A 61,562-nucleotide genomic window follows, 5' to 3' on the forward strand; every position below is an offset into this window, starting at 1 on the left:
CCTTGCATAGAATTTCAGGTAGACCACAGAGGTGGCCAGTTGAGTACGCCTACTCTAGGTTAATCAGTGTGGTCAGTGGAGAGAGTCCCTTGGGGCAGGGCATATATTTGGCTAAGGGGCACCAAAGTGGGCATGGCCCTCAGGCCATGACCCTGCTTCAAGGCTAGGTTCTTCCTGAATGCCCTGTAGTGAGGAGGACATAGCTGAGAGGAGGTTGCACCAGGCTGCACCTCTCAGGCCAGGTGGTAGCAGCAGACAGTGTTAAGAGCAATGTTAACTCTTGCACCTTGAATGGGGGCAGAGCAGGCATACCTGGGTGCTTCCCCCAGCAATCACTTCTCCAGGCTTTATGAAAACCCACAGTTGCAGGGGTAGGTGGGAACAGCAATCTCTTCTATGCATTCCTGAGTCACCTGTGTGGGAATTTAGGGGAAAGAAGGATGAAAGAAGCCAAAGGTATTTACTCAGTTTGGTCACCTGAGTAAAGGTGGCATTTACCATCTTGGTCACCTGTCCATGTATACCTCTGGAGTGAGCAACAGAGTCAGGTGTTTGACCGCAGGGGATGAGAGGCTCTGGCAGGTGGGAGTGGGTAGAGAGGCAGCACCTTCCCCTGCCCTCTTGACAGGACAAGGAGGATTTGACCATCTCTGCATCCCTCACATCCATCATTTCCTTGGTCTGACAGCTCTTCTTTTTGCCCATAGCTGAATGACAAAACTGGAACCTAATCCAAGGACAGGTGTTCAAAACTGTCATGGTTACAGCCATCGAATTACAGGAGGTTCACACAGCAGGCAGCAATGGTTTGGGAACATTAAATAAATGTGCTTCTCTAACAGAACAAGACAGGATCATTTATTTGTCCAACTTAAAAGCTGTCCCAGAAGGAGAAAAAGTAGGATATTATTTGTCCAAAATAAATAAGATCAAACAAGTGAACATCTCTCCATGGACCAATTTACAGATCATATGGAAACATGCTTATCTTGTTGAGAAAATTTCCATTTTTAGATATTAAAATACCTTAGTGTGTTTTGCAAACTACTTCCCACATGGCCAATAGAATTCATTTTGTATGTGGTAAAAATGAACCAAAATTAATGGTGCCTTCCAATGTTAGTGTGAAATCTTTTTTATAAAACATGCCCAACCTTTTTTTGTCTGCTTCCCACACTGAACTCTTGTTGTATTTTCTTACTATAATAATAAAGGGTGATGATAGCTTTAAAAACAAAACCGAGAAGTGTTTCAGAAGTACAGCGCCCATTCCCACCTCTTGTCTCCTTTCTGACACTCTGACCCTTACTTATACTGGAGTAGGGGTCCAACTGCAAGGGAAATCATGAGCACTAGGTGACGAGGGGTTGGAGGTGGAGCAAGGGGAGCGTGTCTAGTTTTCCAGAAGAGGATGAGACAATTCCCCAACAACAACAAAAAAGGTAAAAATTGTCAATAGCCCACGAAGAGACAACCCCCTCCCCAGTAACCAGAGAAAGGCAAATTCTAACACACAGAAAGGGGGCTACTTTTGGCCTCTGGAACTACAAAGACAAAAAATGAGTGACAGGAACTGATGTGGTAGGGTGAGGTGGGAGAGGGGGTAAAGGAGGAGGCTCCTGTTTTTGGTGGGAGTGGAAACTGGAGACACAAGCTTACTGGTGATGCGGCCCTCACGTGACCAGGAGCTGACGTGGGCAAAGGTACTTAAAGCCCTGACCGCCGTCCTCCGTCCTCCTCTGGGTACCAACTCTATTTCGCTGCGCACTGCCGTGCGTTTAACCCAGGCGAGGAGGAGGAGGAGAAGAAGGAGGAGGAGGAGAAGGAGGAGGAGGAGGAGAAGGAGGAGGAGGAGGAGGAGGAGGAGGAGGAGGAGAAAATTCCCCCAGATCCGGGCAGGTGGGTGTGAGGGTGGGTATGACCTGGCACCCCTGAAAGGGGTGGTCACGAGATGCGGGAGTTTGAGGCCGGGGGTACCTCTGCCTTGCCCACTCCTGTCGGGCTTTCCAGACCCCCGCGTTCAGTCACACTTCATTTTGGTGGGCCGTGGGGGAAAGGGGGAGGGGGGAAATATAAAGACTCTGATATACTTGCGGAGAATCAGGTTACTTCCTCTCCCAGCCAATGCGTTTTGTTTTTGTTTTTGACACTCAGGCCCTGCACTCCACATCCCGTCTTGTTTTTAGAGGAGCAAGGAAGAGAAATAAACGTGGCAGCGTAATAAGGCCAGTCGAGAGGTTGGGAAAGGGTGACAGGAGGGCACGCTATTTGGAAACAATCCGGCCGGTTCACTCCCACCTTCACTTTGCAGATACCTTCCCCTACTCCACCACTGTCCCTGCACCGCCCACGGCCGGCTCTCTGTCCTTTGGGGGTGCTGGGAAATGGGTGTGCCAGCCTCTGTAGGGGAGATGGAGGGTCTGGGCTTCACAGGAGGGGGACCCTGAAAGAATCTGGTATTAAACCGCCGTGCTAACTCCCAGGCTGCTTTCCAGACACCTCCGGCCCACACAGTCCTTCACCTCCGTTTTTGCAGTCCTGGAAAAGGAGTTCGGGTACCCTGGCGGGAGAAATGGCGGTTAACATGGTATTTGGGTGGGGGTGGGGGTGGGGGTGGGAGGCGGAGCCCAGCGCGGAGAAACAGTGGAAAATCGCGACCCTCAAACCGAAAGGGCAGACACTGGGGTTCTGCAGGTTAATGCTAGGCCTGGGGGGTTCGGAACTGAAAGACGAGTGGTCACAGGAAGGGGACAAGATTGTTCGGCTGTAATACCCTGTCCCGCGTCCGTGCCGCTCTCACGGCACCCTCGCCCCGCCCCCCTCCTGCTTCTGTGCAGGAGAAGGGGTGTGGCTGTGTGTCCTGGAGAAATGGCGGACAGGGGGGCGGGGCAAAGGGAAGGAGTGGTTGAATGCCTGGGGAGTTTGCGCTGGAGTGGGGAATTGGAAGGGGAGGGGAGAGGAGGGGAGGGCTGAGGTGAGAAGAATTGAGGGAATGGAGAGGTGGAACCATTTGTCATTCTCCTATATGACTGTTGAAAGGCAATTGTTGGGACGTGTCCTGGGTTTGTTACATCCACCAGGCTCCAATGTCGGCTGTCTGTATTTCTGCCCTGCAGTCTGTCCTTAAGATGAAGCTCTAACTGAATGGGAGGAGGGAGAAACAGCCCTGAATCCTTTGAGGTTAGTGTGAGGGTGAGAACTGTGGGAACCCCTGGTGTGGGTGTGGCAGAAACTAGGGCAGATCTGTGACCAGAGGTTCCTTTTCCCCCATCTTCTCCTTTACAAGACACCCTTGCCTTGGGCCTATCGTTTTCTGTGCAGGGAAAGGGGTGTGGCATATGCCGCCTTAATTAATGGTTACAGAAGTAAGGGATACCAGTAGAAAGAAGAGGCCTGTGAGAGAGAAACTTGGCCCACAGGAGTTCAAATCAAGAAAGGAAGCAGAATCCTTCTACCAAAGACCCCAAAACCCTCTCTGGGATCTCTCCACAGATCTGTCTGCCTTTTGGGCCCTGCACAACTACAAGCCTGGTGGAAAAGGGGAAACTGCTCCTGCTCATAGCAAATTGGTATGTGAATGACACCACCTGGAGACCCTTGGGGTCATGGGGGGGAGGATCAGAGCACAGTCAGGGATCTCTGCTGAGTTTTCTGCTCTCCACCAGTTTTCTTGACATCAGTACTGCCTCTCATTCCCCATTTAGGTGCTGGGAAATTGTATTTTGGCATTGGGCAAGGCAGGCTAGGAATGAAGATGTAGAAAACGTTGGACAGCCAGGGTCTTGAATCAGCAAACACAGGCCTGTACACCTGTGTCTGGGTACTAGCCAACCTGCCAAGCATTATGTCCCCCAAACTCTCCTTTAAGTAGGCCCGGTTAAGCACAAAGTGAGCCAGAGCCCTAAGCCTCATTTCTGTCCTTTACCTCAGGTCCTGCTTGACTTGCAGCCTCTGCAGAACTTGTGAGCCTGAGTTGAAGTGCCTTGCCCTGACGTGCACACATCCTGCTACAGCAAGCCAGCTCCACGCCTGGATCAGAGAATCACTCCAGCTGCACCATGAGCCGAGTTCGGGATGCTGGCTGTGTAGCTGCTGGGATAGTGATCGGGGCAAGTGCCTGGTACTGTGTCTACAAATACACCAGGAGAAGAAACCAGACAAAGAAGAGACTGGCCAAGCCCAAGACCAGAGCTCTGGCCGGGACTGGAGCCAGGGCTAGATCTGGACTAAGGGCTGGGTTCACAATTGACCTTGGGCCAGGATTCCGTCCCCCAACCCCAGTCCGCACTGGGGCAAAGAACAAGGCCCAGGATGAAGCCTCTTCTCTGGATGCAGCTGCAGCTGCGGTAGTGGCCCCAGCTGCATCCAGTGCTGAGGTTCAGAATGGGGCTGGAAGTCAGGCCCTGGAAGCAGAAGGGGCCAGGGTTGGGCCTCAGACTGAATCAGTAGTTGGGGCAGAAGTGGCTTCTACAATGGCACCACCTCACAGGGAGGCAGAGGCCCCCACAATGGCAGAGGCTCCCAAAATGACAGATGCCCCTGGCACAGCAGAACCTCCTAGGGTGCCAGCAGTGCCTACTGGGACGCCAGCACCTACTGAGGCAGCAGCACCTACCGAAGCAGCAGAGGCTCCTGTACTGACAGTACTTTCTGAGGCTGCAGAGGCTCCGGGGGCCTTGGGGTCCCCGAAAACAGTGGCAGCCACCAAGAAAGCAACTCCTGGGGCTCATACTGGGGCTATACCTAAGGCTGGGTCAGCAACTGGAGCTGTACCCAAAGGTGGAGCCAAGGGTGGAACCAGGTCCCGGACTGGAGGCAAGGGCAAGGGCAAGAAAAACAGCAAGGTTGAAGTAGACCAACTGGGGCTGGGATTCCGCCCTGGGGATGGGGCTGCAGCAGCTGCTGCAGCCTCTGCTAATGGAGGACAGGCTTTCTTGGCAGAGGTTCCTGATTCTGAGGAAGGGGAATCTGGGTGGACTGACACAGAGTCGGAGTCAGACTCTGAGCCTGAGACCCAGCAGAGAGGGAGAGGGAGGAGACCCATTCCCATGCAGAAGCGTCCCTTTCCTTATGATATTGATGAGATTTTGGGTGTCCGTGATCTCAGGAAGGTACTTGCTTTGCTTCAGAAATCGGATGATCCTTTCATCCAACAGGTAGCTTTGCTCACTCTGAGCAACAATGCCAATTATTCATGCAACCAAGACACAATTCGCAAATTGGGAGGTCTCCCAATTATTGCAAACATGATCAACAAAACCGATCCCCACATTAAGGAAAAAGCCTTAATGGCCATGAATAACCTGAGTGAGAATTATGAAAATCAGGGGTGGCTTCAGGTATACATGAATAAAGTGATGGATGATATCATGGCCTCAAACCTGAACTCAGCAGTACAGGTAGTTGGACTAAAATTTTTAACAAACATGACTATTACTAATGACTACCAGCACCTGCTTGTCAATTCTATTGCAAACTTTTTTCGTTTGTTATCTCAGGGAGGTGGAAAAATCAAGGTTGAGATTTTGAAAATACTTTCGAACTTTGCTGAAAATCCAGATATGTTAAAAAAGCTGCTCAGTACCCAAGTGCCGTCATCATTTAGTTCCCTCTATAATTCTTATGTGGAATCAGAAATTCTTATTAATGCTCTTACTCTATTTGAGATCATCTATGACAATCTCAGAGCAGAAGTATTCAACTACAGAGAATTCAATAAAGGTTCCCTTTTTTACTTATGCACTACATCTGGAGTGTGTGTTAAGAAAATTCGAGCCTTAGCAGATCACCATGACCTCTTGGTGAAAGTGAAAGTTATAAAACTAGTTGACAAATTCTGACTGGCTATGTGCTCTCAAAAGACTTGAAGAGATTTCTTGGTTGTGCAGTCTGGAAGCAATGAAAATTGAAAGTTACTACTTCTCTACTTGCTCATATAGTAAAGTGATCCTTTCAGCTGCCAGTTTTGAATAATGTATCATCCAGAGTGATATTATCTGTGACAGTCTCCAGCTTTAAGCTGAACCATTTGATGAATACCAAATAAATAGTCCTCTTGTACTGAAAACACATTTGTGACTTTAATCGTGCTGCTTGAATGGAAATATTTTTATTGGCTCCTCTATGTGAATTGATAGTGAACTTGTCCATCATTAATAGCCTACATTTCTGTCATTTGTTTTGACTTGAACCTATCCACCAAAGACTTCATTTGTGTATCATCAATAAAGTTGTATGTTTTGACTAACAAAAAAATTGTTCTTGTGCTTCAATTTAAAATCTAACTGGAGAGATAAGGTGTGTAAATACAAAAGGATTGCTAACAGTACCTAAGCATATGCCCATTGTGAAATATGCTGTCTGGCTAAATGAAGCAGAAGTTGCTTAGAAAGCTTCAAGGAATAAGGACACACTTAAGCTGGGCCCTGGACAGCATGAGAAAACAGAAGGCCATTCCAGGAAGGGAAAATGGCTTAAAGGCACAGAGGTGGAAAATCTGTTCCTGTGATAAGGTAACCAGCTTGACTGGAATGGAAGCTGTAGGAAGAGGAGTAATGAGAAAGTTGTTAATGCAGGGTGAGAAATATTTGGGAAAGATCCTGATCCCAAGTTGAGATATTGAAATATCCTCTATATTCTGGGAGTTACTGGATATTTTTGACAAAAAGAAATCTGTTGGCAATGTGCAAAACAGATTGAAGCTGGGCTGGGGTTAGATGTGGAGGCTGGAAACAAGAATATTTGTTTGGAACTTATGATAAACCAAGCATGAGATGATGAAGAATGAAATAGGGTGGTGACTATGGCAACTGGTAGGGAATGATGGTTATAAGAGACTCTTACCAAAAAAGTACCAAGATCTGCTGTCTTATTTGGCTGTAGGTTGACAGAGAGGGAGGATTGTATAATCTGGTGCAGGTCCTGATAGAGAAAACTCTTTCTTGGGCAATTCTGGTGACCAAGTAATGCCAGAGTGAGTTATCATTAGTAATGTAAAGAAAGAGTAGTGTGACAGATAGAATGACTCTTGGTGCAAAGAGTGTTTTTCCCCCTTAGGGTTAGAGGTGTACGGCTGCCTTCTTTTAGAAGAGGGGCAGTGGTGAGAACTTTATGGAACTTAAGAGCACATTCATCTTCCTTCCTCTCCTCCCTGGCCCACTGAAACAATGAAAGAAGAAAGTGGGAAAAGTCTCAGAGATTTTCCAAATCCTGCCCGATTTCTTACCACTCCTTACAAAATCCTCATTTGTGTTCAACTGTGTGGTTGGCTGTAGCAGGGCTAGAGGTTTGAACTCTAGGGAGGCAGACACATAGAAAAGGGGCAGATTGGAGTTATATATTGGTACAACTTACCTGGAAGACCATTTGGTAATCTTCATAAGAAGCTTTAAAGATGTACATGCCTTTCAACAAAGCATTCCACTTGTAGGATTTTTTTCCTAAAGAAATAATCAAATAATTGTACACAGAGAAATATATAAGGATGATCATTTGAGCACTATTTCTATGGGAGAAAAATTAGAAGCAACTTAAATGTCTAACACTAGGGAATGGGCTAAACAATAAGTGGTATGCCCACAGAGTAAACTATTATGCAGCTATTAAAAACTGTTGTACTTCTATAATATTGGCATGAAAAGACATTCGCTCACCAAATGTAAGAGTCAGTCAACAAACACTTCTGCAATTGAAAGTGGTTGAAAATTCTTTCAGATATTTATTATGTAATCTCTGTGTATTTTTACACAGCATTGGAATCATATACATCAGTGGTTCTCAATGTGTAGTCCACAGACCACTGCAGGTTCCTGAAACTATAAGGTCAAAATTATTTTCAAAACAATACTAACATGTTAGTTGCTATTTTCACTAGGTTAACATTTGCACTAATGGTAAGTATAATTGCTGGTGCTTTAGCACAGACCAAGGCAGTGTCCCCAAACTGTACTAGTAGTGGTTGCTTTCCTTATAGTCACACACTCAAAAAATTTTTTTAATCTAGTTTCATTTTAAAATGTCCTTAACAGAGTGTATGTTTCTTTAATATATATATATATTTTAATCCTCACCTGAGGATATTTTTTTCCATTGCTTTTTCAGAGAGAGTGGAAGAGAGAGAGTGAGAGAGAGTGAGAGAAATATCGATGTGAGAGAGACACATCAATTGGTTGCGTCCTGCACGAGCCCCAACTGGGGCCGGGGATTGAGCCTGCAACTGAGGTATGTGCCCTTGGTCAGAAATGAACCTGGGACCCTTCAATCCGTGGGCCGATGCTCTAACCACTGAACAAAACTGGCTAAGGCCCTTTAATATTCTTTGTGGTAAAATAGAAAGTATGCGCAAAGCACTAATCTGCATAGCTTAATAAAATGGCTGTCTCAAAGAAAAATATTTGCACAGTCATTTGAGTTGTGCCTTGAATTAGCTGATTTTTGAGTGGAAAACTATTTTTACTTGAAAGAATGACTGGCAGAAAGACTATGGCTTTTCTAACTTGGGTATTGGGCAGACATTTTCTTGAAAATGAATGAAGTGAGCCTTCAAGGAAAACAACTGACAATATTTGTCGCCAACAATAAAATTTGAGCTTTCAAGCAAAATTAGAATTTTGGAAAATTTGCATGCACAACTGTAGGCTTGACAGCTTATAATAGTTAAGGGTTTTCCTGAAGAGATAAGTGGTGATAATAATGAAGGGGAAAGCTTTTTTCTTTTTATCCTTTTAGGACAGAAATGATATAGCATTCTTGGGCCTAATGTTGATCTTACTCAGTTTTACTGTACTATTGTAACCCATATGACATAGAACACATGGTGATTTAATAAAGAATATCATTGCTGTGGTAACAAGGTGATTCTACGTCGGTCTAGACCCCAAGATTGTTTGAACCTTTTAGACCCCAAGATTGTTTGAACCTTTAAGAGGGAGAACCTGAAAAGATATCAATCCTGAAAGAGTAAAGTCTTATTCTGAGTGAGGTAAAGGTAGCATCTGAGCTCATATGTTGAAGATGGATGCATCAGCATCTCTTGGCTTGATCCTACCTATTTGGGTAATCTAACTGGCTTCCTCTGCTCTGACTAGCATTGGAAACTTCCATTCCCTTCAGATGAAACAAATGCCCATGCAGAGATATGTAGTCTGGCCTTGTGAATGAGCTAAGAATCATAATAGGCAAATATTTCATTTCCTAAAGTATGTGTTTTGCATCTTATATTGCATCATATGTGAAAAATCAGTGTAATAGTCCAGGTGTGGTGAGATTTAAAAGGGTAGTTCTTTGGAAAGATTTAACTTAATAAAATAATAACAATAGGCACCAGCAATTAAGTACTGGCTATACAGTGTTCTATTATTCCTGAAATGTGACTGTTGAAACACTTCTTAGGCATTCTGTACTATAGGTTTTACCTTTTACCGGGGCATGAGTGAAGTGCGACAGTCCTCACAACCATGTTTTCAGTGAATATTCCTGTCTTTCTTGCTTTAATTTATTGGTCTGGGTAAGCAATTGGATCCAGAAATGATCATGTTCTTTTTTTAAAAAAAGAATATGAACTGCTAAATGCAAGGAATGATAACACAGGTCTGTCATTTTGTGATAAAATACAAGGATGAAGTGATACAAACTTCTGCTCTTGAAGTCGCTGGAGCTGCACTTGTTTCCACTCTTTATCTGTCCAAGTTATTCAACTTTTCCATTTTGTGGACCCTGAGAAAGAAGATGCCTATTAAGAAAGACTCCTGGTGGCTAACTGAGCTTACGTTAAAAACAACAAAAAAGGAAAACCTAGCAGTCATTTCTACACATTGGTCTATCTCACTCAAGCCATGCTAAAGTTTAGAGAGAAGCCTGTACTAAACTGCCTGCCTGCACTGTATTTCTGCCATCTGAGCTTACCCTTATAAAGGAGTTTCAGGAATTATATTTCAACCAATAGGACTAAGACTTTCCCTATCCATTTGGAGCTTTTCAGCTATATCCCCACTAGCATCTTCACTGACTAATGAGAGTGGTTCCACTGTGATCTATCAGGCCATCACTTTTTGGGCCAATCAAACTGTGGAAATTTAGAGTCTTTATTTGCATGAGAACAAGCCAATCAAGGACCAGAGACAGGGACTTCTGTTCATATAACTCAGCTCCCCTCCAGGGGGATGCACTTTCTCTTTCCACAGAAGACAGAAAACTGTGTCTCTGGCTGGAGCTGAAACACTGAAGATGAAAGACAGAGATGGCTCACTGGACCAGAGCAGAGCAGAGTGGACTGGAACAAGTGGAACAGACCAGAGCAGAAAAGAGCTGTCTAGCCCAAGATGGGCCTCAACCCAGGGCTGTCTGATGCCAGGGCCTCCTCACAACCCTGCTGTTCCACAGCCATCCTGCTTCATAATTGAGCTGTAATACTATTGATCTGTTCTCACAGCCATGCTGTGTCAAAATTGAGTTGTTTTCACTAAATAAAGTTTTCTTCTTCACTGCACCCCAAATTGAGGATTCCTATTGATGTTGAATTGTAACCAACAACCATCAGTTGACATTCCCTAATAAGGTATATCACAATAACCTTCCTTAAATTCCCCTTTTGTACTTAAGCAAAAGACTAGAGACTAAGAGTAAGACCAGAAATGGGGTTGTAAGCAATAGTCTCAAGAAAACATGAGATATTTGGGTTGAGGTGGGCAAGGTGCAAATGAGATTTCCTTCCACCATCTGGGATTGAAAACTAATAGCTTACAGTTAACTGAGAGCCTTCCCTCTTACAATAGATTCTAGGTGACAAGGGAATTGTTCTCATAGAACGATTTCATGGAGAAGAATTAGATGGGATCAAATGTGTTTTTTTCTAAGGACACTGAGCAGCTTCTAGTGGAAACAATGGCTAGACTAAATCATGGGATATATGATTCAATGTAAAAGATAAAATAGAGTCATTAAGGAATCCTGCTTTAAGAATATTCTTCCACTTAAAGCTGTCTTTAAGACAACTTGAAGAATAAGTTTAGAAATTGGTCTTTTCTATTACTTAATTGTAATATCAGTTTAATTCACCACTTTGCCAGATTTCCTTAGTGAATCTGGGAAGATGGGTAACTGAAATATGTGATCTCAGAAATCCTGAGCTTTTCTGGGCCTTTTGAAATAATTTCCACTGTGTCCTACTTATAAGAAAAATAAATAGCAATTTGCCCCATATGCTCTCACTGAGACTCATTTTGAAATATGAAAACATCTTATTTCAAAGATGATATTGCATCTTCAAAGATGATATCACCATCTTCAGGGTGATATCAGAATAGAGAAGAATTATAGACTTTTAATGTGCCTGACAATAAATATAAGTTTATATTGATCCAAATTAATTGCAATTGAGGCTCTCACCTATTATTTATATATTGATTAGCTTTACACTTAAGTTAGATATGCATGATAAAAGTTTAAGAATGACCACTAAAATAATAGAGTGTATACTGTTTAAGGCATTAAAGAAAAAATGCACTAGGAAAAAATTTTAATCCAAAAGGAGGTAAGAAATAAGAAAAGTAGAGCCTCAAAAAAGCAAGACAAATGGAATGCCCATAGTTTACGTGTACTGGTAATCACAATAAGTGAAAATGGGCTAAACTTACTAGTTTAAAGATAGTCAAATTTTTAAAATCCAGCTACATACATACTAAAGAATAAGTATGCAGATACTATGAAACTAAAAAGATAGAAAAATATACCATGCAAGCAATGACCAAAAGGAAGTTCACATAGCCAAATTAATATGAAATAAAATAGATTTTAAGACAGAAAGCATTATTAAAGGTAAAAGTAAGTGAATGAACAAAAACAAAAACCTGTACAACCATGTTATGGAATACTATTCAGCCCAGTTGTGGGCTTGATCAATGACTCTCTCATCATTGGTGTTTCTGTCTCTCTCTCTCCCTCTCCTTTCCTCTCTCTGAAATCAATAAAGATATATTTTTTAAAAAATAAAAAAATCTATCAAAGCTTGATTGGCACATTTTAACATTTATATGAAAGTATTAAGATTCAAAGGGAGCTATGTCAATTTTGAAAAATAAAGATAAAGAGAGGAGACTAATTCTACCAGACAGCAAGCGATCTTACAAAACAATATTTATTAGTCAGGGTAACAGTAGTCTATGCTGCAGTAACAAATAAACCCAAAAATTTCAGTGAAGTAAACAGGTTTTATTTCTTGTTTACATGAAATTTAATGAGTGTTGGGCAGCTGTTCAGTCTTCCATGCAGTTACTCAGTGATTCAGGCTTCTTCTATCTTGTGGCTCCTCCATCACAATATGTGGCCTTTAAAACTACCTTGTCTCAGAAGTCATCTATATTACAGTGGTACCTCGGTTTTCGAAAGTAATCCGTTCCAGAAGGCTGTTCGAGTTCTGAAACGTTCGAAAACCGAGGGATCAACAGCCGACAGCTAGGCCTCAGGATCTTGCACTCAGTGGAAGCTGTGTGGCATGTTCGACTTCCAAGTTGTATTTGAGAAAACCGAATCATTTACTTCTGGGTTTACAGTGTTCGTAAACCGAAATGTTCATCAACGGAGATGTTCGAAAACCAAGGAATCACTGTACTTTTCCTTATAGTACCTTCTTCAGATCTAGTCATATGGTCCCAATATAAATGCAAGGCAAGCTAGGAAAGTAGAGAAATACATAAATCATTTGGTGAGTACTAGTTGCACCTGCCATATCATGGTAACAAAAGTAATATGGAACAGATAAACATATAAGTGGAAAGTCTTAGATAAAAACTTCACTAAATGTAGAAACTTAATATCCTATAATATTGGGAGCACTGTTCCCACCAGTGGAAACCAGAATGGGATCCCTCTTAGACCCCTGAAGCTGAGGGTATCCATGAAGCCTGGAGAATGTTTGCTGTGAGGGAGAGTCCCCCAGACCTGCTTCTTGTCTGTTTTTATTCATGGTGTCACCTGGACTGTGTCTGCTGCCTCCCATCTAGTCTGAGGGGTGCAGTCTGCTGGGTCTCATCCCCATTTTCCAGGGAACTCAGGAAGAAACTAGCCTGACTGCTGAATTGTTGCCTGCCAGTCCACCTCCTCCCTGGTGGCCCCTCAGCCAGGCTTAAGCCAGTATCTAAGGACTCACACTCACTGACCATACTGATTAACCTAGATCAGGTGTTCTCTGGTCAAGTCCATAAACAACTGAAAGTATATGTAAGGTTGTGTGTGGGAGTGAAGGGATGGTGTATGTGGGTTTTTCAGGAGAGAGAGGCTATAATTACCAACACATTTTTAATGAGAAGTGTGACCCTCAAATATATTAAGAATCACTGTCCTGCCCAGCCGGGCATGGCTCAGCGGTTGAGAGTCGACCTGGGATCCAGGAGATCAGGGTTTGATTCCCCATCAGGGCACATGCCCGGGTTGTGGGCTCAATCAAGAACTCTCATCATTGTTTCTATCTCGCTCTCTCCCTCTCCTTTCTATCTCGCTGTCTCCCTCTCTGAAATCAATAAAGATATATATATATATATAAAAGAATCACTGTCCCAGAAGGTTTATGTTCATATTTGTTCTAAATAGGATAATGTTATTGTCTTTTAATGATGAAATTAATACAGTCATTGTAAAAATATTCAAACAATGCAGAAATGTGTTCATTTATTCATTTAATAAGTCTTTATTGAGTGCTTATGCAAGGTACTGAGACTACAATGATAAGAAAACAAACTAGGTTTTTGCATTTATGAAGCTCACAGACTACTGAGGGATATATATTAATCAAATAAATACACAAATGCATGTATAACTATAATGCCAGTACAAAAAGGAACAGAACACAAGTATACAAGAGTAGATAGCAGAAGAACAAGACACACTGAGGGGGTAGGTAGGGGACAGGTAAAAATTCCCTAAGGAAGTAAAATTTGAGCTAAAATAACTGAAAGTATAGTTAACTAGGCAAAGAAAACAGTACAAATGTCTTATCTCTCTGCTACAGAATCTCATGGCTAATACAGTGTGGTATATCCTTCCAACTATTTTACTATCCATATACAAACATGTATGTGTATGTATTTATGTGTAATTAGAATAATCTCAGTCCACAAACTCAAGTGTCTAAGACATCCAACTTTTATTTTCTATAGCAATACTCATAATTTCCATTTTTTCTTTTCATTCCATAGGTCTGACTGAAACAGTATCAGTTTAAGATCTACTGTTTTCTCCATGGTTGTGTCTAAGATCAAGGATGCTTACAGAATGCCTTAGAGTTGTTGGAAGGAAGGAGTCCATGTTATTCTAGCAACATTTTCTACATAATTCACCACTCTCATTCCTTCCTTGTGGCCCCTTCAGACATGGTGGCTCCTATTTGCTTCTCTGTCATCCTCAAATAATCAAGACTTTCTCTGCTGCTTCCTAGCCATTGCTATGCTGGGATACAGAAAGCTTGGTAACACCTTATATTACCTAGTTTGAAGTAATACAAGCAGCCATCCCCCTAGATGTCTCTTGAGAAGTACGACACAAGTCACCTACACAATCTAACAAACCTATCTGAGGAACTTCCAGTCAATAACAGTCTGAACTAACTTGGAAAGTTTTCCCCTTCCCACTTGAAATTCACAGAAATGATAGAATGTACACCCTTACCCTTTAAAATAGTAATATAGTCAAGCTCATAATCATAAAATAGAAATCCCCAAGAAACATAGAAGGAATAAACAACATTCCTTGAGCAGGAGATAAACACAAAAAGATGGATATTGGATTTAAGGGCTAAGCACCAGAGTTTTAATTCCACATGGTGACAGTGTTCCCAGAAAGAGGACTGGGCTGGGAGCAGGTCTGCCTTGGGCTGGCTGGTAGTGTGGGGGTTCTTGACTTCCGGCAGGAAAGATTCCACAGCGTGAGTCCAGGTGATTTTGAGAGTACTTTTATTAAAGATGGGAACAGTGAAACAAGGGATGGCTTGGGACAGAAGAAGCAAGAGGAGAGAGCCTAGGCAGGGATGCTTTGGGTCACTGAGAAGTCAAAGTAAAGGGGACTTTGGAGACAGATTCAGGGGGTTAGCCTAGAACCATATGCCACTGCTCATTGTTCCCCTGGTTGCAAGTCTCCTGGGGTCTCTTAGAATTTAGGAGATGCACACCTATGGGGAATGGAGAGGGGGAAAGAAAAGGTATGGGCATGCTCCTGGGAGGGAGAGGGCACACCCTTGGTTTTAAGGGTTTTTAAAAGCTGGGAGTTTAAGGGAGCTTTTAGGGGAGGATCTTAATAGACTATTCATCAGCTTTATGCTAATGTGCCAAAATGAGATTTATTCCCTTAACTTTATCTGTCCTTGGGTGTGGTTGGCAAAGGGCACTAACTGGGTTTCTGCTATCTCCCTGAGTAGGGTGATTTGTTATTTACCCTCTGGTTGAGGAGAAGTGTAAACCATTCACTCCTAAGTGTCCTTGGTTAGGGAAGATAGGATTTTGCGGTTTAGTAGATGGCTGTAAACTGCTTGGCCATTTAACTATCTGTCTCAGTTTCCCTATTCCACTTGTTCTTAACAGGAGGCAATGCCTCTAGTCAGTGGAAGATAGGAAACTGGTACTGAGCTCCTGTTTAAATTCAGACACCCACAGAAGCACAACCAGTACACAAAACAATGACTAGGAAACCTTTTCTCACAGCAAAGATATATGACAAGAAAATGTGGCTTTTATGTGGGGTGAGTGGAGCAATCAGAACCCAGGCTAGTTCCATCCATAAATGTGGGGTTGAATTCACAGTTCTTACATGTTAGAGAACCCAAAGGACATAAACTAACCTAAAATTAATCTGTAACTGATGGAAGTTGCATGGCCCAGCAGAGGTAAACATCAAAGCAAGGAGATATGACATTCAAAGATAGATCTCAAAAAATCATTGTAACAACACAGGAACTTCATTTATTTACTATGACTTTTTCCTTAATTCAAACTAGCTTTGTCCAATATAATAGCACCATGACATACTGCATGTCCACTCCCTTAATCATTAAGCCCTTAGAACATCAGGTTCTGGTCAATGTCAAACTGTCTTAAGAAAAAGCCTCAAGTCTGTTGATCAAGGGAACAGAGTTTCAGTCAAACAAAGATAACACCTTGACCTCAGTTGTGTCTAAGCCCCAGGCCTATGAAAGCAGAATGACCCTACCTACCGTACCCTCATGAAACTAAGCAGAATGACGCCATGGCTGACATCAAGACCCAGTACAATGATCAACTACTTGCTACCCTGGCCCCAACCAATCAGTAGAGTCCACAACCCCAACTCCTTTAGTCACCATGATTAATGATTTTCCCTATATATAATTTATCCCCTAGGAGCCATTGGGGAGCCAGGTCTTAGAACACTAGCTCACTGTTGTCTCCCAGCTTGGCACCATTTCCTTAAACAAACCTTTACTTTCTGGGCTGGAAAACAAACAAACAAAAAAAAACAACACCAAAAACTCTCAGAATGCAGCACATAAAGGTTAAGTGGTACAAAATATGCATGAGAAGTTACAAAACATGACAGAAAGAATGGAAAGTATCAGAATATGCCTGAAGGAAGTTCCATAAACAGAGCCTAGAAAGAATGCGGAAAAGGCAATAATTGAAGATATTGTGGCACAGAATATTCAACAACTGAAGCAAGACACAAATCCTCTTATTGAACACACTTAATCATAACCAGATACATCTCAGTGTAGAGCTTCAACTATACCTAATGTGATATTTTCATGTGTTTGAGCTTTGGGAAATCACAGAGCCCTTCCATGGACTTTTCCTGAAGAAAGGAATGGAGAAAATGAGAAAGAAATATCGTGGGAGAGAAAAACAAGGACATATGCTTATATCTAAAACATAATATTCTATTATATATGCATATATGTAAAATGTATATATTTATAATCTCCAGTGCAATGTTAAATCTGTATTTTAAGAATAAATAAGAAACCATCTTCAAGGAAGTAGCATTCTCTTTCCAGGATTCCAGTGAAAGAGTACATCAAATGTTCAAAAATTTTTGGTGTCTGTGACCCCATTCCTTAGTAAATTATTGTATTATTTTGTTCTTTTTGACTATTCAAAGGCTTCCTTTGGAGTGATAAGCAAGATGAACCCACTGGGAAATGATATCTATCAGATGTCAAAGCCACAATTTCTACACAGCTTATTTGCTTGTACCTTGTTCTCTACTATATACTAAATTCTGAACACAGCTCTTGTAAGCTACAACTAATCAACATATAATACAATAAAACAATGGTAGCTGGAGCATTGAATTATGGTTAATAGTCTAAAGATATTTTCTGAAAAATCTTAAGTATATCACTTAGGTAAGCATCACTAGGTATGTCTAAGAAACAATCTGTGAAGAAAATGCGGATATAGTGAAGAATAGCACAGAATCACAATATTGATTTCAATCAAATCTCAGTCCTGCCTATAAAGGATATCTCCCAGAAGACCTTCCTTGAAGTTTTATATTCTCCAAATTTCCAGTCCTTTGTATTATTTCCATAGATGACTATTCATATTATTGTTTGTGCACTTCAAAATTTAAATTATTCCCCACTGAAATAGAACTATTGAAAAAGTCAGATATAATCTTTAGCAAAATAAGTAATAACAGCATGGAAAAGAATACAATTAAAGCAGGAAAAATAATTTCTGGAATTGAAAAACACGGCTTTCATATTTAAAAACTCAGATGAAATGAAAGAGGGAATACAGTCAAAAGAGGATGGAATTTATAGGCACATCCTCTTATGTTAACAAAATAAAATTAGGAATAAGTAATAAAAGATCATCATAAAAGGTAACTGCATGATAACGTAACACTATTCACCAAAATCATGTCTGTATCAACAACAAAATTTAAAATAAATTTACAAGCTGCTGATCAATGACTTTCTCATCACTGATGTTCCTATCTCACTCTCTCCCTCCCTCTCTCTTCCTCTCTCTGAAATCAATAAAGATATATTTTAAAAAATAAATAAATAGCCCGGCTGGGCGTGGCTCAGCAGTTGAGCGTCGACCTATGATTCATGTGATCAGGGTTCCATTCCCGGTCAGGGCACATGCCCAGGTTGCCGGCTCGATCCCCAGTTGGGAGCGTGCAGGAGGCAGCCAATCAATGACTCTCTCTCATCATTGATGTTTCTATCTCTCTCTCTCCCTCTCCTTTCCTCTCTCTGAAATTAATAAAGATATATTATAAATAAATAAATAAATAAATAAATAAATAAATAAATAAATAAAGTTACAAGCTATAAGGAAAGCAAAGGAGGATAAATCATATCACAGCCTATGGTACATGGCTAAGGCAGTACTCAGAGAAAAATAAATGGTCTTAATTACCATTATTATTCAAGAAGACCATAAATAAAGGAAATAGAATTTTTTTTGAAGAATTAGAAAAGTGTAATGGAACAAATTCAAAGATAGAAGAAATTAGTAAAGTTAAAGTTAAAAAACAGTGACCAAGAAAAACAATTGCAGAAGTAATAAATAAAAAGCTGGTTCTTTGAATAGTTCGATAAAATAAACAGACTCTTCATGAGTACAACTAAGTAAAAACACAGGGAAAGCAAAAGTATACAAATTATGAATAATAAAGGGTTGAACTACATAAATAGATGTGATTAAAATGACAATTTACATATAAATCTATAACATCAAATTTTAAAATCTAAAAGTGATTAATGATTTTCTAATGGAATAGAAGTTACCAACATTACCTCAAGAAATATAAAATTTAACTGGACAAGTTAGTAGAGATAAGATTGAAAATGTGATTATAGATCTACCACTAAAAAAGGAACTAGGACTTGCTCTCCTTGTAGCACACCTGTGCTCCTCCTTTTCTCCAGCCTGTACTTTTGCTCTCTTTCTCCTAAACTCTAAGGCTCCCCGTGAGACTTGCAACCAAGGGAGTAGCGGCAGTGGCAGTTCAGCAGTTTGGCCTGGGCTAACCCCCTGAACCTGTCTACAAGGCCCCCTTTTCTTTTACTTTTCAGTGAGCTAAAAGCAGCCTCACCTTGGCCCACTTCTGTTACTGTGACTCACTTCTCAGTGAGCCTGCACAGACCCAAGTGGCTCACTTCCCTCCTAAAATGTTTCTAGAGGGTCAAAGCAGCACCACCCAGGCTCTCACCTGTTACTTCTTCTATCCTCTTTCCTTTGTCTCACTGTCCCCAGTTTTAATAAATGTACTCTAAAAATGAAAAAAGAATGAAGCCCAGTCAGCATGGTTCAGTGGTTGAGCATCGACCTATGCTCCAGGAGATCGTGGTTCAAGTCCCAGTCAGGGCATATGCCCAGGTTGCAGGCTTCATCCCCGGTGTGGGGTATGCAGGAGGCAGCCGATCAATGATTCTCTCATCATTGATGTTTCTATCTCTCCCTTCCCCTCTCTGAAATCAATAAAGATACATTTAAAAAAACAACAATGAAAATAAAACAGGATCAAATGGTTTTGCAGTTCAGTATTATCTAACCTTTAAGGAAGAGATAATACCAATGTTATTTAAATTCTACTAGAAAAGAGAGAACAAATTGAAAGTCTAGTAATGAATTTTATAAAGCTAGCAAACCTAAGACCAAGACCTGTTAAAGACTGTACATAAAAGATAACTATAAAAATACTAATAACGCCTGGCTGGGCGTGGCTCAGCGGTTGAGCATAGACCTGGGATCCAGGCGATTGGGGTTTGATTCCCGGTCAGGGCACATGCCCGGGTTGCAGGCTAGCCGATCAATGACTCTCTCATCATTGATGTTTCTATCTCTCTCTCTCCCTCTCCTTTCCTCTGTCTGAAATCAATAAAGATATATTTTTAAAAATATACTAATAAGTATAAAATCAAAATAAAATATTAACAAATTGTAAAACATGTAAACAAATAGAACCCAGAAGTTTGGCAAGAAAAAGCTATACCATGACCTAGTAGGGACTGATCCACAGACAAAAATAGTCAAAATCTGGAATTCTATCAATATAATTTATTTCTTAAAAAAAGTAAAGGAGAAAGAGTACATTTGTGTCACTAGATGTTGAAAAAGAATCAAAAGTTACTTCTAATGGATACAAACAGGAATAAAAGGGAATGGCTTAAATATTGAAAGGGCTTTTAACTAACAATCAACATCAATCCTCATTCTAACCATGAAATACCAAAGTCACTTCCGCTAAAACCAGGAACTAGTCAAGGTCACCCACAACCTCCATTTTTTATTCAACAGTAATTGCCATGAGATAAGAAAATAAATAATTAGTGTAAAATTGGAGAAAGTTAAAACTAATTTGTGTTTACAAATGATATGATTGTATTTGTCTAAAACACAAAGGACTATTTAAAAATCACAAAGTCAATAAACACATTAGAAGAGGTGGTGAGACATAAGACAAACACAGACAAAAATTAATCGCTTCCCTCTATTCCAGTGAGTTTTAGGGGGTATTGCACTGTAGAGACTATGTACTAATATTATTTTCTCTTTCTTCTTTCTTTCTTTCTTTCTTTCTTTCTTTCTTTCTTTCTTTCTTTCTTTCTTTCTTTCTTTCTTTCTCTCTCTCTCTCTCTCTCTCTCTCTCTCTCTCTCTCTCTCTCTCTCTTTCTTTCTTTCTTTCTTTCTTTCTTTCTTTCTTTCTTAAAAGGACATATATTACTGTTGAAAAGAGTATCATCTATCATACCTACAGAATGTTTTCATCAATTGCTACCTCAAGCAATTGTCTCAGTCCCAATGCTCTACTGATATTTATTTCATTATTTTCCATTATATTATTTTCCTTATTTGTGCCCAAGTGTGTTTTGTAAATTTAAATCTATATCTCTTCCAGTTTGGGGGTAATATTATTTTATCTTGTAAGTGTCCACCAAAATGTCTTAATTTATAGTGCTCAAGCTTTCTAGAACTGACAGTTCATTCCATGTGTCAAAAAGATCAGTTTCTTAACTTTGGTCCCAAGACACACATTACAATACATACTAACTCTCCTGCTTGGAAGACTGAATTAGCTAGCAGATTTTCAAACTCTCAAATACACTGGTTAGCTCTTTCATTGTCATGTGTCCCAGAACAACATTAAGATTCCTTTGAACAAATTGTCACAAATTGTGACATTTTTACAGCCCAAAGTGCATTGTATTTATCCTTTTCCTGTTTTAAATGTCTTCATAATAGACACATAGCACAATGAATTAGTAGTGTCAGAACCCAATACTATTAATTCCATCTTAAATAAAACTGGTTCTGTGATACAGGACTTTACCAACAATCCTCAGTGCATCATACCTCAAAGATAGCAAAAAGAGCAATGTTTCCATTTATAGAGAACAATAACATTGTGTAAGTTACCTATGACTAATAATGTATGAAAAGTCCTGGCAAAAGTGGAGGAAAAGATGGCTTATTCAATGTCTGGATCCGGGGGGAAAAAGTTAAAATTATATCTCTACTTCGTATCACACATAAAAGTATATACCAGAAGGATGAGAGAGTGAGACAGAGAGAGAGAAAGAGAGAGAAAGAGAGAGAAATTTTAAAAACAGATTTTGAAGAAAATTATCTTAAAAACTTGGGGTAGGAAAAGATGTCTTGGCATGACCCAAAACCTGGAAAACTGAAAGAAAAAGGGTGAGTAATATTACTGTCTAAAAATATAAATAATTTACAAGGAAAGATAGGATGCACAAAGTTAAATGAGGTAAGATATGCATGGAAAGGTACACATGATGTATTTTAAGTGAAATAAAAGTTGTAAAACAGAACCATATATGGACTGTGAGTTCATTTTCTGATTTAAAAAAATGTGAATATGTATATCATTTATGTTTGTATGTGCATAGGACATATTACACTGGTAATAGTAGGTAACGGCAAAGATAGGTGAGAAAAGGGCAGTTTTATGTTTTAATTTATATGTTTATCTGTTTTAATTTGTAATAGACATGAGTTACTTCTATGGTATAAGGAAACACAATAAAGATTAAAATAGAGTTCATTGTGAAAAATAACATCTCAGAGGGCCGGTAACTCCCAAATCCGTCTCAGACTGGTAGTCATATGCCCAGTTGGATGCATACTCCTGTCCACCAATGCATAAGCTAAAATGTGGCCTTCTTCCTCAGACACCAGTTTTTCCCCTTAAGTTGAAACAACTATATCTAAGACTTCTAATCAATAGTTTAAAAATAGGTGAAAAGCTATTTCAGGGTGCTACTGATATCTTAAAATGCCCCCAATTATAACCACATCTACTTAAACAAATGTGACTGTGTGACATATATTTATAGACAAGATATGATATCTATAACGTAGAGGTTTTACCTTTATACAAGGAGAAAATCAATCAGAATTTATTGAACTTTCATAAGCGACATGGTATAATTGTAATACTTCCAAATTTTTTTTTTTAATACTTCCAATTTTTGACTACAGGTTACATTGACCAGCTTAAAAAGAAGCGATAATTGATGAGGTTATATGCTAACTGATTATAAAGAATCATTCTTCAAGTTAGTTTGAATGGATTTAAGATTTATAAAATATTTAAAATATTGTTTGTTTTTGTTTTGCCTAGATTCCATCTTTCTTATTATCAAAAAAAGAATCCATTCAACTCATTTTAAATGATGGAAGAAAATAAAAATTAAAAGTTTTGTTTTATGGATTCATTTGGTTATGTCTAGATTTTCATTACAGTTTATTGAAAGTCACAAAAATTAGCACGAACATAGCTAAATCACATTTTAGTGAACAGAAGACTGAAATGAAAATGGAAAAATAACTAAACAAGTGACAATTCATTTTGCTTGGGTTTCAAAAATTTTAATAAAAAGTTATCATTACTCATCAAACCAAAAAAAAAAAAAAAAAAAAATCCAGAAAAGGGGAGACTAATCAACAGGTAGAGGAGAATGCATTGCAAATACTAGAGATTTCGCTACTGTAAAAGTATACATCTCTCAAACTCTGTATGAAAGCTAATAGATAGGGGGAGAGGGGAAAGGGGGACATCTGTAGTACTTTCAACAATAAAGATACAATTTTTAAAAAGAAAGCTAACTGATAATACATGTTAATAGTCATAAAACAACCATCCACTGATGCTCTGCTTTTGGCAAAGGGGCATCTAGGCAAACAAATGTATAATTGTGTCTAGGGAGAAGTGTGCTCTAGCTCTTGAATAAAAGTATTTTATTTCAGCAACAAGCCAATTCCCATGGCAGACATGGATACACCGCGCTCTCCTACTTTGATGGCACTAACATCTAGCTAAGTCAGCTTGCCCTGATTTCCCAAGCACTAAATAAACAACCTTTTGATGATAATTTTGCTTGTGATGTAGACTTATCTCAAGAAGAGAATGTTCTGAGCAGCAAAGACTAACACTCTGGTCTACATGGTAATTGTTTCTTTTAATAACATAAATTATCATTCTGTTTTTTATTTTCAAAAAGAAATTCCACCTTATTTGATAACATGTTATGTCCTCTGTGAAATTTGAAATGCTCAATAAACAGAAGGCTTTATGCCCAAAGATACTTTTATTACACCTACCCTTTCATTTTTAAGATGTAAATGGTCAACAAGGCCAGAGAGCTAAACCCACCATCAATGGTGGATTGAATTACAAGTGCATGAACTTGTCAGGGTAAAGTTGCTCTTCTAATAAAGCTTCTTTCCCTCCCCCTCCCTTTCCCCTATCCCATCCCTATCCCCAAACAAAACATCACCCAGCCCTTAAAACAAGGCCTGAGACCCAATGGAGAGGGTCAAGTGTGGAAGTATACAATTCCGAGAATAAATAACCATTATTCTACTTAACACCATCCCCTCAAGGCAGGGCATACCAGTGCCACTATCCTAGTTCTGCACCCCTAGATGGGAACAAGATAGTTCTGATGTAAAGGCAAGAAAGAGCCACAGTTTAAACAGAAAAACCAGAGGAAACTTCACCCTAGAATGTGATCTAAAACGAGTATAAAGAGATAACATTGAAAATAATCATTCTTAGAAGAGCCATTCTCAAAGGAATTTAGCAAAGAAATTAACCAGAGACATACACACAAAATTTGACTGAACCACATCAATTTGCTAAACCTACACTTGGAATGTTTGTTGTTAATCCTCACCTGAGGTTATATTTTCCACTGATTTTTAGAGATAGTGGAAAGGAGGGAGGGGGAGAAAGAGAGAGAGGGAGAGAGGGAGAAAGAGAAAGAGAAACATCAATTGATTGCCTCCAGCATGCACTCTGACTTGGGTGGGGGGATTGAACCTGCAACCCAGGTACCTGCCTTTGACCAGGAATTGAACCCTCGACACTTTGGTGCCCAGGCCAATGCTCTCACTATTGAGAAACACTGGCTGGGGCTTGGAATGTTTTTTTTAAGGCAAGTAAAATATGAATTAAAAAAAGAAAACTAGTTTCCTGAGCCATGAAATATTAGATTTTAGGCAGCGATTTATAAAGAACTATACTCCATCTTTGTAAAATCACCTTTGAACACATTTGACTGAAATAGATGCACTTAAATTTCTAAAACTATTACATGAGAACAAAACCCAAATAGCAAGATGTTCTTTGAGTTTCTAATTTCCTCCTTTTCCCAGGAGCTGCCACCCTCTCTAAAGAGAGGACACTACCTCCCCCCTGCTTCCATGAGCTGCCACAATCATGGCCACAATCCTAGAACTGTGCCATTCCCAAAATGATTGAGAGTGGCAACTTCTCATGTGAAAACATCAGGACATCATCATTTGACTTGGTTGGCCTTGTGGCCTGCCTAAACTAGTCAGTCACACATGTGTCTCACATAGCACATCCCAAAGTCTGGGTGATTTTGCTCTAAATAATACCAGGTGTGAGACATCAAAGTACATGCAGGGCACATAGGGCTGTGCCACACTAAAACGAATTCCTTCTCAGTCTCTGTTCAACAAGGATTCCAAAAACTCTTGTCATTCAGTCATATACAAGGTAACTGTATCACCACAGCAAACACAATTATTAATTCTGTATTAAATGCCTGCTGGTGTGTGACCTGGTGTTATGGGAATTAAAAGCTCGCTCCAAAAGCAGAAACACAAAGAGACTACTGCCAATTATCTCCAAGAAGGAGGAAATAAAGAAAGAAGCACAAAAGAGGGAGAGGGAAGAAGAATGGGAAGAAAGGAGGAGAGAGACGAAAGACCTGCAAGAGCAGATGGTGGCTGGTCAGGCCTGTGCCTCTGCCTCATGGTGGCTTTTTATTACTTAAAGTTAACCTTACTTTCACCCCAGGCATGAAAGTCACTCAGCACCCCAAATTCAACATGTTTTGATCTAAATATTTCTTAGATCTCCAAGCTATATATTTGGATAAAGGGGGAAGTTTGTTCTCATTGTTTCTATTTTCTCAAGTATCTCCAATGAGTATCATTTAGGAGGAAAATGGAAAAACTTTAAATCAGGCTCTGAAAATTTATCCACAGTGTTGTCCAACTTTACGTACAGAGTATATAAGTATATGAATAATAAAAGTGTCTGGAAATATATACACTCAGTTTCAATTCTGTGCTTCTCTCCCTAGCTGCCACAATACCTTACATCATTCTTTTTGCAGCCCTTCACTCTTATACTCTGCATCTCCTCTCTGATGATCACATCCACTCCCATGTCTTCAATTACCATTCATCCTTTGATGGCTTCTAAATCTTCCTTTGCAGCCTTGTCTTCTTCTCTGAGATGATCAATATATTCAAATAATAATAAGGTGTCTCCATATGGATTTCGCAGTTACCTCAAACTCTATTTTAAATGGATTAGCTAATAATAGAGCAAGAAAAATGTTAGTTCCTTTTTCCCTCACCCCACCCTTAAAACTGGTATCAAATGAGTCCCTACATGTGCATGACTTGGGAGGGTCACCATGCCCCAAAACTTTAAGCCAACCAGTCCCTCGGCTTTTGTCTACTCTAGAGAACATTAGAGTAAATATATGGAAGCCTGGAGCTAAAACCAGATCACAACTAAACAGAAAATTTTACCCTTTCCTGGCCTCATATATAACATCTCCAGACTGACTAGGAATATATTCTGGGAGCTGGTGACATCATGTCTGAGGAAACACTTTGAGTCCTTAGAAATAAGAAATAAGAACTTAGAAATAAGAACTATTCCTTTGATAAATTATTCTAACAGTTGCCTTGCAGGAATAACAGAACTCTACACAGTAGTCACTTAATAAATGTTAACCTTTATTGTTGTTATTATTTTTTAAATGACACTGACACATGGCAGACTGTCCCTAGCAAAACAAAGGTTAACCAAAACAAACAAACAAACAAACAAAAAACCCAACTATTAACCTTGCATTCTAGGAAATTAAAGGTGCTATGTGCCAAAACATTCTAGGTATTTTGCATGTATTACTTCATTTAATCCTCTTGACGAGCCTCATCTTCACCACTCATCTATCAATTCAGAGAGGAAACTTCAACCCATCACATTTTTTATCTAATTTTTTCCACTCAGTACATGCTCCAATCACCTGCTTCATTCCCAACACTTTCTTTTTTTCAAAAATTTCAAAAAAAATCAATATTCATTTTAGATAAATAAGAACACATTGATGATTAAAAAGTAAAAAGGTAAAAGATCACACATTATCCTTCCACCCAAAGATAACCACTGTTACTATTTGGGTGTCTATAATTCAGTTTTTAGTGTCTACTTAAACATGTTTTATTATTCTCAAAAAAATGAAATCATACTATGAGTATTGCTATCTAACCTGCCTTTCTCACTTAACAATGCATGATGAATATCATTTCCTGGCAATATGGATTTAAATCAACATATTTATTATATACCATGTGAACATTCCTTAATTTATCTAATCAATCCAATATGCTAGACACTTGTTTCCAATTTTTACTATTTTATACAGTGCTGGGAGGCACACCCTTGTACATGCAGTCTTTGGTCAATTTTTCAATTATTTTCTTAGGACAAACAATTTACGTGTTTTAAGGCTTATATGTATTACCAACTGGCTCTCCACAAACTTTGTGCCAGTGTAAATTCATTCCTACTACCAGGGTTTGAAAGGGTCTGTTTTTCCACACCTTTATGGACACTGTACAGTAGGTGAGAGAGAGACTTTCATATGAATTCCAATTATTCTAGTCAAAAATATTTAGTGGTTTTTTTGTGTTCAGTGGAATAATGTCCAAACAACTCTCCACATACTTGCTTCACCTAGCTTTCCAAATTTATTTACTTCCATTCCCTACATGCTCCACTCTAAGCAGACTAGTTTCTAACTGTCATAAGAAGAAAGTTCTTACCTCCACGCCTATCTCATACCAGTCCTCCCTCACTCCCATTTCATGGAATGCCTTAACTACCTACCTCATTCAGGACTCTTTTTAAATGGCCGCTTCCTCCATAAATCTTTGGCTGACTACTATATTCTCCAGTAGCCTTTGCTTTCTCTGTGCTCTGAGAATGCATATTTGATGAGTCCAGATATTCTCAGTTATTTTGTTTGTATGTTCCTTATCTCTCCAGCTAGATTATAAACAGAAGGGCAAAGATGGTTTCTTTCTTTTTTCTTCCTTTTTTTTTTTTTTCTTTCCAGCATTAACACACAACTTTATTGATGATACACAAATGAAGTTAATGCAAATGACAGGAGGGAACTTACTTAGGATGAATTTGTTCACTGTCACTTATACAGAAGAAATAGTAAAAATATTTCAGTCTAGGCAATGAGATAAAAAGCAACAAACATGTTTTCAGAACATGTAGTGACATTCATTCATCCAGCTTAGACCTAAAGACCAACTCAGATAAATATCGGCATTGATGATACAATATGATATTCATTACTCAAAATTGGCAGCTGAAAGGATTCCTTTACCATATAAACAAGGTGGAGAAAAGGAATAGTTTACAATGTGTGTTGCTTCTAAACTACAAAATCAAGAAGTTATTCCTGGCTGTTTGGAAACATATGCTCAGCCAGTTTAGCCATGAATTTTCCAACTTTTACTTTGACCAAAAAATCATGGTGACTTTCTATCCCCAGAATCTTATCAGCACACACTTGAAATTCTTTTAAAAAGAAAAAAAGTGAACCTTCAGTGAATTGATTCTGAGTAGGTTCATTTTCTTCCCATTTAAAATTGTCATTTATGTTCTCAAATATGACCAGAAGTTTCAGAATAATCTCTTTGTTCTCCTTCTTATTAAAGAGGGAACCCAGTGAAAATGGTACTTGGGCCCTGAGAAGTTCTCTAGCCATGGCTGGGTTTTCAGCCAAATTCAAAAGGAGTTTCAAAACCTGAAATTTGGTTTCTTCATTTCCTGCTGAAAACAAACGAAAAAAGTCTGAAATGGAGTTAGCAAGCATGTGCTGATACTCATTAGTAACAGTCATATTTGTAAGCAATCTTAGTCCAGCCAGCTGCACAGATGAGTTCAATCGAGATGTGATTGTGTCATCACACACTTGATTCATGTATATCTTAAGCCTGCGCTGATTTTCAGCGTTCACACTCAGGTTATTCAGGACAATTAAAGCCTTTTCCTTAACGATGGGATCCCGAGTATTGAGAATCTTTGCAACAATTGGGAGACCACCCAGGTCACGAATAATATCTCTGTTAAATGCATAAGCAGCATTGTTACCCAGAGCAATTAAAGCTGCTTCAAGAATATAAGGCTTTTCAGACATTTCAACCAAGCAAAGAACTTTTTGCAGCTCTTGAGGGGACAAAATAGTATCATCTGAGTTGGGAGAAGCCCGTTTCTGAACAGCCCTTCGAGCCCGGGTAGCCCTGGCCCTTGCTCTGGCCCTAGCTCTGGTTCCGGCTTCAGTCCCAATCCGGGCCCAAGGTGGGTACCATACGATTCCCTTGCTCTCACTGTTGTCATCATCATCATCAGACCAGTCATTGTACCTGGGCCCAGGACAGTCCCCAACATCATCCACATCCCCAGGCCCACCTTCAGCCATTTTCTCTTTGTTCTGTTTTCTTCCCCGGGCCAGTCTATAAATGCAATAGCAGGCGCCAGCCCCAATCACCAGTCCCGCAGTCACCCAGCCTACTTTCCTGGCGTAGCCCATGCAATCGTCCCTGACAATAGCAGGGACCAAGGAATAGAGTAGTCACTCAGGCTTGGGGAGAACTATGGGCCTGGGTGCTGGCCTGTGGAGGGTATTTGTCTTCAGCCACTTCAAGGCCACAATAGCAGATACTGGAGGTGAACCTAGAGGTGGAGGAAGAAAATGGGGTTTGAGTTTCTCTTCTCTTTGTGTTGCCCCATGCAGGGAGTTGCACAGAGGGATGGGAGAGTAGTAAATGAGTACTTAGTAGGAAATGTAGATTGTTAATAAACTCTCTCTATCCCCTTCATTTCACCCTCTACCTACCCTCCCCAGGTCAACCCCTCCCCAGCCTAGATAAAGGCAATGGAGTCTCTGCTGGGACCTCAGTCACCCCAACCTCGGGTGTCCCCAGGGAGTGGCACCCTTACACTCACCTCCTCCAGACAGGCAGTTTGCCCCTTATCCCCTCTGCTGGAGTTATGCCACGCCCAACAACCCTTGCAATCTGCAGAGAGACCAGAGCCAGTGAGAACTGAGGCCTTGATGGATTGACTGTTCGTTCCTTGCTCCTGATTCACTTCCAGGTTGTTAGATTTTTTAAAAAACCTCTCTATGTCATCCCAAACATGCGCAAACCTGCCCCTTCCTTAGCCTGAAATGGGAGGGATGTTAGGGAAATGAAGTACGATTGGGTGAGACTGTCCAACCACCGCTAATTTCCAACCCCTCCCCCATCCCAGTCAGCCCCCACGCCCACACCGACCTCTACTGATCAGAGGAAACTTCCTCCCTCGCTTCAAGTGGTGCCACCTGCTACAGCAGACCTGCAGGATGACAGATCGAAAACATGGGGACTAACTACTGTTGAGAGAGGAGGATTATGAACAAACTATCTGATAGGCTTCCCTTTCGTCATTCTTCCCCACCCTATCCCCCCGCCCCCGCCACCGTGACACACACACACAAACACACAACGCATGCCATTTTACCACAGCCCCAAAAGTGCTACAAACATACTCAGACTTAGACCAAACCTAGATTATTGCCATCTCTCGTTTCTCCCCACCTCCACCACCGCCCCGCTTAGGGTCCCCAAATGGCCTTACCCTCAAATCGACCTTCACCGATCTGGGTTAATTTCCTTCCTCTTCACTTGCCTGGTGTAGTGCCGCAAACTACCGAAAGACTGGCAACCCGGGAGAGGCTCGGACCCACTAAACATAGCCCGGAAGACACAGCCACAGTCAGAAAGACGGGAAACAGCCGCAACCGAGTGCTTGGCGGACGGACCAGTCCCCAGAATATGAAATTCCTTCCTAATTCGGAGACCTGGTTATCAAAGCTTTCCCACCCTTATAACCCCTCTCGGGGTTCTGCTGACACATCATGTTGCACCCCCACCTCACTCTCCATGCCCAACCTTTCCAGGTCGGCACTGTCCTGGAAGACAGAGCCAACACCAAGGCCACAGCTCCCTTTCCGGATTACGGTTTCGACCCCCAGCAGATTCCCACCTTCTGATCTCTGTACTGCTCCCCCAAATCCTCCCTGCTCACCATTTTGCAACATCGAGATGGACTGCAAGCGGGACAGATGTCCTGGAAAGCCGGTGGCGAGTGGGAGAGACGACGGAGGTGCTTCAGGACCCGCGACGGTCTCCGCCCTACGCCCTGGACCGCCCCCACTTTATGGAATCTCCCAGGCACTGACCTGCTGGGATCCGGGACAATTTCCTTCTCCTCCTCCTTCTTCCCTCTGCCACAGGCCCGCTCTCCCTCAGGGCAGTGGGGAGCTGGTACTCAGACGGAACAACGACCAGAACAAGAAGGACTTCTGCACACGTCAGCTTTTGGTCACGTGAGAGCTACGTCATCCACCAACTCTGGTCCCCAATTTCCCCTCCCACCAGCAGTGCGGCAGAAGAGGACCCGCCCCCCTTCATTCCCTCCCCCATATCAGGCCTTGTTACTCTTTCTTCTTTGCTAATCCCATCTCCCTGTAGTTGTGTTTGCCTTCCTCCGATTACCAGAAACGGACACCATCTTCCCCTGGGGCTACTGGCCACTTGTACTTTTTGAAAAATTTGCTTCTTCCTTCTCTAAGCTCCTGGGACAGCAACCTCTCCTTCCACCTCCCCTCCTCCCAGCTATTAATGTCTACCATTTCCTCTGAAATCTAGTTCCAGATCTGAAACGGAAAAAATATATATATATCAGAAAAGGAGACCTGGAGTGAGAGTGTAGTTTTTACTTTCTTAATATTTTTTTGTTCTGCCCTTTCCCGACCTCAGCCTGCATTCTTTCATGAGAAAAATTACTATAAAGCTATTTTCATTTGAGAAAAAAGAGTGGGAGTTGGAGAGTGATGCTGGGTGGATAGCCTCTAAAAGTGCCATATTTTCTCACTTGTGGAGAATGTTAATATACTTCACTCAAAGAATTCTTAATGTCTTCTGGGGCCTAGCAGGTAACACAACCCTGAATGCCCTAATCAGTGTGTCTGAGTTAAATCTTCTGACTAGACCAGTCTTCTAAACAAGAGAGCTACAATCACTTGCATCAGTTAGCAAAGAAGAGGCATGGAGCCCTCAGAAGCCAGTAGAAAAATGATGATTAGAAACTATGAGTAGTGGTTATATGTCATATAAACAGGCATGCACAACTGATAAAGTGAGTGGCATACTAAGAAAATTACAAAGTATGTTTGGGTACAAATAGAGAACATCATCTTTAAATGGTATAAGTGTTAGAGGAACACTGACACCAGGACAAAATTGGCTGAACTAGCATCTAGCGATTACTGGGAAACCATTTCACTGGCTGGTTTGATGAACTCAATGATTCACCTGTCAGCAATGGTTGAACATTTTTATAGTGGGGAAAGTAATAAAATAATGGCAGAACATGTGGTCTGCTGTGGGATATTCCCTAATAGTTCAGATATAAGGTTATTATCTGAATATAACTTTTTAAATCCTTAGACAATGTAAAGCAAATCAAGAGACTGGAAGTTTGGGAACAGGCAAAATTCCAGGGAAGTTCATATAAATGTAACTTCTAGAAGGCAGTACTAGAAAAATGACTGAAATTTAGTAAACAGAGACCAAATCAGTTATATGATTCTGTGTTTAGAGAAAGATCATGTGCAGCGAATGGGCTTATTTAAGCATAGACTATATGAAAAAGAGACTCAGAGGCAAGCATTGGTAGTTCCCACCCAAGCACTGTCCGGAGGAGAGGGAGTCTTGGCTAAGATGACTGGAACATTAGCTTTTCTTGGCAGAGCTTCCCCCATGATGTATAAGAGTACTTCAAGCTTCCTTAGCTGAAAGCCACCTCTTAAGGCCAACCAATATCCTTGCTTCAATTGCAGGCTCACCAAGCAACTTCTTGAGGTATGGCTTCCCAAGCAGTAGCTTGCCTACAGGAAAAAATGGGCTGCTAAAACTGACAGAATCCTCCAGTACCACTGACAGGTGTATTTCTCAGGGTAAATTATTCAGTTGTAACTCCTACTGAGACAGCTTTCCTTATGGCCTAATTATAGGGAGAGAATGCAGAGATCCATGGTTTGGGCATTCAGATCTAGATTTACATACAAGTCTCTATGAATGGGGGTCTTTTTTTTTTTTTTTTTTTGACAGAAGCATCTGCTCTCAGCATACAGGCAAAATCTGGGGTTGATCATGCAACAATGAGGACAAGACCCTGGACTGTAGATGCAACTCTGTAGAATCCTCTCAAGGAAGCCAGGTAGCTTTGGCTTAGAACACAACCTGTGCATCACCATTTTAGAACTGTATCTCTTTAATGTTCAGCTAATGTGAAAATTAAGACATGCTGTGGCAAATAGGCCCCCAACACCTCAGTCACAGCTGGGCAATGGGTTAATATCCAAAGTTGCTAAAAGGCTCCTGCAAATCAACATCTGAAACAGTTTAAATTTCTCTCAGAAAGGAAAGGGAGTTTATTTTACATTTTACATACCCTGCATTTTCCACAGCAAAAGAGTGAGCAATGTACTCACTCTTACTCTCTTACTAAATACAGACCAACTCAATACTCTCTTACTAAAATTTAAATCTTGAACCATGATAAAAATGGAAAATCAGTGGAATTATGGCATCCTGAAGAGATTATCAATTCCTCCTGCCTAGAACCCACAGAGCTGATCCTGGTTTTCAACATCCTCTCATTGTTTAAGCTCACCAAGTTTGGTTTCTGTTGCTTGCAACCAAACAAAATCAACTAATACACAATAAAAAAACAAATAAAATACAAAAAGTAATATTGATTTTTAAGAAAACAATCTTCTATAATTTATTTTTCTCACCCTCTACAATGCCTTTAGTGTTACCGTCTGCCTATCTTTTTTTGTTTTCAGACACTTTGTAAGTTACAGGTCACTTGTGACCACATACTGATTTAAACCAAAAGGGTCCTTTTGACATTGGCTTCCCCATAGCCTTTTGCAGGCTCAGGAACTTACAACAGGCATGTCTGAGGAATTGCTTAAGGATTTTCCTTTTATGCTTTTGAAATGGTCAGGCAAGTAACATGCTCTTAAATATTTGTTGGTGAATGTATAATGGAGAGCAAAGTAAATTTTAAATGCTAGTCCTAAGGTTTCTTGGTAGGAATTGTAGATCAAGATGAGAAAATAAGAGAATTGAAAGGGTTATTATTCCCATGAGGTTTAGGAAGTTTTAGAAAGGGAGTGGATTCAAACAGGAAAGATATGATAGACTGGGAAAATGGTGGTCAGGGGTTATACACTGGAACAATTGGAAAGTATGCCAAAGGAGAGAGTTATTTTATACTAGTAAGGAGAGGTAAGAGTGGATTTTTTGTTCTTGAAGCTGTGTTAAGCTTTACCTACTCCTTAGTTCTTTCTCATGCATATATTCAAAACAAATAAAAGCCACTTATATAAGTACTTAGCAGTCAAAAATTGAATGATGGACAGCTGAGTCTTCAAGTTCAGTTTGTATGTATGGCTTAATAAATAGAATTCACTTGTCTATGATAATAAAATAAAATACAAGAAAAAGAACAGTATAAGGCAAGGATGGCAAAACAAATGAGATAGCAGTTTAGAGAGAGGGAGTATGATTTGTGAGTTTGGACTATAAAATTTGAGGAAAACCAGAAAGTTGTGACTTGTTCTTGACTTCTGAATATTCACCAGCAAGGCACTATGGGCTCCCTGGCTCACCTCCTGAAAAGGCCTCCCCCCACGGGGCCTCTCACTCAGGGAGCTTCCTGCTGGGGTGTCATATTTCAATGTTCTAAGAAGGACGCTGCCTGGAGGGTCTATATTTAGCATGTGACTCCCCAGCAGGGACAGCTGGATGTCTGGGGACTAACTTCTGCATACTTTGTCCCTGAGTTCTGGAATTATTCTGAGGGGATCGTAGGGGTGGTTCAGTGAAATTTTAACAGAAGACGGGGAATGAAAGGCCTCTTTCTCCTGCAAACTGCTTGGGGTTCTCTGAACTGTGCTTGTGAGGGGAAAATGACATGGTTCTCAGGGGTATTGCAGTGATTTACAGACACCCACAGATCCTCACCACTATCTCCACTGGAAGATGCACAACACTAAATACTGCTAGGGTGAAAGCACATGAATGACAGACACCAAAGATATTGCACCAGGGTCATGGTTAAATGAAAAGTCCATCTATTGAGTCTCACTTTTATCAATGGGATAAAAGGGAATTCTCTAATTTCTGGTTGATTTCTGACTACACCATGCAATTTCAGAATAGATTTTAAATAAAGACCTTTGAATGAAGAACAAGGTAATCTGTGAAGTTACTAATTTGAAAGGCACATCTGAAGATATATGATTCATTTGAATTTGGGGGTCTGCATAAAGTCTGTCCTTTGAAGCCAGAATGAAATCCATCCAACAATTTTCTATGAAGATCTCAGTAGTATGATGCCTAATACTTTGAGTTCAGCCAGGAAGAAGAAAGAGATACCGGTTCACTTATCTAAAATGGTCATAATTAAAATGCTGGCCACCTCACTATAGATTCATATTATCCATCAATTTATAAGTCATATAGAAAGCACACTGGTTTTGTTTGTTACAATATCTTTTTAAATTTTAATATGCTGTTTGAAAGCCTCTATGTTCCTGTGCAGTCAGAAGAAAATATTCTTAATGCAGTACAAATTAACTTAACCAAATCAATGAGGCCTCCCTATTAAATGGGAAATCTTTATAAGTATATAGATAGTTGAATTCTTTTTTTCCAAGTGGCATACCTTTATTGTATTTTCTGATTACAAAATAATGTAGGCTGAGTCAATAAAAAAATGAAAGAAGGAAAAAATAGGACATAAATGAATCAAAAATATTAATGAAAACCCCACTACTACTTGGGCTTCCTTTTCTGATCCCCCCGCCCAATTTTGGTGCAGTGACTGCATGTGGAAAAGGGTAGAAATTGAGGGGCGGGGCAGGAGTTTCGGAGCCAAGGAAAGGATATGACATTCCTCCAAGAAGTATAAGTAAACGGTAGACCCAAGAGAAGGTGCTGCCCCTTCCTGTAATTAGAGAAAGTCCAATTCAAACAGCAGAAAGCCATGACCATTTCTGGTTTCTGCTATTGTTATAGGGGAGAAGAGTGGCGGGGACCAGTGTGATGGGGGGAGGTACGGGGCAGGCTGGCGCCTGCCGCACTGCTTATGGGAGTGGAAATTGGGGGCCAGAGCTCACTGGTGACGTGGTCGTCACGTGACCGAGAGCTGCCTAGAGCTGAACTCCTTGCTAGTCGTCTCTGTCTGGGTACCAGCCCCCTATTACTCTGCAGGCTTATGAAGGAAGGAGGAAACTAGCCTCGGACTGTGCAGGTCGGTGGGAGTGTGGGCTTAGCTTGGAGAGAGGTGGGGGTGGGAGAGGGCCAAGAACGCCACCAATCCAGGTTCGGGCAGATTGGGGCTATGCCCCTTCTCACCTACTTTCTAAAGACGACCCTCTACTCCCCGTCCCCCATTCGGTGCCCATTTTAATAGAGAACTGTCGGACTTCGGGCGGGGGGTGAGGGGAGTGAATGGCGGTTACTGAGACTGCGAGGAAAGAAAAGGTACACAATCCAAGGCACTCTTGTCCCGAGTGCTGCTCGGTCTACCAAGAACTCCGTCTCCTAAGTCCCCTGTCTGTCTGCACGTTTGTAGGTCTGTTGGCCCATAGGTCGCCACAAAAGTCGAGGCGAGGGAAGGAGCAAACTGTCTTGGGACCCTGCATGTCGGTGTGAAGGTGGGATGAGCCCTGGACCGTGGATAGGGGTGGCGATGCGGGTGGCGGAGGAGGGAGGGCTGAGATCAGAGCCCACCAGTCCCAGTCGCCCCCTCCTGGCCCCTTCCTTCTCCACACCCCCTCCCATTTCGGTGCAGGGAAAGGGGTGTGGCAGCCTTTGCTGGGGAAATGGCGGACGACAAGGGAGAGGGCGCGGGGAACCCCGCATAAGGAAAGCCCGAAGGGTGTGAGAAATATTTTGAACTCAAAGGCTGAAAATTCAGAAAAGCAAGTATTGGGACCTGCTTTCTCAGTGCTGATCCATCCACTACACTTTCAGTTTTTCACTGCTGTCTTTCCATCTGTCCTTCTGCCAGACTGTCCAACAATCACTGTGGAAGGAGCACTGACAACAGAAGACAAGAGAAGAAGGAATTTACCTGACTTTGGTAGAGGTTGGTGGGAGAAACTCTCTGTGAACATTTGAGGGTAGGGGTTGATGGAGGAGGAGACTACTTGATGGTTAGCCTCTCCATGTCATCCTACTGGCTATCATAGCACAACCCCAACTCCTGCCCTTCTCTGTGAGGCCTGGAAGAGAAATGGTGGATCCTGAGGGTAGAAAGAAGATGAGACAAAAAAACAAAGAAACCTTTTTCTAATAACCCACCTCTCTAAACCAGAGCTCAAAATCCACTCCATCTGTTTGGTGAGGCACAAACTCAGGCACAGCCCAAAATACTAATACTATTTTTTCACCCATAGATTCATCACAAGAGAGCTACAGGAGCCTGGGAGAGACGAAAGACCACTACTCTCCACCATTACAGACCCTAGCCCTAAGATTCCTCTTCAATCAGGTGGATAAAGGCTCTTTCCTATCCGGCCACCAGGCTGGCACAGACTTGAACATGGGCCGGGCGCGGGAAGTGGGTTGGATGGCAGCAGGACTAATGATTGGGGCTGGTGCCTGCTACTGCGTTTACAAACTAACCATAGGAAGAGATGACAGTGAGAAGTTGGAGGAGGAGGAAGAGGAATGGGAAAATGACCAAGAGCTGGATGAGGAGGAGCCTGAGATGTGGTTTGATTTTACAAGTATGGCTCGGCCCTGGAATGAGGATGGGTATTGGACGGAACCTGGGGCCCCTGGTGGAATGGAGCACAGGCCCTCAGGCGGGGGCAAGGCCAATCGAACACACCCAACAAGACAGCGTCCATTCCCCTATGACCATAAAAATACTTGGAAAGCTGAAAGCTTTAAAATTTTCAGTTGTGCTCTTGACCTCTCCAAGGGTCCTTTCATTCAGGGAAAAATGTTGTTTGCTCAGCCTGAGGATGCTGGTTTTTCATTTAGCCGCAATATCAATAGTCATTTGGCCAGCCTCTTCATTGTTGGAAACACGATCCCCACTCCTGACCCCACTGTTAAGGAGGCTTTATGTGCCCTGGATAACGTGAATGCCAGTGTGGAAAATCAGGGCCAGATTAAGATGTACATCAATGAAGTGTGTCGGGAAACTGTGTCACATTGCTGCAACTCATTTCTGCAGCAGGCCGGATTAAATTTGTTAATAAGCATGACAGTTATTAATAACATGCTTGCCAAGTCCGTTTCAGACCTGAGGTTTCCTTTGATATCAGAGGGAAGTGGATGTGCTGAGGTTCAGGTTTTGAAACCGTTGATGGGTTTGTCTGAAAAGCCAATCTTGGCAGGGGAATTGTTGGGCCCCCAGATGCTGCTCTCATTCATGTCCCTCTTTATCAGGAACGGAAATGGACAGGTTCTCCTGGACACCCTGGCCTCTTAAATGGCCATCTCGAACAGAATGGGACTGAATCTACCCAAAACCCGTTTGGTGAACACTCACTTGTGTTCTCATTCAAAGACTCTGCAGTGGGTGCTATAGAAGATCCAGCCTTAGCCAATCACCACACCATGGGGTGAAAGTTACACTTGCTAAATCGAGGACCATGCTCTTATTGGTGGGGCAGGGGTTCCCACAGAGCTTTGAGTAGCTTCTTGGTTTTGCAGTCTACAGGCAATGTGCATTGTAAATTACTCCCTTACTTCTTCCTGTGGTAAAGGGCTCATTTCAGCTGCCAGCTGTGGATAAAGCATCATGAAGGATGCTTGCCTGTGGTGGTCTCCCTGTCTAAGCTGTACTGTTTTGTGGAGACCAGACACATATCAGAGCTTATGCTGAAAATGCATTTGTTGCTGCATAGGTTGAATTCTTTTTCGTTTACTCTTTCCTCTACACCAGTTGATGGATGGTGAACCTATTCATCAGAAAAGTGCACTCCCTTTCTATGTGCTGTACTGACATAACCTCATCCACCCAAGTCTACATTTGTATGTTTCATCAATAAACTTGTGTGCTTCGACTGGCAAAAATGAGACATGGTACTTGTCCTTGAGTTGACAGTCTGCATGAAGAGAAAGACAAAACTACAGGATAAATGCTAACTAACTGGGGCGGGGAGGGGGGAAGGGGGGCATTTGCTCCAACAAATGCACTCTCATCAGTGCTCACAGAAGGCAGGGGTAGAAACATCAACAAGGGGTTGGGGGCTGGGGAAAGTGGGGGTGTGGAGGGGGTTTGGTGTAATTAGGATAAAATGTTGGGAGGACTGAAAGAAAACACCTGTGAAGCAGGCAGCACAGTGCCTGGCACCTGGCACAAGAAACCCCTTGATGAAGGCATCTTTTCTTGACTGCTGGCCTAGAGAGGAATGTCAGTAGCCTTGGGTTTGTCTACACATCCTTGGAGGCCACTGAGCAACCCATCCCTGTGCATTTAATGGACGATTATAGCAATAATGGTTTCCACTTGCTGAGTGCCTACTTTGTGTTGTTCTCTCTCTTCCGGGAAGCTGCTGTTAAACCTACTTCCAGGCCCCTTCCCTTCCTTGGGATCCCAAGACCAAATTCCTGGCAGAGTGAGAAGAGTGCATTGGCCCCTGCTTCCCTGGGTGGAACTACTTTTCTGCACCATCCCTGGTACCTTCAGTGGGATCCAGGAAGAGGAGAGTGGAGTTCTCCACCAACTTCCTGCGGGGGTCATAGAGCAGCTGCTGAGGGTGCTTGGACTGGCTGTGGCTATTCCATTGATCAAGAGACACTTCCTCCCCTCCATCCAAGCTCCCAACACCCTTTGGAGGAAAGGAAGAGCCCAGCCCTACCCACTGAACCACTTCATGGAAATGGGCAACTCATTTCCAGACCTGTGTCAGCAAGTCTTAGACCCTGTGTCACCAAAGCCAGGTTCCCTGCATGTTTTGGGTGCTTTGGGCAATGGTCCTGTTCCTCAAAGCTCTGGAAAGCTCAGTGGACAAGAAGCTTCCCTTGGACAGTACTGCTTCTGTGCCCATTGCCGTCTCCTGGTCTCTTGGGATGCTGCTCTGGGCCACTGTGCCCCAGGCATCAGTGCTCTCCAAGTGCTCTGCCTCCTGACTATTCTCCATAGAGAGCATAGTTTTATTTTAATTTTCCTCCCTTCTCCCAGAGTTTGGGTTGCAGGTGGATCACAGCTCTCCTGCTTGTACCCATTGCCCTATGCTTCAGGCTGTCTAGTGGGCATTGGTGCCTGCCAGGTCCACCAGCCATCTCAGGGATCCTCCAAACAAGAGTGCGGACGCAACCTCTTCCCAGGTCCTGGTACCTTGGACGGCCGGCACATGACTTGAGATTGCAGTGACACCACACCCCCAACAAGGATCATCCCCCTGGGGCTTTTTTGCTGGCTCTGGAGCCCTGTCTTGTTTCCTAAGAGCTGCTAATGTGACCATCTTTTTCTTCCAAGCAAGTCTCAGGTGGGCTGGGCAATCTGTTTTCCATGTAGGATGGCCCTGCAGACAGCTCCTGCACCCACTTGTCCCAGTGCAGTCAGCTTGGCCCATGCTGTCTTCTTTAACCTCAGCACAAAGGCAGAGGGTTTTCTCCTTCCTCCTGGCTCAGGATCCCAAATTAATACAGGCCTCTCTACTCCTCTGCACTCTGCCGAATTCCCTTTTGTGTCCTGCCTCAAGCAGTTTGTCCCCCATCTCCGAGGCAAGCACTTGGTGCTTGCAGGCCATAACTGACTCCCAACGCAGGGAGGGCTTTGGAGACTTTCTGCCCATCTCTGTCACAAGGAAGCCTGCCAGCATTGAAGTGTCTCCATGGTGTGGTCTTGGCCCAAGTCAAGAGCCTCCTCTCCATTTGCTGGCATTGTCCTTCCAAAGACACTCCCTGTGTCTGGAAGCTCAGGCCTCTGGTCCACCCTTCATCCCTTGGTGGGTTGCTGTGCCAGGGCAGCAGCCCAGTTCCCAGTGGATTCTGCCTGGGGACGTGGAGGGGAGTCCAGAGCACAGTTGCCAGTCAGGGTCCGATTAAGATATTCAGAGACTATCAGCACTGGAAAGACTATGGCTCCCCTCCCATACTGAATTCAAAATGAAACAGCAAGAGACCTCCAAGCACAGAACTTTCCTACCTTCCTGCTGCGACTAACAGATTCTTTCTGGGTTTCCCAATGGTAAACATTTGACATGGTCATCAAAGCTTGAGCGTGTCACACTCTGTGGGGAGGTGCCCTGCCCCAATGGGGCTGCCCCAGCCTAAGCTGTCTCTTGTGTCAATCTGGAGCTACTACCACAAACTGACTGCCTTCTAGTCCCAGAAAGGGCCTTGGCTTTTCTTCTTATTCATCTCATTATTACATACATCTACATTTGGTGCCTGTAGATAGCACATTAACTCCCAGTGCCCTCCCCAGCATGCTACATCTCCTGGGGATTCTGGGGGCTTTACACACACACGCACCCCAGCCCACCATAGGTGCATGCAAGATTGCAGACATCCAGCTTCCCAGCTCATACATCCAGTCCCAAACTGCAGCCTCACCGTGGCCCTGTGTGCCTCTCTGAAAGCAGTTTCAACCACAATCCCTTCACTTTGAAGTGCCACCCATGCACAGGCACAGCCCTCACCAAGTCAATCTCGAAGTTGTCATAACACCATTTGGCTAAGAATGACAGCTGTGTGGAGGACTGGCTCCCCACTCCCTTCTAAGGGCCACTGATTGGTCTGGGATCCAGACGGGCGCTGCTCCGGAGCCCAGCATAGTCTTGCAGAAGATTGGCCAAGCCCTTGTCTGCTACACATGCTGCATGCACCACCTCACACTCTATCACTTCCCTCCACTCTTTGGCATGTAGTGATCCAAATTTACTTCTTTTTTCAAAATGGATAACCAGTTAACCCAGCATCATTTATCACTCCATCCTCATGCTGCAGAGTAGCACATTCTGGGATCCTCATGCACCCAGTCAAGCATCCCTCCTGTGGCCTCCTGGTGTTGATGTCCCTCTTGAGGCACACCCCTTTCTCCCAGGAACCTCTCATTTAGGAACTTCAGGTTCCTGGGTGGTCTATGACAGGTGGTGGGTGTGTTGGCAGGGAGGGGTGTGTTGGTGCTTGTGAGCAAGCCTGTGCCCCAGGTTCCTTCTCAGGACATACTCTGGCCCACAGAAAATGTAGGAACCCTCACCCTTCTTATTTCACACCATTGGAAACTGGGGACTGGTTTCTTCCCTCACCAAAATTACTTTATTTGTGAGAGAGAAAAGCAAGTTTTTTTCTATGTATAGACTTGCTATCCATACGGTATCCATTAACCACATTTGAAATATGGCTATTGCCATGCAGTGGTTTCTCTCAACTCTTCCTTCGATTTTTTCAGTGGTATATTTGATCAATCTAAATTTTTAAATTATCTTTCAATGTTTTCCTGTTGGACTTTTATATTTTTATTTTACTTAGGACAGTCTTTCACACTCCACGTTTATTAGAAAACAGTTGCCTATATTTCCTTCCAATATAAGTACAGTTTCCTTTTTAGAGTTAGCCCCTTTATACTACTAGTAGTGTGTGTGTTTGTGTTTGTGTGTGTGTGCGTGCGCATTTGGTTGAGGTAGACTTTGTACTCAAATTTTCTCTAAATGTATATTTAATTATACTAAAGTCATCTATTGTAAAATAAATTTTTTTGTTTGATTGAAATTACACTGAGTTTATAGGTAAACTGGCATGGATTAGCATGTACAATTTTCTCATATAGGCATATTTATTTAGGTCCTTTTTTATCACTTAGTAATTTTTCTTTATAATTATCTTTCTCATTTCTTTTGGGGTTATTCCTATTTATTTGTCTGTTTTTGTTGGTTTTGTCAGTGGGCATGGTCTTTACCTTTTCCTATAACGTTATGCTACTTCGACCTGCTGTCCTTATTTAGTGTCTCAGCGTACTGGACATATCTGTGGTTTCTGCTGCTCTTGGAAGAACAGTAAAAAACTGAGATAATAAATTGCCTCATCATCATCACTCTTTTTTTTAAAATATATATTTATTGGTTTCAGAGAGAGGAAAGAAGAGAGAGAGAGAGAAACATCAATGATGAGAGAGTCATTAATCGAGCCCACAACCCGGGCATGTGCCCTGAGCGGGAATCGAACCCCGATTGCCTGGATCCTAGGTCGATGTTCAACCGCTGAGCCATGCCCGGCCGGGGCATCATCACTCTTAAACAGGAGAGAAGTAGGAAAGGACAAGGCATTAAGCCCTATTGTTGCACAAATGCTTTCTCAGAACTCTCACTATAGACCCTTTCATTTCTTTCATTTTACTTTTGTATTTTCTTTTTCCCTTTCACCTGGTCATGGAGTACTTCAAACTGGTTCTTCTGGTTTATTCAATCATGTTTCTTTAACCCTGGCAAGGTCTCTATTAAGCCATCAGTGTTCTATTGTTCTTTGTTCTTGGACATCTGCATATGGGATGTTTTTTAAGGAAGGAAAGGCAATCTGATGGCTCAAGTTATTGTCACAAATAGGCCCTCCAAATAACCATGTTGCACAACCCTCTGTGAATAAATATTTGCATCTCACAAATACCAATTGTTAATATGTAAATATATATCTAGAATTCTGTATTTTTTATTATCGAGGACTTTAATTTGGGTAGTAGATGGATTTAGTGACTTTCTCAACTGGAGAGGGCATGTGGAGGAAAGGAAAGTAATGGCAAATGTTCCCACCAGCCTTCTCTCTCAGCCTTTTCTACCCTGTCACTTGGACTGTCCTATGTTGGACCCCAAAGGTTTGCAGCTTGTGCCTCAGGAAGTTAGAAACTAACCCCAGTGTTCTGAGATTTTCCCATATCTTATCTGGTCATTTCTAACACCCACCCCCTGGCTGTTTTTCCTTCTTCTGCCCTTTCTTCCTCCATAAAGTTCCTCTCTGATGAACACTTCCTTTAGGTTCCAAGTTCTCACCACTTACATCTTACAACAAAGGTCTACAGTCAGAGTCTTCCAGACCTGCTTAATCTCTTCATTAAAACATTCAAATTCATGGTGAAATATTTGGTGACAATTTTTACCTACTTGTTTTTCAGATGAGTTTCTTTTATCTGCCACGTATTTTTCAGGTCCCTTTTTCCTTTTTTTCATGTATTACCTGTATTTACCTCTTGTGCTAGTTCCATTTTGATTCCCCATCTTTAAGGGATTTCATTGAACCAGTTATTTGCAGAAGGTTCATCTATGACAAGGGCCAGGATTGTCTTCCCTGATACCAAGAATTTTCCTTATGGACCAAGTCATTAGAAAGAGGTAGCTGTGGGGCTGTTAAAAGTGAAGTCTCTCCTCTCCCTTGCTTCTTGGGGACAGACTCATTTCCAGTGCTACCTTGAGAACAGATTACTTTCTGCAAATATGACCTGTCTCTGTGACTCCTTATTTGGACCAATCTCTTTATGCTTCTTATTAGGGATCTCCTGCTCCATGGTGGCTCCAGCTGTTAATTTGTACATGCTTCTTATATTTAAGAAATATACAAATTTGTTAGGAAGGTAGATCTCACATTAAGTGCTCTTATCACAGAAGGGAGGAAGGAAGGAAGGAAGGAAGGAAGGAAGGAAGGAAGGAAGGAAGGAAGGAAGGAAGGAAGGAGGAAGGAAGGAAGGAAGGAAGGAAGGAAGGAAGGAAGGAAGGAAGGAAGGAAGAGGGAGGGAAGGAAGGAAGATATACAGTCTTCTCTCACCTTTGTGGAATTAGGTGTTGTCTAGTGGCTGACTTGAGAATGCAGAATCACAGCTAGAGTTCCTGGAAACCTAACAGAACACTCTCAAGCATAAAATCAATTTACAAATTCATAAAGATGCTCTCTGTGAAGGAGTTAGAGCCCAGTATACTGCCAGGCTTGGTTTGGACAGAGCCTCTAGTCAGGTTCAGAAAGGCAAACAATTCCATGTTCTCTGCCAGCTTTCCTGAACTTTCTTACTAGACAGCATAGGGGGCAAAGGAACACACGACACAATTTCTTTCTGTCCTGGCAACTGAACTTGTACCTATTAAGAGAAAAACAAGCGACACAAAAGATGCTTAAATCATATCCTTTGCACCTTTAGTTGAAGTGTTTTTTAAATTAATTTTCTTAGCATTCATCACGCTCCATTGTATTTTACATTTCCTTTGCTTGTCTTCTGAACTAGATGATAAGCTCTATGAACATAAGAATGATGCTTGTTTTGTTTACTGCTGAATCTCCATATGTCTCTCAAATAATTAGGGCTAAGTGTCTACTCAATTTTATTGTCTAGGATTCAAGCTGCAATTCTGGTTCTGGACAAAAGTTTGTGCTTATCTACATATTTTTGAAGTATGTTCAATAAATGTACATATGTTTACAAAGAGAAATTTGTTTTCAAAAACGTGTTAAACAATCAATATTTACTATATGGTATTAATTAACTTGAAAAATGCAGATACATGAAAAAGACCAGAACCTTACACACCCTGTATCTTGAGATCCCTTTCTCAGATCTTTACACCTTCTTTACTTTCCAGGAATCTCATCCACTGCTATGGCTTCCATTATCACCCATATGTTAGAGGTACTTCTAATTGTCTTTCTTCCCTAATTTCCTTGTAGTTTTTAGACCCTCTCAATTCATTTTACTCAGTCTCCTTTTGTTCATGAATTCACCCACTATCCCAAATCTTCTGTCATCTTTATCCACTTTGGTCTGGTCAACCATGCCTTTGGTCTGTTTAACTGTCATCTTAAAACCAACCTTTATTGCTTTCCCAAGTTAGTATCACAATTTCCTTGATTCCGTACTTACCTTTGATGTGATTACTAGCTTTTTTTGTTGCAGTACATGTTCAAATAACTTCTTAGGAGAAAGAAGGTCCACAGGAGGTAAACTTTCTGAGTACTTTAAGTCCTGAAAACAGGTTTATTGTCACCACTACCTGCTTGATAGTATGCTTAGAAATAGAATACTAGAGTAAAGTATATTTTCTAAGGATTTGAGGGCATTTATACATTGATGTTTAGGATCTAGTATTATGAATAAGAAGTCTGATGCCAGTCTGATTTGTAGATGACTTTTGCCTTATCCTCAAAAAATTATAAGGTCTCTTTTTAATCCTTATTATTCTAAAATTTCTTGAGGATATGTTTGAGTGTCCTTGTTTATTGAATATATTGGACACACAAAACACATTTCTTTTTCATTAAAAATACAAAGAAAAAATAGTATTTTTTTTTTGTATTTATACATAGATTCACAATTTATACATAGATTGTGGATCTATGTATAAATCATCCACAATTAACAGCAACAATTTTGTATGGCCCTCAAATGATGTTATAAATATCTAAATGACCCTTGGCAGGAAAAAAAGTTCCCCACCACTGCTATAAAGGTATGTATCCAAATAATATATAGTATTGTTTCACATGTTAAAAATTATATAAATGGTACTGTATCTTTTTACAAATTACTTATTTGACTCAACATTAGGTTTCTGAGAATTGTCTAGACTGATCTAGAGATCTAGTTCACCACTTTTATGCTTTATAAATTCTGTTATATAAATATATGATATATTACTTATTCAAAAACCTACATTAAATATCAACCTTTCAGTAAGCTGAAACATCGACCATCAAAATCAGCAAAAAGACAAGTATGCACTCTATCATTAATACTGATATTCTGGAGGTCCTTGACAGTGCAATGAGATAAGAAAAAGAAATGAGCTATAAAACACTGAATAGGAAGAGATAAAACTGTCATAATTTGTAAACTATGTTAGCCAACTTAAAAAGTTAGAAAGAAAACTCAGGCAAAACAATAAAATTAATATGAGGGTTTAACAAAGAAACCTACTGTAAAATAGCAATCCTACATCAAGGGCTTTTATACAAACCAGCATTAATTGTTTTCTATTAAATTTATTTTTGAATGGGAAATGTGTGTGTGTGTGTGTGTGTGTGTGTGTGTGTGTGTGTGCAAAATTCACAAGGTACAAAAGAGAAAAAGAAAAATGAGACATTTATTTATTTTTCCGAATGCAATCTTTTCTAAATGAAAAATCAATATGTATGCAAGGAGCCAAAAAATGCTATGCTTTTCTTTGTGTATCCTTATAAAAATATATATATTACAAAATGTAAAATCATATAATATAATATATAATGCAATAACATATACAATATTTAAAATAAGAGTCACAACACAGGTAATTTAAAAATTTAGATTGATCAAATATACCACTGAAAAAATCGAGGGAAGAGTTGAGAGAAACCACTGCATGGCAATAGCCATATTTCAAATGTGGTTAATGGATACCGTATGGATAGCAAGTCTATACATAGAAAAAAACTTGCTTTTCTCTCTCACAAATAAAGTAATTTTGGTGAGGGAAGAAACCAGTCCCCAGTTTCCAATGGTGTGAAATAAGAAGGGTGAGGGTTCCTACATTTTCTGTGGGCCAGAGTATGTCCTGAGAAGGAACCTGGGGCACAGGCTTGCTCACAAGCACCAACACACCCCTCCCTGCCAACACACCCACCACCTGTCATAGACCACCCAGGAACCTGAAGTTCCTAAATGAGAGGTTCCTGGGAGAAAGGGGTGTGCCTCAAGAGGGACATCAACACCAGGAGGCCACAGGAGGGATGCTTGACTGGGTGCATGAGGATCCCAGAATGTGCTACTCTGCAGCATGAGGATGGAGTGATAAATGATGCTGGGTTAACTGGTTATCCATTTTGAAAAAAGAAGTAAATTTGGATCACTACATGCCAAAGAGTGGAGGGAAGTGATAGAGTGTGAGGTGGTGCATGCAGCATGTGTAGCAGACAAGGGCTTGGCCAATCTTCTGCAAGACTATGCTGGGCTCCGGAGCAGCGCCCGTCTGGATCCCAGACCAATCAGTGGCCCTTAGAAGGGAGTGGGGAGCCAGTCCTCCACACAGCTGTCATTCTTAGCCAAATGGTGTTATGACAACTTCGAGATTGACTTGGTGAGGGCTGTGCCTGTGCATGGGTGGCACTTCAAAGTGAAGGGATTGTGGTTGAAACTGCTTTCAGAGAGGCACACAGGGCCACGGTGAGGCTGCAGTTTGGGACTGGATGTATGAGCTGGGAAGCTGGATGTCTGCAATCTTGCATGCACCTATGGTGGGCTGGGGTGCGTGTGTGTGTAAAGCCCCCAGAATCCCCAGGAGATGTAGCATGCTGGGGAGGGCACTGGGAGTTAATGTGCTATCTACAGGCACCAAATGTAGATGTATGTAATAATGAGATGAATAAGAAGAAAAGCCAAGGCCCTTTCTGGGACTAGAAGGCAGTCAGTTTGTGGTAGTAGCTCCAGATTGACACAAGAGACAGCTTAGGCTGGGGCAGCCCCATTGGGGCAGGGCACCTCCCCACAGAGTGTGACACGCTCAAGCTTTGATGACCATGTCAAATGTTTACCATTGGGAAACCCAGAAAGAATCTGTTAGTCGCAGCAGGAAGGTAGGAAAGTTCTGTGCTTGGAGGTCTCTTGCTGTTTCATTTTGAATTCAGTATGGGAGGGGAGCCATAGTCTTTCCAGTGCTGATAGTCTCTGAATATCTTAATCGGACCCTGACTGGCAACTGTGCTCTGGACTCCCCTCCACGTCCCCAGGCAGAATCCACTGGGAACTGGGCTGCTGCCCTGGCACAGCAACCCACCAAGGGATGAAGGGTGGACCAGAGGCCTGAGCTTCCAGACACAGGGAGTGTCTTTGGAAGGACAATGCCAGCAAATGGAGAGGAGGCTCTTGACTTGGGCCAAGACCACACCATGGAGACACTTCAATGCTGGCAGGCTTCCTTGTGACAGAGATGGGCAGAAAGTCTCCAAAGCCCTCCCTGCGTTGGGAGTCAGTTATGGCCTGCAAGCACCAAGTGCTTGCCTCGGAGATGGGGGACAAACTGCTTGAGGCAGGACACAAAAGGGAATTCGGCAGAGTGCAGAGGAGTAGAGAGGCCTGTATTAATTTGGGATCCTGAGCCAGGAGGAAGGAGAAAACCCTCTGCCTTTGTGCTGAGGTTAAAGAAGACAGCATGGGCCAAGCTGACTGCACTGGGACAAGTGGGTGCAGGAGCTGTCTGCAGGGCCATCCTACATGGAAAACAGATTGCCCAGCCCACCTGAGACTTGCTTGGAAGAAAAAGATGGTCACATTAGCAGCTCTTAGGAAACAAGACAGGGCTCCAGAGCCAGCAAAAAAGCCCCAGGGGGATGATCCTTGTTGGGGGTGTGGTGTCACTGCAATCTCAAGTCATGTGCCGGCCGTCCAAGGTACCAGGACCTGGGAAGAGGTTGCGTCCGCACTCTTGTTTGGAGGATCCCTGAGATGGCTGGTGGACCTGGCAGGCACCAATGCCCACTAGACAGCCTGAAGCATAGGGCAATGGGTACAAGCAGGAGAGCTGTGATCCACCTGCAACCCAAACTCTGGGAGAAGGGAGGAAAATTAAAATAAAACTATGCTCTCTATGGAGAATAGTCAGGAGGCAGAGCACTTGGAGAGCACTGATGCCTGGGGCACAGTGGCCCAGAGCAGCATCCCAAGAGACCAGGAGACGGCAATGGGCACAGAAGCAGTACTGTCCAAGGGAAGCTTCTTGTCCACTGAGCTTTCCAGAGCTTTGAGGAACAGGACCATTGCCCAAAGCACCCAAAACATGCAGGGAACCTGGCTTTGGTGACACAGGGTCTAAGACTTGCTGACACAGGTCTGGAAATGAGTTGCCCATTTCCATGAAGTGGTTCAGTGGGTAGGGCTGGGCTCTTCCTTTCCTCCAAAGGGTGTTGGGAGCTTGGATGGAGGGGAGGAAGTGTCTCTTGATCAATGGAATAGCCACAGCCAGTCCAAGCACCCTCAGCAGCTGCTCTATGACCCCCGCAGGAAGTTGGTGGAGAACTCCACTCTCCTCTTCCTGGATCCCACTGAAGGTACCAGGGATGGTGCAGAAAAGTAGTTCCACCCAGGGAAGCAGGGGCCAATGCACTCTTCTCACTCTGCCAGGAATTTGGTCTTGGGATCCCAAGGAAGGGAAGGGGCCTGGAAGTAGGTTTAACAGCAGCTTCCCGGAAGAGAGAGAACAACACAAAGTAGGCACTCAGCAAGTGGAAACCATTATTGCTATAATCGTCCATTAAATGCACAGGGATGGGTTGCTCAGTGGCCTCCAAGGATGTGTAGACAAACCCAAGGCTACTGACATTCCTCTCTAGGCCAGCAGTCAAGAAAAGATGCCTTCATCAAGGGGTTTCTTGTGCCAGGTGCCAGGCACTGTGCTGCCTGCTTCACAGGTGTTTTCTTTCAGTCCTCCCAACATTTTATCCTAATTACACCAAACCCCCTCCACACCCCCACTTTCCCCAGCCCCCAACCCCTTGTTGATGTTTCTACCCCTGCCTTCTGTGAGCACTGATGAGAGTGCATTTGTTGGAGCAAATGCCCCCCTTCCCCCCTCCCCGCCCCAGTTAGTTAGCATTTATCCTGTAGTTTTGTCTTTCTCTTCATGCAGACTGTCAACTCAAGGACAAGTACCATGTCTCATTTTTGCCAGTCGAAGCACACAAGTTTATTGATGAAACATACAAATGTAGACTTGGGTGGATGAGGTTATGTCAGTACAGCACATAGAAAGGGAGTGCACTTTTCTGATGAATAGGTTCACCATCCATCAACTGGTGTAGAGGAAAGAGTAAACGAAAAAGAATTCAACCTATGCAGCAACAAATGCATTTTCAGCATAAGCTCTGATATGTGTCTGGTCTCCACAAAACAGTACAGCTTAGACAGGGAGACCACCACAGGCAAGCATCCTTCATGATGCTTTATCCACAGCTGGCAGCTGAAATGAGCCCTTTACCACAGGAAGAAGTAAGGGAGTAATTTACAATGCACATTGCCTGTAGACTGCAAAACCAAGAAACTACTCAAAGCTCTGTGGGAACCCCTGCCCCACCAATAAGAGCATGGTCCTCGATTTAGCAAGTGTAACTTTCACCCCATGGTGTGGTGATTGGCTAAGGCTGGATCTTCTATAGCACCCACTGCAGAGTCTTTGAATGAGAACACAAGTGAGTGTTCACCAAACGGGTTTTGGGTAGATTCAGTCCCATTCTGTTCGAGATGGCCATTTAAGAGGCCAGGGTGTCCAGGAGAACCTGTCCATTTCCGTTCCTGATAAAGAGGGACATGAATGAGAGCAGCATCTGGGGGCCCAACAATTCCCCTGCCAAGATTGGCTTTTCAGACAAACCCATCAACGGTTTCAAAACCTGAACCTCAGCACATCCACTTCCCTCTGATATCAAAGGAAACCTCAGGTCTGAAACGGACTTGGCAAGCATGTTATTAATAACTGTCATGCTTATTAACAAATTTAATCCGGCCTGCTGCAGAAATGAGTTGCAGCAATGTGACACAGTTTCCCGACACACTTCATTGATGTACATCTTAATCTGGCCCTGATTTTCCACACTGGCATTCACGTTATCCAGGGCACATAAAGCCTCCTTAACAGTGGGGTCAGGAGTGGGGATCGTGTTTCCAACAATGAAGAGGCTGGCCAAATGACTATTGATATTGCGGCTAAATGAAAAACCAGCATCCTCAGGCTGAGCAAACAACATTTTTCCCTGAATGAAAGGACCCTTGGAGAGGCCAAGGACACAAGTGACATTTTATTTTTTATTTTATTTATTTATTTATTTATTTTAAAAAATATATCTTTATTGATTTCAGAGAGAGGAAAGGAAGTGGGAGAGAGAGGGATAGAAATATCAATGATGAGAGAGTCATTGATCGAGCCCGCAACCCAGGCATGTGCCCTGACCGGGAATCCAACCCCGATCTCCTGGATCCTAGGTCGACGCTCAACCTCTGAGCCACACCCATCCGGGCACAAGTGACATTTTAAATATCTTAAGTATCACAAAAAAACTGATAATTTCCATTGGGCAAATTGTGATTCTTCTTTATTAGGACCATGTCCTTTTGGGGACTCCTTGGTTCCTTACTGGCTGCAGTTTATTTTAACCTTATCCCTGGGACTGGGCTTTTCCTGTATCTTTGACTAAGGTCCAGAGCCCTTACCTATCCTTACCCCTGACTTAAGTTCTCTATTCCTCTGTTCTTTTCTTTTTTTAATTTTTATCCTCACCTGAGGATATTTTTTCCATTACTTTTCCAAAAGAGTGGAAGGGAGAGAGAAACATCAATGTGAGTGAGACACATCGATTGGTTGCCTCCTGCATGAGCCCCAACTGGGGCGGGGGATCAAGCCTGCCACCGAAGTAAGTGCCCTTGACCGGAATCGAACCCAGGACCTTTCAGTCCGCAGGCTGATGCTCTAACCACTGAGCGAAACTGGCTAGGGCCTCTGTTTTTTTGTTTTCTTTTCTTATTGTGGTTGCACTCTCTCTTGATTAGTAGGTGAACACTAGCAACTTCTAGCCCTGACCTCCAGACTTGCTTGCACTAAATAACTAATTTGAGTATATCCCACATGTATGACAAGTCACAGAATGTTCCTACACTTGAAAATGCCATCTGGTTGTGATGTTCTAGGAAGAAGATTTTTGGGCTGTCTTTTCCTGGACACAAACCGCAGTAACTGCCATTCAACATGGTACTAGGGGCAATGCAAACATTCAGAGCTTTGATCTAAGTCTCCACAGATACACATGTCAAAACTCAGGTTACAAGGGTATCAACATCTCTCTTTTTTGATTTAGGGTCTTAATTGTCAAACATTTCTACTCCGTTTTTTTTTCTCCCTTAAGCTTGTTTTCTCAGAGGTACAACATTTGATTTTCCCTGCACCAAAGTGAGAGGGGAGGAGAACAAAGGCCGGGAGATGGAGAAACTGATTTGCCTCTAGGCCTTATATTCTGACTTAGACATCCCTCCTAGATATCAGACTGTGTGGAACAATTTCCTTCCTTCTTTGCCTATATCTATGTCTACCGGTAGAAAGACAAGAGAGAATAGAGATTGGTAGATGTACATATGTCCCTTCTCTCTAGAGTGAGAACTCTGGCTTTCAAATATCTCCTATTTATCTCAGGCACACTTTCCACCCTGGTTTTCAGTCACTTTCACCACCCATCTTCTCCCCAACAAATGCCCACCTTTTCCATTCTTCTGCTCCTACCCATTGTTTTGACCTGTATCTTTCCCCTCAAATTCCCACTTTTCTGTTCCACCCCTCATTTCTGCCCCATTGATATTGAAGCTTCTTCCCCAGAGCCAAAAAAATAAAAATAAAAAAATTAAGATTAACTAATGCTTTTCTAAAGACAGGAGTAAAGACAGGACAGGTGTGGATAAGCGGGTTCTGATTTCATGTTTGCCTCTACTACCCCCTTGTGACCCATTCAGGTCCTACAGTTCCTTGAAGAAACATACACTTCAGTTTCTAGTTTAAAATCCCATAAAGTTCTTCCTCTTCCTTTTCCTTGAGTTGTGCCGCTCCCTACAGACAGCAAACAATCTAACAGATAAGGACTGGTGAACATTTAGTGCTGGGTGGTAGGTCAAAGTCCTTACCTTTGATTCAGGACTGTCAAAAGATTCTCACCTCTCACTCCCAGATCCCAACATCAGCTCTCCCCCTACCCCATGCACCATTTAGAAAACTAAGATGAGCTGGTAGGTAACCTGGGGGTGTAGGGAAAGCTGACTTGGCCCCTTCAGGCCTCTGCCCTCATCCCCACGCTGGCCCCACACTAAAAACAAGGTTCACTCTCACCCTAACTGGCACACAGCCAGAACAGTATCTTCCTTTTTTACTTGGCTACAAACACGTCTCTCTAAGGTCAATAGGAAGCTGATGGCTGGACCAAAAGTACCACCTCTCCACAATTCTTGGTCACCTGAGATACATGTAACCATTGAGCCATGGTCCCCAAATTCCCCTCCCTCCAGCAGTGATGAAAAAGTATACCAGCCTCTTCCTTCTCCCCAGAACAACAAACCTGTCATTCTTTTTTTTTTTCTATGCCAATGCTAGAAACGAAAAGAAAATGCATTTTAATTTTGCTGAAATTTGCCTTTCTTTAATTTCCTGAAGCAACTATGTCTATTTATACTTCTTCGTCTTCTCCTAGAATGCAGGGAAACAGCCCATCTCTTCATTTCCCTGCTTTTCAGCTACTAATATCCATTATCTTTCTCTGACTGATGAGAAAGCAGATTTCATGAAATAAAGCATGGAGAAAGAGAGATTGTAAATATTTATTTATTGCCTCTGTTCATTTTTCTTGGAAATACGACTTTTAAATATATATTTGTACATGCTTCTATATGTATAAGTTTTCTGGAATGATGCTTGCCAAAATGTTACCACTGGTCATTTCTGATAATGGGATTTAATGCAAAGCATATGCTAGCTGCAATGTCAAATGTTAAGGTCAATAGGACATAGAGATGAACAGATCTGTCTCTTGAGCAAGACCACTTGGTTTCCCAGACAGGCCTCCACAAGGCAACATTTACCTTGCTGAGTACACTATACTCCAGTCTCCAAATTTTAATTTTGACTAAAAATATACACAACTGATTACTTTATGCACAACAGAAATACATGCATATGTTCATCAAAGGACATATAAGAACTTTCGTAGTAGCACTTTTCACACTAGCCCCAAACTTGAAACAACCCAAATATCTAACAACAGTAGAATGAATAAATAAAATACAGTATATTTATATATGAAGTTTAAATTCATAAATTACAGTAGATATATATGCAACAGTATAGATTAATTTCACAGACAATGTTGGCAATAAAAGATTAAAAGAATATATACTGTGTAAACCATTTACATAAAGTTAAAAAACATACAAACCTAATCTATGGTGTTAGGAGTCAAAATAGTAGTTACCCTTGGGATGCATTATTGACTAGATGGGGGCATGGGGAAAGCTTTCAGTGTGCTGTTAATGTTTTGTTACTTGCTCACTTTGTTAAAATTTATTGAACTGAACATTTATGATTTGGGTACTTTTCTATAGATATGGTATATGTCAACAAAAATTTACCAAAAGGTCTCAATAGTGAGTTATAAGGAAATGAGAGATGAGTAAATGAAACCAGTCCTTCTGCTGATCTGGTGAAGCTGGACAAAACATCTTTTATTAATTATCCTGAAGGCACTAGAAGGCTATCAAGATAGTGAAGAATAACTAGTTCAAAATAAGAGTGGGGAAAGTTGAGCTTAGTGCTAAGACCACTTTTTCCAATGGAGCATATACAATTATTGAGGGGACTGTTGAAAGGCTGTGCAGAATTTTGAACAATTTGGAGGCTAGAAAGATAGATAATGGAATCTAAATCTTGCTAAGGGTATACTTGGTGAAATTCAATGCCTTTCGATTGTGATGCTGGAAGAGCTGCACCTCAGAGTCAAAGTCAAGGGAGGTAGACAGGTTTTCACAAGGATTTCAGTTTAAGTTTTAGTAATGTCAATCACTGAAAAGTGGATTAAGGTAATTCCAGAGTGCTAACACCCCAAGGTGCCTAGCAGACACAAATACAAATTTTCTTTCGAGAGAGATAACATCAGCTCCAAATTATTTCTGAAGTTTTATAAAATACACTATCTGGCACACAATAAAAAACAACCAAGTACACAAGAATACAAGAAAAAATTAACAAAAGCCATCAGAATCACAATAGAAAAAGACTCATTGGGGTCTAAGATATTAGAGCCATCAGATATAGAGTTAAAGTAAATATGCTTACTGTGGGACCTAGTTCTTTTCCAGACACAGTTCTGGTTCCAAGTCAGATCCAGTCCAACTCCAGCTGGTTTCTGAAAACAGTCTGAAAAAGAAATGCTCAGAGTCTAAAAATTCATAATGGAAAAGCCTTGGAACTGGGCTAGAAGAGTATATCTGTCCTTCCCAGTTGATCTTTCATAGAAACTTCTATCTCTCTTGTAGAAAAAGTGGTTAGGTTTCCAACAGGCTCCAAAAAGCCTGTTAATTCACAGTGTTATAAATTTCCACTGATTTCCAAGTGCTGACTTTTTCATGTTTTGTTTGCAATGCTGTGAAATACCAATTGTATTTTTTTAACTATTGTCATCTTGGTTCTCATAAAGATAATTGTACTTCATGCAAAAAACAAAGCAAAACAAAAAAAGAAAACTGGTATTTATAGAACAGTCAAGGGGATGTAACATACAGCCAATAGTATTGTAATAACAATGGAATAAAGATAGTCTCTTCAATAAATGGTGCTGGGAAAATTGGACAAGGACATAAAAAGAAAGAAAAGAAAAGAAAGAAAAGAAAAGAAAGGAAAAGAAAAGAAAAGAAACTAGACCACTAACTTACACCACACACAAACATAAACTTAAAATGGATAAAATATTTAAATGTAAGTCACAAAACCATAAAAATCTTAGAAGAAAACATAAGCAGTAAAATCTCAGACATCTCACGTGGCAGTATTTTCACCAATACATCACCTAGGGCAAGGGAAACAAAGGAAAAAATAAACAATTGGGATTACATCAAAATAAAAAACTTCTGTGCAGCAAAAGAAACCTTGAACAAAATGAAAAGGGAACGTACTGTATGGGAAAATATATTCTTCAATATTACATCTGATAAGGGTTTAATTTCCAAAATATACAAAGAACTCATACAACTCAACACCAGGAAGACAAACAATCCAATTTTAAAAATGGGCAAAGGACCTGAATAAGACAATTCTCCAAAGAGGACATACAGATGACCAAGAGACATATGAAAAAATGCTCAATGTCGCTAATCATCAGAGAGATGCAGATTAAAACCACAATGAGGTATAACTTCACACCTGTCAGAATGGCTGCCATCAACAAATCAACAAATGACAGGTGCTGGTGAGGATGCGGAGAAAGGGGAACCCTAGTACACTGCTGGTGGGAATGCAGACTGGTGCAGCCACTATGGAAAACAGTATGGAGGTTCCTCAGGAAATTAAAAATTGAACTGCCATTTGACCCAGTGATCCCACTTCTAGAAATATATCCTAGGAAACCTGAAACACCAATCAAAAAGAACTTATGCACCCCTATGTTCATAGCAGCACAATTTATAATAGCCAAGATCTGGAAACAGCTCAAGTGCCCATCAGTAGATGAGTGGATAAAAAAGCTGTGGTACATTTATACCATGGAATACTATGCAGCTGTAAAGAAGGATCTTTTACCCTTTGGGGCAGCATGGATGGACCTGGAGAGTATTTTGCTAAGCGAAATAAGTCAGTCAGAGAAAGATAAGTATCACGTGATCTCGCTCATATGTGTAACCTAATAAACAAAATAGATCCAGAGACATAGAAGCCTGGATCAGACTGAGGGATCTCAGAGGGAAGGTGGGAATGGGGGAGGGGATGGGGAGAGATTAATCAAAGAACTTATATGCATAAATGCATAACCCACAGCCACAGACAATAGTATGGGAAAGGCCTGGGGGTGGGGCAGATAAGGGGTAGAGGGGACCAAAGAGGGGGAAAAGGCAGGGGACATCTGTAATGTTTTCAACAATAAAAGTAAAATTTTAAAAAACATTACAACAAAAACTATATAGACCAATATCTCTCATAAACATTGATCCAAAAATCCTCAATAAAATATTAGCAAATTGAACCTACAAATGTATAAAAATAATTGTACAGTATGACCAAGTGGGGTTTATTCCAGGTATGTAAGGCTGGTTCAACATTAGAAAATTAATTAATGTAATCCATCACATCAACAAGCTAAAGAAGCAAAATCATATGGTCATATCAATAGATGCAGAAAAAGCAGTTAAATTATGTTGAATACTACAATTTTTGAATCACTTGGAAAGTATGAAATGTAATCATTTAAATTATGCTTCAATAAATCAAGAGTGTAAGTTGTATACTCTATGTTAGGAGTTAGCAAACTTTTTTATAAAGGCCAGATAATAAATATTTTAGGCTTTGCAGGCCATATAATCTATATGGCAACTACTCAACTCCACCTTTGTAGAGGAAAGGCAGTCATAGACAATACATAAATAAATGGATATTGCCGTGTTCCTGTAAGTCTTTATTTACAAAAACAAGTGGTTGACCCACAGACCAAAGTTTGCTAAACCTCTGATCTAGGGTCACTAGTAGAAGAAAGTTAAAATAATATAATTTAAAAGCTAATATGGAGACAACGTGAAATAATACAAATACTTGTTTAATCGAGGGTGGGGGAAGACAAGACAGAAAGGAAAAGTAAATGCAAAGCAGATGGGTCAAATAGAAAGCAATGATAAGTTGCAAATACAAATATTTCAGTAATCAAAATAAGTGTAAATGGGGTAAATAAACTCAGGAGTAAATGAAAAAAAATATAAACAGAGTAAATACTCCAACTAGAAGAAAAAGACTGTCACACTAGACAAAAAACAAAATCCGATTCTATTCTGCTTATAAGAAGTGCAATTTAAGTATGCAAACACACAAATATTTAAAATAAATGAATGGGGGAAAATGTACTGTACAAATACTAGCCAAAAGAAAGACAAAAACATTACTTGAGACAAAGGGGAGAATTTTATAATGATAAAAGGGTGAGTCAGCTAAGGAGATATAGTACTTCTAAATTTTGAAATAACTATAATATAGCTTCATATATAAAGCAAAATGTATAGAATTAAGGGTGAAATAGACCAATTCACAATTATAATAGGGGATTTGATATAGCTCTCAGTATTTGATAGAACAGGCAGACATTGAGAAAAGCAGTGGAGATACAGATTTGAACAACATGATCAACAAACTTGACTAAATGGAAATATAAAGAACATTATATTAAACAATTGCAGAATACATGATTTTTGACTGCATATGGATATTTATAAAAATTAATCAAATGCTGGATCATAAGAGTATTTCAATACTTTTTTTTTTTGGATGAAGGCTACTTTATTGAATCATTGATCCATGTAGTTGCCAAGGCCACTATGTATAGGTAAAGAAGTGGAGCTTTATTTCTTGGTATCTTCCTCCTTGGACAGAGCTTTGATGATTTCCTCCTTCTTGGCATGCAGTCACTCTTCATGGTGCTTGCAAGCTTCCTTGGTCTTAGACCTGCAGGCCTTAGCCTGGTCAACCAGAAGTTCTTGCGAGCTTTGTCTGCCTTCAGCTTGTGGATGTGTTCCATGAGAACTCGCTTGTTTTTTAGCATTTCACCATTCACTCTCAGATACAGGCTGTGGTACATGTGGCAGTCAATCTTCTTAGATTCACAGTATAAGATACAGAGTATGTTGTCTAACTGCAGTGGAATTAAACTAGAAATCAATAAAGTAAAAGATAACTAGAAAATCCCAAATACTTGGAAATTAAGTAACACTGATATTACCTTAAAAAATTTTAAATGGATCTGCCTTATGACCCAGCAATTCCACTTCTGAGAATTTATCCAAAGAAACCCGAAACACTAATTTGAAAGAATATATGTACCCCTATGTTCATTGCAGCATTATTTATAATAGCTAAGATTTGGAAGCAGCTCAAGTGTCCATCAGTAGATGAGTGGATAAAAAAAGCTGTGGTACATTTACACAATGGAATACTACTCTGCCATAAAAAGAAAGAAAATTTTACCCTTTGCAACAGCATGGATGGACCTGGAGAACATTATGCTGAGTGAAATAAGTCAGTCAGAGAAAGACAAGTACCATATGTGGAATTTAATGAACAAACTGAACTACCAAGCAAAATAGAGACAGACTCATAGATAGAGAGCAAGCAGACAGCTCTGGTGGGGAGGAGGTGTGTTAGGGAGGTGGAGAGGTTGAACAATAAAGAAAAAAAAGAGAGAGAATTCATGGACATGGACAACAATGTGGTGATTGCTGGGGGGGGGGGGGTGGAAAAGGACATAGAGGGGATAAATGGTGATGGAAAAAATAAAATAAAATAAATTTTAAAATAATAATAATAAAAGTAATATACTTCCAAATAACCTATGGATTAAAGAAAAAAGTGAATGTCAATTTTAAAATATTTTGAACTAAATGATAATGAAAATACAAAATATCAAAATTTGTGAGATGCAATTAAAGCAGTGCATAGAAAGAAATTTCTAGATATAATCCTTATTTGATAATGCATGTTTGTAAAGGAGAAAGGTTAAAAAATCAATGACCTTAGAAAAAGAACAACAAATTAAATCCAAATTTAAAAAAGAAAATAAATAATAAAAATAAAGTTAGAAATTAATGAAATAGAAAACAAGCATATGAAAGAGAAAGTCAACAAAGCCAAAAGCTGTTTCTATAGAAAGGCTAAAAACTGATAAATCCTAGCCAGAGTAATTAAGGGGGAAAAGAGAGAAGCACAATATCAGGGAAACCTCTATTAAGCCTGAAAAAGTAGTCATTGCTGCAGATAACACAAACATTAAAAAAAATCAATATGATGACAAACAGATACAAGCAGAGATAAAAATTTGATTAGTTCTGTACCTATTCTTTAATTGAATTTGTAAAAAGATCTTTCCACAAAAAACACTCCAGAGACAGATGGCTTCATTGGTGAATTCACCCAAGTATTTAAAGAAGAAATTATACCAATTTTATACAAACTCTAACAGAAAAGAGTAAAAGAGAAACAACTACCTGTACTAGCCAGGGTTCTAAAGAGAACAAAACCAATAAAAGATGCTATTGATATACAGAGATGTATACACACACATACACAAACACACACACAGAGAGAGAGAGAGAGAGAGAGAGAGAGAGAGAGGGAGGGAGGGAGAGAAACATTTTACTTTAAGAAATTGGCTCATGCGATTGTGGAGGGTGCCAAATCTAAAATCTATAGTGTAAGTTTTAGTGACTCAGGAAAGAGTTGATGTTGCAGCTTGAATCTGAAGACAGTCTGGAAGTAGAATTCCCTCTTTGAGGGGACGGGGGGGGGGCACCTCTGGTATGTTTGTTTGCAAGGCCTTCAACTGATTGGATTAGACCCAGTCACAACGTAGAGAATGATCTGCTTTTCTCAAAGTCTACAGACCTAAATGATAATTTAATCTAAAAAAAATACCTTCACAGCAACATCCATACTGGTATTTGGTCACATATCTGGTTACCATGGCTTAGCCAAGTTGACACATAAAATTATCCACCATACTACCCACCTTGTTTTATTATTGTAACATAAATATGATGCCAAACCTGAAAAGGATATTACAAAAAATAAAATTACATGTCAATTCCTCTTATGACTATAGATGCAAAATTTTTAAACAAAATAAGAGCATATCAAATTGAGTGATATATGAAACAAATAATACATAATGATAAAGTTGAGTTTCTTCTATATATGCAAGGTTACATTAACATTTAAAAATCAATCCGTTTTAGTACCAAGTTGAAATCAGTTATTCGAATGTTGCAAGGTTTACTAGATGAAATAATTCTTTCTAAGTTGCTGGAAAATCTCCAAGAATTAAAGCCTTTGGATCAGTGTCTAATTGGACAAACTAAGGAAAATAGAAGGAAGAACCAATGTAAAAATATACTTCCTTATGATGCTACAAGAGTGCCTCTTGGAAATGAAGGTGGATTTATCAACGCCAGTTTCATTAAGATATCAGTGGGGAAAGAATAGTTTATTTATATTGCCTGCCAAGGACCTCTCCCTACAACTGTTGGAGGTTTCTGGCAGATAATTTGGGAACAAAAATCCACAGTGATAGCCATCATGACCCAAGAAGAGGAAGGGGGGAAAAATCAAATGCCATCACTGTTGGCCTAATATCCTAGGC

The 61,562-nt window shown here is 41.1% G+C and overlaps 3 protein-coding genes and 1 pseudogene across 20 annotated transcripts; 2 read left to right on the plus strand and 2 right to left on the minus strand.

Annotated features, from left to right (window-relative positions):
* The first annotated feature begins 1,710 nt into the window (after window positions 1-1,710).
* ARMCX2 (armadillo repeat containing X-linked 2) lies at window positions 1,711-6,249 on the plus strand. Of its 11 annotated transcripts, none has more exons than XM_081125325.1 (6): window positions 1,711-1,899; window positions 2,155-2,237; window positions 2,496-2,587; window positions 3,117-3,180; window positions 3,493-3,569; window positions 3,931-6,249. In XM_081125325.1, exon 6 carries the CDS (start codon window positions 4,059-4,061, stop codon window positions 5,838-5,840), a length of 1,782 nt encoding a protein of 593 aa, XP_080981451.1. In that variant the 5' UTR covers window positions 1,711-1,899; window positions 2,155-2,237; window positions 2,496-2,587; window positions 3,117-3,180; window positions 3,493-3,569; window positions 3,931-4,058; the 3' UTR covers window positions 5,841-6,249. The 11 variants fall into 11 exon arrangements, with proteins under 11 accessions (XP_080981451.1, XP_080981453.1, XP_080981447.1 ...); XM_081125327.1 differs by having other exon boundaries at window positions 2,496-2,555; XM_081125321.1 differs by having other exon boundaries at window positions 2,155-2,225.
* Window positions 6,250-26,258: 20,009 nt separating this feature from the next.
* ARMCX3 (armadillo repeat containing X-linked 3) lies at window positions 26,259-31,005 on the minus strand. 2 transcript variants are annotated; one of them, XM_081126612.1, is made up of 5 exons: window positions 30,848-31,005; window positions 30,244-30,351; window positions 29,901-29,961; window positions 29,572-29,642; window positions 26,259-29,298 (listed from the first exon to the last, which is right to left on the minus strand). In XM_081126612.1, exon 5 carries the CDS (start codon window positions 29,153-29,155, stop codon window positions 28,016-28,018), a length of 1,140 nt encoding a protein of 379 aa, XP_080982738.1. In that variant the 5' UTR covers window positions 29,156-29,298; window positions 29,572-29,642; window positions 29,901-29,961; window positions 30,244-30,351; window positions 30,848-31,005; the 3' UTR covers window positions 26,259-28,015. The 2 variants fall into 2 exon arrangements, with proteins under 2 accessions (XP_080982738.1, XP_080982739.1); XM_081126613.1 differs by having other exon boundaries at window positions 30,694-30,987.
* Window positions 31,006-35,872: 4,867 nt separating this feature from the next.
* ARMCX6 (armadillo repeat containing X-linked 6) lies at window positions 35,873-38,783 on the plus strand. 6 transcript variants are annotated; one of them, XR_013998019.1, is made up of 5 exons: window positions 35,880-35,997; window positions 36,322-36,391; window positions 36,760-36,837; window positions 37,148-37,242; window positions 38,151-38,783. XR_013998019.1 is itself a non-coding variant. In XM_081125891.1 (4 exons), the coding sequence occupies exon 4, from the start codon at window positions 37,294-37,296 to the stop codon at window positions 38,191-38,193; it is 900 nt and encodes a 299-aa protein (XP_080982017.1). In that variant the 5' UTR covers window positions 35,873-35,997; window positions 36,322-36,403; window positions 36,760-36,831; window positions 37,148-37,293; the 3' UTR covers window positions 38,194-38,783. The 6 variants fall into 6 exon arrangements, 5 of the variants coding, with proteins under 5 accessions (XP_080982017.1, XP_080982015.1, XP_080982014.1 ...); XM_081125891.1 differs by having other exon boundaries at window positions 35,873-35,997; window positions 36,322-36,403; window positions 36,760-36,831; window positions 37,148-38,783; XM_081125889.1 differs by having other exon boundaries at window positions 36,322-36,403; window positions 37,148-38,783.
* Window positions 38,784-50,819: 12,036 nt separating this feature from the next.
* On the minus strand, window positions 50,820-52,398 carry LOC308550915 (protein ARMCX6 pseudogene; annotated as a pseudogene). Its single transcript has 2 exons — window positions 52,306-52,398; window positions 50,820-51,422 (listed from the first exon to the last, which is right to left on the minus strand). The product of its transcript is annotated as a protein ARMCX6 pseudogene (transcript).
* Window positions 52,399-61,562: the final 9,164 nt, after the last annotated feature.

This window comes from Miniopterus schreibersii (assembly GCF_964146895.1).
Source record: "Miniopterus schreibersii genome assembly, chromosome: X".
Classification (NCBI taxonomy): domain Eukaryota; kingdom Metazoa; phylum Chordata; class Mammalia; order Chiroptera; family Miniopteridae; genus Miniopterus; species Miniopterus schreibersii.

Coding starts and splice junctions, on each gene's coding strand:
- ARMCX2 (XM_081125325.1), top strand. CDS start 4,059: ATGAGCCGAGTTCGGGATGCTGGCTGTGTAGCTGCTGGGATAGTGATC.
- ARMCX3 (XM_081126612.1), bottom strand. CDS start 29,155: ATGGGCTACGCCAGGAAAGTAGGCTGGGTGACTGCGGGACTGGTGATT.
- ARMCX6 (XM_081125891.1), top strand. CDS start 37,294: ATGGGCCGGGCGCGGGAAGTGGGTTGGATGGCAGCAGGACTAATGATT.